Raw genomic sequence first — 72,089 nt, forward strand, 5'->3', positions numbered from 1 at the left:
CATTGTCTCTAAAGCAGAATTTTGTATATGTATCCATTTATCCACATTTCTTGCCATTCTGCATAATAATATTAAGAGGCAATTTCTCATGTTCAAGATTTAAAGAGAATATTAATTAATATAGATTTTAAAACAATCCATACACTGTGATATTATGTTTTTCAGCCATGAAATGCTTGCATACTTTTTAAAGATATAAATTATTAAAAATTGTCCATGAAGTAAATTAAATCGATAACTTTATTCAAGATTTCTATATTAAATATTTAATGTATAAAGGGAATGCTTTTATACAAGAGGAAAGTCTTTGTGAGAGGACTACGAGGACTGTTTTCATTGCGCTGATCTCCTGCTGATAAGAGGGCCTTAGGGTTAATAACAAAATGCAGATGTATGCAATATTTATTTAAAATTTCCTGTTTTTTTTTTCAAAAATACATGTACGACATAGATAAATGACTACAATTTTGTTATCATCAAATGTAAAAATAATCATAATGGCATAAACGCATGTTAGATATATTGTCATTATTGCCTTTGAAGGAATTTTCTAATCTTATCATAAAAACTGGTTTAAAATCAATATAACTGTAAACTAATCTAGAAAGACCTTATATTAATATTTATCCTCATTTCTTGCAATTCTGCATTAAAATTTGCAGCATTTTAGTTTCTGAACTGAGAAATGTTTTTTTTTCTTCTATTATTGATTTGACAAATTTGCCCTGTCAGTTTTAACACATTTTAAACATAATATACTTTAAAGAAAACATTTAAATACATGATTATAAAACTTTGCAACTTCCTTTTCAATTCAATGCAGATATTTTTTTTTTAATGAAATATCATACATGAACAGAAAACAGTACAGAAGATTAAAGTGTCACAAATCATGCTGTGTATCAGTGTTTTTAGCTCACCTTGCACAAAGTGCAGGTGAGCTTTTAGGATGGCCAACCAAATGGCGTCCGTCGTCCGTCGTCCGTCCACATTTTAAATATTCTAAGGACATCTTCTATGATACCGCAAGGCCAATGTTAATGAAACTTGGCAGGAATACTCTTTGTATGAAGCTCTATCAAGATTGTTCAAAGAATTCCGTATCATGCAGAACTCTGGTTGCCATGGCAACCGAAAGAAAAATCTTTAAATATCTTCTTTTAAAGAACCGCAAGAGCTAGAGCTTAGATATTTGGCATGAAACATCTTCTAATGAGTGTCTACCAAGTTTGTTCAAATAAAAGCCCTAGGGTCAAAATTGGCCCGGCCCCAGGGGGTCATTGATTTTCCCTATATGCATATAGTAAAAACTTAAAAAATCTTCTTTTAAAGAACCCAAAGAGCTAGACCTAAGATATTTGGCATGAAACATCTTCTAGTGAGTGTCTACCAAGTTTGTTCAAATAAAAGCCCTGGCGTCAAAATTGGCCCCGGCCCGGGGGGTCATTGATTTTCCCTAAATGCATATAGTAAAAACTTAAAAAATCTTCTTTTAAAGAACTGTAAAAGCTAGAGCTTAGATATTTAGCATGAAACATCTTTTAGTAAATGTCTACCAAGTATGTTCAAATAAAAGCCCTGGGGTCAAAATTGGCCCCGCCCCAGGGGGTCATTGATTTTCCCTATATGCATATAGTAAAAACTTAAAAAATCTTCTTTTAAAGAACCCAAAGAGCTAGAGCTAAGATATTTAGCATGAAACATCTTCTAAGGAGTGTCTACCAAGTTTGTTCAAATAAAAGCCCTGGGGTCAAAATTGGCCCCGCCAGGGGGTCATTGATTTTCCCTATATGCATATAGTAAAAACTTAAAAAATCTTCTTTTAAAGAACTGTAAGAGCTAGAGCTTAGATATTTAGCATGAAACATCTTCTAGTGAATGTCAACCAAGTATGTTCAAATAAAAGCCCTGGGATCAAAACTGGCCCGCCCCGGGGGTCATTGATTTTCCTTATATGTGTATAGCGAAAACTTAAAAATCTTCTTTGAAAAAACCCAAATAGCTTGAGTTTAGATATTATACATGAAACATTTTTAAGTAAATATCTACAAAGTTTGTTCAAATAAAAGCCCGGGGGTCAAAACTGGCCCTGCCCCAGGGGTGTCATTGTTTTTAACTATATGTGTATAGTAAAAACTTAAAGAATCTTCTTTTAAAAAACCCAATGAGCTAGAACTTAGATGTTTAGCATGAAACATCTTCTTATGGGTGTCTACCAAGTCTGTTCAAATAAAAGCCCTTGGGTAAAAATTGGCCAGGGAAGGGGGGGGTATATACAGGTGAGCGACCTCAGGGCCATCATGGCCCTCTTGTAATATAGTACCCTGCTGATAAGAGGACCGTTCAGGGCAAATAACAAAAGGCAGATGATAGATATAAGTAGGCAATGTAAGTTAGGGCGCGTTTGTTGACAACAAACTGAGTTCGGTTTTGAAACCGGGTTTTCAAACCTTCCATTTGTTTCGTAAAACTGGTTTTGAACTAGAAAAGGTTTGAACCATTTGTTTTCCTAAATCGCTTACTAGTTTGCAAAACCGACCAAACTGCCCCCATAGGCGTTTTGTACGGTTTGATGTATCCGATATTACGTGCACTTGTGGAAAAAAATGGCGGACCTCGTGGATGAAAATGGAAACAGGTAAAGAAACATAAGAATTTGTCAATTATGCCCCCAAGTCAAAACGCCCCCACGTCAAAATGTCCCCATTTTGGCACCCACAAAAAGTGAGAATGTCCAAATTTGCGACCCAAATCGCTCCCATTCCAATCAAAACAATAACTTCCATCCGTTTTAAATCAAGATTGGTGTCGTCTCAAAAAAAAAAAAAAAAAAAAAAAAAAAGTTAAAGATTTTCTGAACTTTTTGTGTATATCCATGTCAGTTAAAGTATACCAGTGTCCCAAAGGTACATATCAATCACGGATTTACGTTACAATGCTTAAAATCATTACCTTTAACTATAACAACCATAAGTTATGATAAAAATTACAAATTGGTATAATTTGCCCCCCCCCCCCCCCCCCCCTTAAAAGTGACTGAATTTTGTTTAATTAGCATATTTCATTACCAGATTATAATAAAATAGAATCATATTAAATATCAATTAATTTTGTTTATTTATCCACTTATCAACATCAAAGTTATAATTACTTATATTTACTTATTCTAACAATTAAGTTTTTAAAGTACAAAATCAGTAAAATTAAGGTCTGAAAAATTATTGTTCTAATATTTAACCCCATATTTAAAAAAAATTCAATATTTACAACTTCAAATCTATTATGAAAAACTATTATATAATACAGATATCTATATTTATCTATCTTTTTGTAAAAGGTAAATTGCTATTCATTGAAATAAAAGGTAATTGCTTAATACATATAATAAGTCTAGAGCACTACAAAGTGCACTACTTATGAAGTGAACTAGTAGTGCACTACTAGTGCACTTTAATTGAAGTGCACTAGTAGTGCACATCTAGTGCACTCCTGGTGCACTTTGTGTAACCTTAAGTGTGAACTCAACTGTATAATGATATTTTAAGGTAAAGAGTTATTGAGTCTGTTTATCTCAATTTAAGTGTACTTCAAGTCTTTGTTGCTTCTTACTATGATGAATACAATGTTAACTTTTGGAGGAATATTGCAACAAATTATCTATAGATAAATAATACATGGGATTTACAGCTCCCCTTTTTGAAAAATATTTATAACATTTTTATCAAAACCTAAAGTACTGCATAGTAATGCATTAGCAGTACCACTTTTTAAGACAGTAATGCATTGCCAGTACCAGTAGTAGCAGCATTTTGTAAGAGTAATTCAGTATCAGTACCAGTACTTGCAAAATCAGTGCAGTACCAGTACCAGTAATGCAGCTCTGGCGATAAAACATTGTCAGACAGAGATAAAACATTGTCAGACGGAGACAAACATTGTCAGACAGAGACAAAACATTGTCAGACAGAGATAAATCATTGTCAGACAGAGACAAAACATTGTCAGACAGAGATAAAACAATGTCAGACAGAGACAAAACATTGTCAGACAGAGACAAAACGTTGTCAGACAGAGACAAAACGTTGTCAGACAGAGACAAAACGTTGTCAGACAGAGACAAATCATTGTCAGACAGAGATAAATCATTGTCAGACAGAGACAAAACATTGTCAGACAGAGACAAAACATTGTCAGACAGAGATAAATCATTGTCAGACAGCGAACAAACATTGTCAGACAGAGATAAAATATTGTCAGTATAAAACATGATTACCGGAGACATAAAACATGGCTGAGTAGTATGAATGCAATTTTTAGCCTAAAATTCTTCAGATTTTTCAACACTATGTAAAGGTGTAAGCGTAATCAATATAATTATTTCAAAAGTAAACGTCTTTGATCTTATTAATAATAACATTGATAAATGTAATATTTGTTTATGAACAATAACATTTCTATTTTAGATTGGGCAATGCGTTTTTATATGAAAAAGGTGCGTTTAACTTCAATGGTACGCTCTAAGTGGTATGACCTTTCATACATGTATGGTATGAAAAGGTGCAAAAATAGATTAACCTATAAAACTTCACCGTTATAAAAGGTTATGTTCAGTGTACTTAAAGTTGAAATAAAACTAGGTGAACTACCTATTTATGGAACATTTTACACGTGTTTGCTACGGAATGCCGTTAGGGCCATCGCCTATGAATGTGTTGATCTGAAACGCGATAGTCGATAGTACGATGGTGAAAATGCGAAATCACGAAACTACGATGGTGAAAACGCGAAAGTATGATGATGAAAACGCGATAGTACGATGATGAAAACGCGACAGTACGATACTACGATGATGAAAACGCGATAAACTATCGTGTTTTCACCATCGTACTGTCGCGTTTTCATCATCGTACTATCGCGTTTTCATCATCATACTTTCGCGTAATGCCGTTAGGGCCATCGCCTATGAATGTGTTAATCTGAAACGCGATAGTCGATAGTACGATGATGAAAACGCGAAATCACAAAACTACTATGGTGAAAACACGATAGTACGATGATGAAAACGCGATAGTACGATAATGAAAACGCGATAGTACGATGATGAAAACACGACAGTACGATGATGAAAACGCGATAGTACGATGGTGAAAACGCGATAGTACGATGATGAAAACACGACAGTACGATGATGAAAACGCGATATCACGAAACTACGATGGTGAAAACGCGACAGTACGATGATGAAAACACGATAGTTTATCGCGTTTTCATCATCGTAGTATCGTACTGTCGCGTTTTCATCATCGTACTTTCGCGTTTTCATCATCGTACTTTCGCGTTTTCACCATCGTAGTTTCGTGATTTCGCGTTTTCACCATCGTACTATCGACTATCGCGTTTCAGATCAACACATTCATAGGCAATGGCCCTAACGGCATTCCGTAGTTTGCACAGAATGACATTCAGTTCGTAAAGTTTAACTGCGTTTGTCTGATGAAACCTGTTTTGCTAACCTAGATATTTTACAATTCAGAGTGCAAACCAAAGTAAGACTTAGCAGAAATTTGAAAAATAATACAATGTGATTGGATAAAAAATAATGTTGATCATTTAAGGGATAAAATGCTTATTTAAGTAAGATATTTATTAAGTTCGTCAGTTTGTTCGAATGATCGCTAAAACTTAAGTATCATTGGCAAAAACCGTATAGTTTCGCTTTCATGCCCTCTTAATATGTTAAAGTGAATGGTGGCCAAATTGTGAAGATGTTTGCATCTTAATTCAATGGTCGTGGGTTTCAAGCCCTGCTAGAGTCGGTACCTATGACCTCAGCTCCAGGAAGCGGACTCGGGAGTTGTTACAATAAGATCGAACCTAAAAAATATAGGTACTGAATATTTCACTTCCTGAAACAAGTTTATTGATAACACATATTGCTATTCTATCATGGTTATTCGGATACTCGAAAAATGAACAGTAAATGTCTAAATGTCATTTTATGATTTGTTAATTCAACAACAGTAATCAAACCAAATATTTTCTTTTGATTACATGGAGTTTTTTTTCCCGTCATTAGACTAAGCAGTGTTTTTAAAAGCATTCCTACATTTCATGTATCACATATTGAAATGACATACACCGACCGCCAAGTTGTACTGGCTTACCCCGAACAGCAGAAAATTCTCCTACGCAGTAATCACAGTAAAATCATCCAAGGGAAGTAATCACTGTGGGAGTTTGATCAAACTTCTCGCAGCGGCTACTTCCCTTTATAAGTTTGCTTTAAAAAAAAAAAAAAACAAAAAAAAAATAATTTAATTGTTCAAATGCATATGAATACACAGAACGGATGCGGTATTTCGGTTGAACCTACGCTAAGAAACTGAACATGTAAACATATAGTATTTTGATGCTGGGAGTCGTTGACAAGTTTATGTCTAATAAATGTAGTAAAAGTCCACCTAAAATAAATGAATTCATAGGTACAAAAGCAAACAATAAATTATTTATATATTTATTATTATGGTTGTAAAAACCGAAAGTACAAAATAAAACCCCAACCTGTTGACATTTAGTCGGATTTGTTTAAAATTGAGCATCAATGGGCATATTTAAATTACAAATTGTTGTCAGACATATTTTCAAGCAAAAGAGTACCGGAACAAACATTAGATGTCAAATATATACATTTGTTTTACATTATTTCTGTTTCTGTTTACATCTGAAACCACGTGGTAGAACTACTTTCAATCCGTATTGTTTCTGAGGTTATTTAGAGATAATAGCCGAGGCAGTTCCGAATGGTTCCAATGGCGGTAAAGTAAGAACTTTTGATCAGTCGAATTGCGTCTGCAAACAATAGCAACATATCGGCTATTTCCGTCAGTCTCTCAGATTAGGAATAATTGGCGAGGTGTTCCGAAGTAAAAGAAGCAGCAAAACCATTCACGGTTCACTATAGGTCATATCGTAGTGTTTGGTGATATTGTTAAGAATCTAAACACGTTTTCAACATTTAGAATTCTATGCTTACGTAAAAGTGAAATCATGACAGATCTAATAAAATCAATAGAAATAAAATAATGCATCATAATTACATACTAGCAACAGTCTAAAAGCAAATTAAACACTTAAACTACAACAACTCAACTCAACGACAACTCAACTCAACGTGGATTATTCTATGATAATTATGGCTGAAGTAATTTTCAATGGAAGGAAAATGAAAGCGGACCTCGGACATATATTTGTACGAGAGTATATATAATAATTAATATAGTTTTAAACATCAAATAAACACGTTTCTCAGATGTCAAAGTAAGAAAATGGCTGCACTCAATTAAAAAGTGCCTTACGTCAAGTTAAATTCTTAAAATATACAAAAATGGTATCGGGTCCACCGCACTGCGTTGCAATCGAATCCACCGCCGTCTGCGACGAAAACATTTTTTGTCATTTATTTTATAAACAGGCAATAATAATTTCCCAATTTTTCAAATTATGATTAATTTGTGAAAGTATCATTGATCGGATGTGATGCCGATGTATGATGGGGTCGTTTTGCACACATTTGTATGTGTTTTAACCAAAATTAGGCAAAAGTGGCGTCCCCTCATCAAACTGTTCAGAAGTGTTTGCATAAACGGCAAAGAATTGCACCGTGTCCGTGTAATAGGTTGAAAGAGAACATATGTGGGCTCCAGTCTCACTGAGTGTTTCCAGTAAAACATTAAAACATAAAACAAAATTCTGTCATATACTTACCGACAACAGCAAACGGCCATATTTTATCCACCGCTTCTGCGACGAATAGTGGGGCGGGAAATTGAGAAAATAGTGCAAATTGTGATACAAGCATGAAACTTTCAGGAAATCATCTTTAGACCATGTAGATTTCAAAAGTGAAGTAGGCCCAAAAATATCTCTGCTCATTCAAGATGGCCGCCATTTTCAAAATGGCCGCCATATAAATTTGAGTACATTCTAGCTCATTCATTCCAATTTTTTGTACAGACCTTTAACTCACACCAAAAGCATGCATATAATTTTTCCTTTTCAAAAATTTAAATCTCACAAAATTTCTCTTTCATACTTGTTCCAAATCCAAGATGGCGTCCAATATGGCCGTCGATTTTGTGCAAAACTGTTATATCATTTTTATAGTATAATTTGTTGCACAAATTATGTTTATTATGATAAAAAAAATGTTTAAACATATCAGAGATAATCAAATTATATGAAATATATGTAAATCTCAATAAAGGTAAACATTTAAAAAGTTTTTGTCTAAAAATATCTTTAAAAAAGATCAAGAAAAAATTCCATTTTTTTCATATTTTTCAAATTTGATTTTCTAAAGTAATGTACAAAGTTAAAAAAAGTTACTTTATATCTTAAACTGTATTTGACATTCCATTAATATTATGTGTTTATTGTAAAGAATGTAAGAAAAGCATTAAATCTGTAGGTTTTATATTTTGTGAAAGTTGTTGGGGTAATTTTATATGATAATTGTGAAAGAAAAAACAACAGAAAATCTACATAGCTAAGTTCATTCTATTTCTTTGCCTTTTTACTTTTCTATGAATTCTTATGCAAATGTTCCAACTTAAAAAGTACTTTTTATTGGATGAAAGTATTTTTGTCTTCCTTCGGGCCATTTGGTGGGTGAGCAAGAAATGCACATACAAACATGTGTATACATTCAGTTATTAAATTTGGTTGCATGATAATTCTTGTTTCAATACATTTGATATCATATATTAATTGTTTATCGTAAAGACATAATTATAAGAAGACAATAAATCAACTAAACGTGCTTAAAATAGCAAACATGTACTTGAATGTAAGGTATAAAGATAGCCTATAAACGCATATTTTTGACTCCTCCACAATTTTATATTTATAATATAAACATGGCTTAAAAGCCAACAAAATGTATGTGATGTGAAACATATATATCAATGATATGGCCTGGCCTGCATGCAACTTTTTGAAAAGTTAAGATACAAACTAAGTGTACTAGTATTTCCTAAAGTAATCATATCTTTTTTTTTCAATATGATGGTAATGATGACCTTGGATCACTCACCTAAGATCATTGTTGGAAAAAAGGTAACAAGATCATTTTGGGAGTGTCAATTATGTCATAACACACATGATTTGTGTCATAATTGAATCCGGTTGCTTTTAAAGAAACATGCTCAATATCTGCTTTCAATTTATTTCATACGAGAGAACTTTAATAACCATATCTACATACGAGTCCATATAAACTTAGTGACCTTTTGTGTTTGGTAAATTTGGACCATGTTGATATATCATTATTATAACATAATTATGATGATACATGATTAATGTATATGCGTCGGATAGTGTAGGTTAGATTTATTACAGTAGTCTTTGTAAATTAAGTGATACCAATGCAAAACCATTTTAGACTGCAGTAGCATCATACAAATTTATGCATGTTATATCAGTCTACATCCCAAATATCTTATTTCAAGTCAATGAAGTTTAACACTAGATGTTTTTAATTCGTTTTCCTATACAAGTCTGTGAACCCAGGTGGCTCTATGAGCATGATTCATTAAATGTGTTAATAAAGACCCAAGGTGGTGCTACATGCCAGCTTAGTACCAGTGCTCTATGCATTTTGATTTTTGAGAAGATTTTTTTATTGCATGTACACTTAATGATACAAAAGTGTTTTATGTAACTTTTAAAGAGGTCTTCTTTACTTGGCAAGGTTATATTTTGACTATCTAAGCTCTAGGCATTACAGTTTGTTTGTTTGTTGATTTTTTTTAATAACATCAACAACAAAACAACTTCAATGCGATTCCCTACACAAGTCTTTAAAAACTGTGTTCCTCGTGAGGGCCTTTAAATCATGTTCCTGCAGTCCAAAATGGCTTTCCCTGTCACTTAGTTTACATTGACTTATATATTAAAATTCTTCTCCGAAACTATGTGCACAGAGAAGAGAAAATATCGTATATCATAACATTGTGATGCTATATAAAGATTATAAACTATTGGCATAGGGTCAAAATCACTTAGTTTACATGGACTCTTATTGGAATATAGTTATATGAGTCTTCTTGTAGTTCTGAGAGCCTAGTTATTGGACATGATTCTTTAAATCATGACTGGTGAAAAAAAGATACTCCTTATATGATTTTAGCATTCTTCAGTATAAAAGAATTATAGACCTTTTCCAGCAGTGGGTCTTAGGCGCGTGATCTAGGGTCAACAATGCTCTCTTGTTTTATGGGAAAAATAAAGTAGAGACACATTTAGTTTATATTCATTTTAGCACACCTAGTCATTAGATAATATGATGTATCAGTCGCCTAAATTTTTGTTTCTTTTGAAAATATCATGTCTACATAAGTTATTAGAAATGGACGGTACTTATTCAATTATACTTGGTTACAATGATGCGCAAGTAAATATAACTTTGAATCATTCTGTTACAAGCTTTTAGCAAGACTAAATTGTGCAGTAAATAATTGTATTCATAAATAGACAACATTTCACTAAGGTCCAGGCATGATTTTATCTAACATATGGTTCGTTGATGAATATTCAGTCTTCTTTCTGTACAATTATCAAGTTATATTATGACTATTGAAACAACTTATATCATGCAAACACATTTAATAACTGAATGTATACATATGATTGTATCTGCATTTATTGATATTTTAGTACACCCTCTAGACCTGAAGGAAAACAAAAATACCTTAATACAATAAAATACTTTTACAGTGAATATTTGCATAAGAATTCTTAAAAAAAACGTTATTTTGTACTACAATTGTCTGATAAATTTACCCCACATAGACCTAGAAAACCATGTTAGACAAAAGAAAAAAAAATGGCACTTTTTCTTTGATTTTTTTTTAAAGATTTTTTTTGCACAAAAAACTAAAAACATGACTAACAATGTGGTTAACCTAAAATTTGATATTTTTTCTAATATATTTTACAATTTTATATGGAAATACGCATACCGTGTGCAAAAAATTATACTACAAAAGAGATATATCAGTTTTCATTAAAATTGGCAGCCATATTGGACGCCATCTTGGATTCTGAAGAAATATGCAAGAGAAATTGCTTAAAGATTTAAATTTTTGAAAAGGGGAAACTATATGCATGCTTTGGTGTAAGTTTCAGGTCTGTACAAAAAATTGGAATGAATGATCTATTATGTACATCAAATTTATATGGCGGCCATCTTGAAAATGGCGGCCATTTTGAATGAGCAGAGATATTTTTGGGCCCACTTCACTTTTAAAATCTACATGGTCTAAAGATAATTTCCTGAAAGTTTCATGCTTGTATCACAATTTGCACTATTTTGACAGCAGAGACTTATTTCCCGCCCCACTAGAATACTCCACCGTCGCTGCGGTAGACCCACCGTTTCTGCGATAGCTATGGCCAGTGTGTTTTTATGGTATATAAATTGACACACTTAATTTTGATTAACTATTCTTTAAACTTGTGAACAGCAGAAAATATTTAAAAAATCCCTTTTATATAACCAAGTACATGTAAAAGCAATGATGAAGGGCTAAACATAGTACTTTAAGTTTGCGACTTCTTGTTGTGTGACTTTTATTCTATTGCTGTGCGATGAGGATTGATCATATCTAAAAATAAGTGACCTGGTCTACAAAAGAAGATACTTGACTAATTATACCAATCAAATTGGTTTTATAGCTTGACAATTACACAATTGCTATTGGCAATTGTTTGATCTATGTTCTGTCCAAAATCTGCACTGTCCGAAATTCTGTAATAAAATATTTCGAACTGAAAAGTAGAAAACGGTATAGAATATTGAAAGAATTATTTGCTAATCTGACTACAGATGTGACAGGAGTTATATTAAACGTCGGTTGTACTAAAATGAAAGTAATATAACTAACCATAGCCAGGGTTATCATTAAGAGGCGACCAAATCTTAGCTACGACCGGGCGTACGACCGTTGATAAAACGACACCCTGGACTGTTAATGACCCAATTGTTTTACAACCAAATGAGTAAAAAGATGTTGGCCAGATATACCATCCTAAAAATACTCCTTTTCAAATTTCACAGTATTGTATTTATTATAAATGTTTACTGTCACTTTTCGATTTTCACAATGGACAATTTAGTACAGTTGATGTTAGGTAGCACTCCACAGTTAATTTCAAGTTCCTGCCGTCAATGTCCTACAAGCAATACGTCTAATAATTCTGATACTAAACTACACAACCTGGAAAAAGAAAACACATTTTGTTGAGAACATATATGACATAAGATTGCAAATCTACAAAGAAATTATCCCACCTGCAATAGGCAGGCAGTCAAAAAATTTGCAACTCATTCCGTTGAAGCCCAAAATCTACAGTGGCCCGAGACCCAAAACAACACATTTCGACCCTCTGGCAAAAAATATCTGCAAATATACAGGCTAAAGGAACACCGTCTCTGCTTTAGCAACTCCCTATACATGCAAAATATCACAAAGAAACTAGTCCTCAACCAGGTAGATTTTTTGCTACTGCTAAAAGTTTGTACCCCCCTGTAAAATGACTTCTTTTTACCGTGCATGCTGTATAAAAGCAATGTTTACAAAAAATGGCGGCCTTGACATTCATAATCAACAGCCTGTGATTTCTGGCCATGTTTTCGAATTTGCCAGTGATCATATTAGATGTCACAAAAACAAATTTTATGCTGAAAATGCATTTTAAAGACAACCAGTCATTTAAATCCAGAATATTCACTATATCCAAGAAATCCTCCCTGGCCATTCGAAGCTGTGGCTTACATTACTGTGGTGTGCTACCTTATTTTTTGTAGAAGTTGATGTCGAGCATGCGCATAACAATGTTTGTAGGCTGGTTCTATTGATTTTAGGCTGTAAATGAGATTCATTAAACTTAACTTGATACGCAAAAAAGGATGCCACCAGCGATCAACCCAGTGGAGAGGTCTGGTCATCATCATCATCATGTTTATCATTAGCATCATCATCATCAACATCATCAGTATTGGACTCATCCTCACCAGTATCGAACGAGTAACCTTTACCATGTGATTTGTTCTCCGTAATTTTATCCATACTCTTTTGTTTTCTTAGCATAATTTCTTGACAATTTTCACCCTAAAAAATTTCACTACGTAAATGATCTTTTACCAAAGTGCTCGATTTCACGTCTGTCACCAAATAACCGTATGGTCTAGATGCCGCTTGTTCAGAACATTTCATGTAAACGGCACTTGATTAGAGATAAGATCTTTTCGCCAAAATTGTCACCCGTTGCCTGTCTGTACCCTACAGGCTTAATTTTTCCTTTAGGAAATAAATTCTCGGTGATATGTTTCTGTGATAACTACCTTTTGAATAAAGATTGGTGAATCTTTGGTCACATTTTGCTTCTGTCTTCAAAACATCAAACACTAGATTGATGTACTCGGAATTATTTAAGTAGTCTAGAATACCTTGAACAAATTCTATCCTGGGAATTGTACGCTGAAGTTCATCATGCAGAGTTTGCCACAGTCCAAAACGCCTTCTAATTCGTTCAGGTGATTGATGAATAAGGTTAGATAAAAGCAATATTCTTTTCTATTCCGTTTTACCACTGCCGCTAGGTCATGAAACAACCATAGTAAATGAGTGCCGAAATATCATCTTTTCTGAACTGTCCCGAGGAGCTGTTTTGTGAGAATATAAATGTTGAACAGCGTTATCACTTGTAAGGACATTATCATGATGGTGGTGAGTCAAATAAATAGACAAATGTGTCGGCGGCAGTGGTTGTGGTGGTAGTATTTAGACAGATAAAGTATATATAAAGGGAGATAATTAAATTCAATACATATCTGTCTAAATTAATTGTATCCTACGGATCTACTTGATCTTACGTGATCCAGTTGACTTTCGGAAATAGATATATAGTTCTCTGATCCCAATCAGTGAAGAAGACAATAAAAATGTCATCGTTGATTTGTGAGATATGTTAACAGAGAACAAACTCTATATATGTGAATGTTGAGCTTGTTTCAATGTGTAGTGCAGTTTGTGACTGTATATAAAGCTGTTCTGAAACCATCATTTGGTGATGGTGGATGAGCAGTGGCTATGCTTTCATGACTGTTCTGCTAGGCGCTGTGCCGTAATTGGACTGGCATATCGATGTGGTGGTATGTGTGTATATATTCTCTCATTTCTATCAATTTATCTGCACACTTGTATCTTAAGTGATCCCACGCAGGGAAAGTATAACTGTATTGAATTTAATTATATATATATATATATATATATATATATATATATATATATATATATATATATATATAGGTCAAGTTTGTGCCTGTCTGTCTATTAATTATATTACTATGACAATAATTGTTGTTTGAGCTATTCTTGTGTATTAATACTTTTTAATTCATAAAATCATTTAGCTAATACCCTTAAAAGTTAAATATAAAATTCATGATAATAACTTTCCTTTATTACAATACTTTGAAGGAGTCTGTACACCTGGAAATTCCAGACTGCTTATTAAATTGGTAAGATCAATATTATATCACATAGGCATTTAAACCATACAATTTCATTCCTGTTTTCTATATCAATAGCAATATTCCTATTTTAACCTATTAATAAAAAATTAATAATAAGGCCATAGCTATTATAATTCAATGTCGCATAATGTAGTAATTAGTCATTGATATACAAATACATGTATAAGAAAAACCTTATTTGTCGATGACTGGAGTATAAATAATTACCTCAACTAACTGTTAATAATGTTAAACAAATTGATTTTTATTATAATGTGTTATTAACATGTTCTCAGATCGATCAGTAGTATGCATCTTTATACTTTATACTCATTATTCTTTATTCATGTTTATTACTCCATTATGTCATGTTTGTACATGGAATGAGAGAAAAAATGTTTTTTTCACTTAACTTTGACTTGACTTTGACTTTATATCTATAAGTATTTACTCGTTCGAGCAGAGAAAAAATATTAAAAAATAAACAACATAAGACATGTTATAAAAATGCGCGGAAGGAAAACATTTAAAACTCGCAAGGTATCCTTAATTGTACTTTTGTGCTTGGAATCAAGCAAATAATGATGGACTCAGAGTAATAAGTAAATTTAATTGAATTTCTATCAATTCACTAGTATCATAGAAATCACAAATGTAATTATTTATCCTCAGAATATAGTACACATTGCGGAACTATATATTTGATATTAACTTTCTTCATTTGTTCAACAAAAGTTCTATTCTTAAGCCATATGTGGTACCAATGGTGAGTCGTAAATGTATATTTCCTGTGTTTTCGAACATTCCTTCTACTTTTGTATTCAATACAACCCCGTTGTCGAAGGTATGATAGTGTCTGTACTCCTCCACAAAGGCGTGTAAGAACTCCAGTCTTAGTTGTATATATAGGATCTATCTTATCCATAAAATATTGTGAATTTGGTACGTAAACGGATTTTTTGTCATTTTCTTTCATTTCTCCTTTATAGAAATATGGAGAATTACTGCTCCAATCCGTTTTGTTTCCATTAACCGATTCATTTGTTATATGATTGTACTGAATAAACTTTTCGGTGACATAAATAGGACCTGTCACCATGACTGGATTTCCCTTCGGACTTGCATTACGCAGTCCTAACAAAAGCAGTTTAATAAACGGGTGTTTTGGGCGGCAACCCATGAAGGCATTGTTTATCACGAATTCTCTGTGGTATAAGAAAGAACTGTGTTCAAATGGTTCAACAGGAAAAATACACGCATATTTCATTGTTGTTCTGTTGAGAGATCGGAAATTATGCATGTCAAAATCTGCATAAAATCCACCGTACTCGTACAACACGGCATAACGGAGCAAATCTGAACGTTTTACACCATTCCCGAGAGTGTTAAATGCTTTCACAAGGTATGGGTTGTGTTTTTGAAGAAACTGGCGTCCCGAGGCGTCCGTCCAAAATCGATATTCCCATGTGGGATTGTATTCGATAAATGATTTGATATGTTCAATATAAACATCAGGAATCATTTCATCTTCGTAAATTTGATGTAAAATATGAGGAATTCTAAGGACTCTACCGTCTGATGTAGGGAACTCTTCTGGAGTTGCTGACTGAAACAATGGAAATACTTTTGCAAACAATAACGTTTTATTATTTGGTTTGTTTGGCGGTATGTGTTCTTCTGATACATCATTTTCATCGCCTTGGTATTTTTGAATCTTGTTTCTTTTCATGTTCATTTGATTCCGTGCCATATCCTCAAATGATCTTTTGGTTGTTGTCCGCATACTTCCTTGGTTGCTGTTTGCATGATGTGACATAAACAACAAAGTCTTGCGGTTTGAAGTGTCTCCGCTCCAAGCTAATTCTGAAAACAGACATGAATATAAAGGTATTTGATAAATCATTATAATGTTTAAAATTAAAGATGACGACAGCTTCAACATTTTAATTCCTAAAAAACCTTCGGCCCATGCAAATATCTTATATACATTGTACAAACACAAACAGTTTAATAGAGTTATGCCCCCGTGTTAAAAAAATAAACATGTCTTTACATTCAATGATCTATAGTAATTGTGTTAGATATTCTGTGATCGAATCCACTTATTACATTTCGAATTCGACTTAATCCGAGCATATGCAGTCGAAGCACATTTTTACCAAACATAGTAAAGATAATAAGTTCAGAGATATGAAAATCATTTTAAAAAAATGAATGTTTGTAAGTTCAACACGAAGTTATAAAACGAGTGGCATTAATTTAATAGCGCAACAACGTAAATAAATTATTCTCTTAATCACATTCCAAGAACGGATTATAGTATAAACCATTTTTTCCCATAGACTTGTTTATACTGCAATGCTAACATTTAGAGCGAAATGCGTTGTGATCATACATAAATCATATAATGGTGAAAGTTATTCCGAGCTTTATGTGAAAATTTAAATAAATGTATTTTACCGTGTCATAGCTTGTTTGTTTGTGTTTCCCGGTCATTTGGTAACCGTACAAATCGCAAAAACCAACTATCTGCCAATAATGCTTGAAGGCCCATTAAGCCTAAAAAATTATATCTTTTTTTTTTCAATATTCTCTTTTTACTTAAATTTTCTTCTTATTACTTTATTTTCCAATTGGCACTTAGTATAGCAGTAGGGAATTAGTATTGCGTATGGAAGTCAAAATACCACATTGTTTACAAAGTGCTTCCTTAATCACAAATCATTTCACATAAAGCGCAATATTTCCAAGGATCTGACATGTTCTTAATCAATTATTTTTTACATTACTAAACACATTTAGCCTTTCTGCAGAAAAAAATTCAATGTGCCTTAAAATCTCTTTATTCCTTTTAAGAGATAAAAGTATCCAATTACAGGTCAGTCAAAAAGTAGTTCATGAAATATAAAGTAAAGTTTAACATTTGCTTACCTTTCTTCAATGGATTAGACATCCATAAACCAATGAAAAACGAAGATCCTGATGCTATTACTATAAGAAACATAACACGGAATCTTTTTTTCACACCACACCATTTTGGAAACATTCTTATCCGAAAATGTATCACCTAGATTTGTTTGCTTCTCCAATGTGTAAAAGCTGAATAATCACGCATATTACGCAATACATGTATTACGGATTTTGCGTATTGAACACCTAAAAATAGATTTATTTTTAAAGATTTGATTTGTAATTTAAAAAATCGCGGCGGTGACTTATACCAACTATTCTTTTTTAGTGATAGATAATTACGAAATATGCATTGGTATGCATATTTATCAATGCAAGCAAGTTTCATATTACAATGTCTATAATGTATTGTAAATAAAGAATGTTATCGATTATATCAAAACAAGTTCATTGATTTTTTTTTTCCAAATAATGTATAAAGAAATATAAATGTCGAATATTATTATTAAGCTACATCAAAATTATTAGATATCTTCACATTTAAAAAATTAGAGCACACTAAAATTTGTTGAATGGTAATTGATAAACTATGATGGCTGATTTGTGCCATTCGTACGTGTTTTCGTTAAACTTCGACCCGCGTCCCCGGTAATTAGCGTGTTTTCGCTCCGCGCCCTCGCCAATCTAACTTGTTGATTCTCGACTTTTTGCTTGGCGGGGTAGCGGGGCGAAAACACGAATGGCACAAATCAGCCACCATATAAAGCAGCCGGCCATCAGTCATTCGCAAAACCGGCGGTCTCTGCCAGTCTCAAAAATACGAAAAACGTCGACCTGAGGAGACCATCGATTAGTAAGTTACAACAAAAATCAACGGTTTCGTGATTATACATGAACTTAATTGATATATACATGTATGACATGAAAAAAAGTAAAATGAAAAATAAAGGTTTGTTAAATTTAGCCGGCTAATTAATTATTTTAAGCAAATTCACTAGCTATGACGATACTTTATTAGAGACTTTCATAACAGAATATAAAGCTCCATGAGTTAATTAATGTCAATATTTTTGGTTGATGTGGAAAGTGACAAATAGAATAAAAATGATTTTTTAATTAATACGTTAATTTATACTGTGGATTATTAATTATAGTTATAGATTACCAAATTTACCATAGATATATGCTAGCTTTTATTGTTTAAATTTTAAAATGTTTTATTTCTTAATTCAGCCTTAGGGAATGTTAATAAAGTCACGAATGCATTTATTTCACTAAAACTTATAACATGCAGTTTTCATATTTTCATCTTTAAATAGATTATCATTGATATCCCGATTGAGTCGGGATTTAGCTTTTAAATCCTATACCTGATATTTTGAGTACGGTATAGGACAGGTTTTAGACTGCTTGTGATCATGGTCATTTTAACGCTTTCAAAATAAACACGATTTTTAGTTTCATTTTACAATTATACTTTCTACGATTTCTCTTCTAAAATGAGTGGAAGAGACAAAGAAAAACGATCAGAAATACCTCACGAGCTTAGAGGGAAAGTTGCTGCTTTTGACAGTTCTTTAAATAACGTTGAAAATGAATTTGAACCTTTGTTAAAACTTTCACAAATCGAGCTAAATGCAAAGGTAATTAGATCTAATTTTATTTTGAACACTGTTAAGAACAGTCTTATTCTATTTTGCATTTTTTGATTAGAGGCTGTCGTATATTTCAGGAGTAAAACATTAATATCAGAAACTAAAAAAAACAAAACGGAATAGACATGTTAAAGGCTACTTGAAGTTCCCCTTTTTTTAGGACATATCAGATCACAGTTACACAGAAACATAAAGCAATCTACTGAATTAGACCCCAAGTAAAACTAAATAATACACTATACAATACACTTAAGAAAACAGAATGAAGCAATCATTTTTATACTCCTGGTTTAGACCTGTCTGAATAAGTCAATAACAACCTAGACTGGGGCGTCTGAATAACAACCAAGACTGGGGCCAACATATGCATACCATTTGCAACAAAGCCAACCATACCATTGGCTTCCTGCGTAGAAACTTTAACTTTGCCTCTGCTTCCACGAAAGAAACGGCTACAAAGTTCTAGTCCGGGACAGTCCCACAGTGGAGTATGCAAGCACTGTTTGAGACCCCCACAAGAAGGGAGACATCCACTGTCTAGACATGGTCCAACGACGAGCTACATTGTATGTCAAGAACAAGTATCACAGGTCCAGCTCCAGCCAGACTGATCATGACTCATGTTCTACAATGTTATCAACAACAAGGGCACTCTAAACACTTCCAACTTATTCCTTCCAAAGACGGGAATAGCCTCCCTCCGGATGCTATGTCAGCCGGTACAGTTGAGTCGTTCCATACTCATCTGTCCCAACTTTTTATCTAAACCACAATCTTGTCCGTTTTTAACCTGCACTGTATATAGTAAATATTCCTCACTATTTTACTCTTTCTTTCCCTCTTGTGCATAAACCTGGCAGTAAACTACAGTTAGTTTAAGGTGGCCAGTATACTGGAAGAAGAAGCAGACCCCGGGTTCTATTCAATTATTACATAATGTACGGTTAAAAGTCAGTTTAACAAATAAAAATGTCATTTCATAAAATTAATATTATTAAATTAAATTATAGACTGTGATATAAACATATAAGTTATGACATCTTTAAAAATTACCAAAAAATTACAGATAAGATTGTGACTACAACAAGCCAGAAACATAATGACTAAGATAAAAAAAAAATGCTTGACTAAATTCAGGTAGGTAGATAATATATTCCACGTTTAGACCCCTGTGTCTTTGACAGCGGGGATTTTTCTCTCTTAATTGGGAATAGTTCTTAGCTGCTTGATTTTGAAAAGAATGTTACTAAAATTGCAAATTTGGGAAGATAAAAAGCTGATGTTAGTTCCTGTCAAAAATTATCAAGAGATGTGAAACAGGAGCATTTTGTGTTTTTATTCTGTTTGAGCATGCATGTGTCTTAAATGGCAAACATTGTATAATTATGTTCTCAGATTTTAATTTTTACTTTAACTTATTTTATAGATACTTTTTTCAGTTATCTAACTTGGAGAAAGCGAAGTTGGACCTTGTTGCTGCTTACTCAATCAACTCATTATTTTGGAGTAAGTGTACTTAATCATTTGATCAGTAAAATAAATTCTCTGAATTTGAAATATGACATTCTGACATGCCTATATGCCACCAGTATTGTATTTTCATCATTTTATGACACATAAACATAAAAATAAGATTTTTAAAATTTATTATTAAGACTTTTAGTATTTAATATCGAGGTGTTTTTTTTCTTTCAGTGTATTTGAATGTATGTGGTGTTAATCCAAAGGATCATGGAATAAAACAAGAACTAGTAAGTGATATTTTACTGTTTAGATAGGTGAGAGTAACATTATGGTGTACTGTTTTAGGCTTCCATTCAGTTACGTGAAATAATTTATTGTAGAATCTGTATTACTTCCTTAAGTTGAACAATTTTGTTTTTTGTTGGGTTTAAAGTACACAAAAGTTGTAAAACTTTATTTGGTAACTTTCCAACTTTTATGATGAAGGAAGACCCTTGGGTTCCCCTCAGAGCATTTATAGTTAGGGCTTTTTTCCTTCTATTACACAGGGCCTTCAATCTCAAGTGTGTCTGTTTGACCCTTGAAATGACTCTTTGACCCTTCAAATTTCCAAAAGGCCTGATTTGACCCTCATGATTGATTTTAATTGGAGGGTCAAATTTTGTTAAAATCATAGGGATTTTTGCCTTGTAGTTGGTAAAACTTAGTCTTAAATGACCCTCAGGATTCCCTAGCTAGTGAACACCCTGAATCTATAGTAGACGAGAAAAATACGAAAGACGTGATTTTGATTATGAAGGACTATCTGTTAAGTGATAGCAGAAATTCCTTTCTATAGGCTAGTCTGAGCTGGGTTAGTGGATATTTTAGATATGAAATGGAAAAATGATGATGTCAAAATAAAAGATATTATTCTCCTGGTCATTGGTTGAATGCTTGCTACCGGTCGTTTTCTTAGTGTGAAGTAATGGTTACGTATTCACTTAGCTGCTAAGGGTTCCTGAAATGTAAAATTTACTAAAATGTCTTTTTCTTATTTTATTGACTTTCAAAATTTGCATAGTAATGTTGTTAGAAGAAGTGCTATTGAGAAAATAGCAATCATTATCATTATTCTTTGCTCTTCTTGTTCTTCTAGAACAGCTGTTTTGATAACAAAGAATACAAAATTTGAGCCGCATCACGACAAAACCAACATAGTGCGTTTGCGACCAGCATGGATCTAGACCAGCCTGCGATCAGGATCCATGCTGCGCAGCATCTCTACTTGTTATAGGGTTTGTAAGGGAACAGCATGGATCCTGATCAGACTGCCCTGATGCGCAGGCTGGTCTGGATCCATGCTGGTTGCAAAAGCACTATGTTGGTTTTTGTCATGACGCGGCTCATTTATACCTAGAATCAATTTAAGGGCTTGTGAGATAGCTAAGGAATTTGTCAGAATTGAGTTCTGAAAAATAGTCATAAACACTGTGATATATGTCATAGTATTAATTAATTTGTTCAGGACCGGATTAGAAGTTACATGAACCGTGTAAAAGAGATTCAAGATAAAGAGAAGGCTCCGAAGATAGACGTCAGTGCATCAAAGAGGATGGTTAAAAGTGCGCTGTGGCAGGCAGCACAAAATCAACAACAAACAGCTGGTAATTTATATAGGATGTTTATTTATTATTGGGTGCCCGCTGTTGCCTGAAATAATGTATAGAGGGACACCTGTGGTCTTCCTCCACCGTATGACCTCAGCTCTATTGTGGCGTTGCGATGCAAATCCCTACTAAAAATATATATACTGTAAAATCATATTATTCGTTGGGCACGAATTTTCGTTGTTTTCGTGGGAAGGTCAATCCACGAATTTAAGATCCGACGAACTTTTATCCCAACAAATACTTCTTACCCTGTCTCTGTTCTATATATTACAAACATGGGTCGGCTCTTTTCCGGCCGATATTTTGTGAAATAGATGTAAGTACAGACAGATAACCAGGTTAGTGACATATTAAATCTGTTTGCAATATTTAAGAAACTTAAAAGTAACACGATTATATGTCCTCAATTTACTGTCACAAATGTAGCATATACATACTTGATCGTTGTAGTCTACTGGGACTTGATTGTGTTAACAAGAATACTTGACATAAACAAGTAAATATGGGAACCCAGGCAGTGCAATAATAAGCGCTTATAAAAATTGTCAGTTTGCTCTTATTAAGGTATTAGCACCCTAATGCATTACCTCCGCGTTGAAGAGTATTCAAATAGGCTAGAACTACTGTTAACTACATTGAAAATGAGGGCCATGGGTTCAATCCCCAGATGGGTCAACTTTTTTTTCTTTCTTTTTTTTTCTTTTAACATTATTTATGTATCTCTCATGTCTCATTTGGAAAGAAAAAAGTGTTTAATTTTGATTTTTTAATTTATATAGGTATTTATTGGCTAAATTATGCTAAATCTAGTAATAAATATGGTACCTTATATGTTCAAAGTGTAATATAATCAGAACTAGACGGTAAAAGTATTTCATATTTCACAAGATCAACCAATATACTTTTTAAAAATTTAGGGAAACTTTGAAAACAGGCACTCATTTGGGTAAATTTTAAGAATTTTTTTAATTAGGCTCCCTAAGTAGAAAAATGGTCAGACACGTGGTAAAAATGGGTGGGGTAGGGTAACATTTTTTACAAGATTTCATAAATTTTAAGTAGAAACCATAATTTTGCTTATGTGGATTGTTAGCTGAATGGTACTATTTGTTTCTTACCATAAATTGAAGGGAAAACATTTTTATTAGAAAGTTATTGCAGATTATTTAAAGGTTCCTTATTTCTAAAAAGGGCCCTCTTAACATCCTAGCTTGAGTTCAGAAAAGTGGCCATAACTTGATTTCCGTACGGTAAACTTTGTTTAAATTTTGCATACAGGTGTACTTTAAGGTATACATCTGACCTATGATGTCAATTTTTTAGTTCCTTATAGTGCCCATTAGGGTCCTAATACCTTAATTTAAAAAAAAGTCTTTGATATTAATGTCGTAAGTACACAAAACTATAAAAAAAAATAAGATCGCTAAAACAGATTTATTGTACTTTCTTTGGTAGTTTTTAAATGATCCAGTTTATATGAATTTTAATCAGTATTTGTGCGAATGATATTCCGTAAACATCAAAGATGCCACAGACTTTTACAAGATCCACATATACTCGTGTTATTTACCGAGAATAATTTATATGCGTGTAAATTTACACAGTCGCTGTGACGTTGGGTGTAGTTACTGTCAAATATGTTAAGTGTAAACTTTTAAACTCGCTGGTTAATACGTGCCAGGTGTCGTATAAATTATGCGATGTTTACATCGGCAAATTACAGGGACAGAGTGTCCAATGGAGGTGCATATCATGTCACATTAATGTGTTAATTGCAGTCAATTATCGGCAGTAACTGTGCTATATTAGAGTTATGCCCAGAGGCAAGGATTAAATTTATTGACAACCGCTGTGTGACAAGTAAAGATATGTACATGTTGTAAGTAAAAATGTTCGGCGATTAAGATTACTTTGCATTAGGTTACTGATTTTTTTTTTAGCTCACCTGACCACGAGGTGGTCATGGTGAGGTATAGTGATGGGGCTATGTCCGGCGTCCGTCGTCGTGCGTTGTGCGTCGTGCGTTGTGCGTCGTTCGTCGTCAACAATTGGGTTGTTAACAGTCTAGCAGTCACAGTTTTGATTGGATCATCATCAAACTTTGTCAGAATGTTTGTCTCAATGAAATACAGATCGAGTTCGAAGATGGGTTATCTCGGGTCAAAAACTAGGTCACAGGAGCTAAAAATAGAAAAAGCTTGTTAACACTCTAGAGGCTGCAGTTTTCATCCAAATATTCTGGAAATTTGTCAGGAAGGCTGTTTTGATGATATCTAGGTCAAGTTCGAAGATGGGTCATCTCCGGTCAAAAACTAGGTCACAGGAGCTAAAAATAGAAAAAGCTTGTTAACACTCTAACAATTGGGTTGTTAACAGTCTAGCAGTCACAGTTTTGATTGGATCATCATCAAACTTTGTCAGAATGTTTGTCTCAATGAAATACAGATCGAGTTCGAAGATGGGTTATCTCGGGTCAAAAACTAGGTCACAGGAGCTAAAAATAGAAAAAGCTTGTTAACACTCTAGAGGCTGCAGTTTTCATCCAAATATTCTGGAAATTTGTCAGGAAGGTTGTTTTGATGATATCTTGGTCAAGGTTGAAGATGGGTCATCTCTGGTCAAAAACTAGGTCACGAGCTAAAAATAGAAAAAGCTTGTTAACACTCTAATAATTGGGTTGTTAACAGTCTAGCAGTCACAGTTTTGATTGAATCATCATCAAACTTTGTCAGAATGTTTGTCTCAATGAAATACAGATCGAGTTCGAAGATGGGTTATCTCGGGTCAAAAACTAGGTCACAGGAGCTAAAAATAGAAAAAGCTTGTTAACACTCTAGAGGCTGCAGTTTTCATCCAAATATTCTGGAAATTTGTCAGGAAGGTTGTTTTAATGATATCTAGGTCAAGTTCGAAGATGGGTCATCTCCGGTCAAAAACTAGGTCACAGGAGCTAAAAATAGAAAAAGCTTGTTAACACTCTAGTGGCTGCAGTTTTCATCCAAATATTCTGGAAATTTGTCAGGAAAGTTGTTTTGATGGTTTCTAGGTCAAGTTAAAAGATGGGCCATCTCCGGTCAAAAACTAGGTCACAGGAGCTAAAAATAGAAAAAGCTTGTTAACACTCTATAGGCTGCAGTTTTCATCCAAATATTCTGGAAATTTGTCAGGAAGGTTGTTTAAATGATATCTAGGTCAAGTTTGAAGATGGATCATGTCTGGTCAAAAACTAGGTCACAGGAGCTAAAAATAGAAAAAGCTTGTTAACACTCTAGTGACTTCAGTTTTCATCCAAATATTTTGGAAATTTGTCAGGAAGGTTGTTTTGATAATATCTAGGTCAAGTTCGAAGATGGGTCATGTCTGGTCAAAAACTAGGTCACAGGAGCTAAAAATAGAAAAAGCTTGTTAACACTCTATAGGCTGCAGTTTTCATCCAAATATTCTGGAAATTTGTCTGGAAGGTTGTTTAGATGATATCTAGGTCAAGTTTGAAGATGGATCATGTCTGGTCAAAAACTAGGTCACAGGAGCTAAAAATAGAAAAAGCTTGTTAACACTCTAGTGGCTGCAGTTTTCATCCAAATATTCTGGAAATTTGTCAAGAATGTTGTTTTGATGATATCTAAGTCAAGTTGGAAGATGGGTCATCTCCAGTCAAAAACTAGGTCACAGGAGCTAAAAATAGAAAAGCTTGTTAACACATTAGGGGCTGCAGTTTTCATCCAAATATTCTTGAAATTTGTCAGGAAGGTTGTTTTGATGATTTCTAGGTCAAGTTCGAAGATGGGTCATCTCAGGTCAAAAACTAGGTCACAGGAGCTAAAAATAGAAAAAGCTTGTTTACACTCTAGTGGCTGCAGTTTTTATTCAAATATTCTGGAAATTTGTCAAGAATGTTGTTTTGATGTTTTCTGGGTCAAGTGCTAAGATTGGTCATGTGACTCATGTCCGGTCAAAAACTAGGTCACAGGAGCTAAAAATAGAAAAATCTTTTTAACACTCTAGTGGCTGCAGTTTTGATCCAAATTTCCTGGAAATTGGTCAGGAAGGTTGTTTTGATGATTTCTAGGTCAAGTTTGAATATGGGTCGTGTCCAGTCAAAAATTAGGTCACTTTGCCCAAATATGGAAAAATCTTAATAACACACTAGAGGTCACATGTTTGACTCAGTCGCATCAAACTTGGTCATGATGCTTGTTTAAGACATTGCTTGGATGCGGTTGTGTCAGGTGAGCGATCCAGGGCCATCATGGCCCTCTTGTTTAACAAGAAAACGAAAATCCACGAATTTAAGAACCCACGAAAATGCCCGTTTTGATAAAACCACGAACTTTCATGCCCACGAATATAAGTGATTTCGCAGTATATATATTACTTAAATTATCTAATAATTGGTACATTGAAAAATTAAGTTGAATGCGTAGGGGAGACATAATTCCTTAACTAGAAATAAAGTTGTGCATAGATGCAACTAGAAGAAAATAGTACTTAATTTTAGTTTTTTGAGATTCTTTTTTAAATATTAATATAAGGAAATATTGAAAAAAAGAAAGAAAAAAGATAAGGAATCTATCATCACAGCATAATAATAATACATATATTTTAAAAGCTCACTTTACATGTAACAACTGTGGATGTCATACCTCTTTTCAAATCTCTTTTTTTATCAGAGAGTTCAAAAGACAACAGTACAGATGACCAGTATGTGATAAGAAAAGGAAAGAGGAAGTCCGATCAGAAACCTGCAAAAGAACTGACTGAAGCTAAAATTAGAAAAGCTCAAAAAGGTCGATATATGAGCAATACAAATGATACTTGATTAAATTATAGTTTAAAATTGTTTTGTCTCTTTTAATTTTTGTAAACAGTCAGATAATCATATTCTGCTTTATCCTGCTACTGTCCATAATATCAGCTGGATAAAGCCTTGCCGGATAAACTTATTTATCAATAGTACTTATGTCACATAATTAGCATATCATAAGGTCATATGGTTAGCAAAACTAAACTATATATATAGACGCTGTTTTTTCCGGGGGAAAAAGTAAGAATGAATGAAATTAGTAAGAATGAAACCATTTAAATAATCTAAAAACCTGATTAAACTAGACAAAAACAGAATAAATCATAACATGGTTGTTGTCAGGTTGTTGCTCATCAAGATACACTTTCTCACTCACTGGATAAATATTCTCCATTCAGACATCAACCATGTATTCTCTATTTTGATAAAGAGCCAGATTGTGGTGAGATAATATGCAGCAGTAGCCAGTAGATTGTAAATGATTTAGATTTGTTCGATATTGTGTGACTTCTTTTTTAGATTTTTTCGATATTGTGTGACTTCGAATTTGCGTGAAATATTGCTTTTGTTATTAGTGTAAGATCACTTTCTTTATGTGTAAATATTCAGTGTCAAAGTTGAACTGCACACAACACCTTGTTCACTCACATGTCCTCACTGAAAAATTGTGATAAATTAACTTTGACCGGTTACGTACTAGAACATAGTTTACTACTGTGTATGTCAGCGAGCTTTGTCATGTCTGGACCAACGATCTGGTATTGTATTGATTATTTTAGACTATGCCTTTTACAATGATTACACTTCTTTAACACATAATTCTGTCATGGTAATTATACACCCTCCACTTTACATGGAAGGGGCATAAAGAGATACAGTTGTCCGTCTGGATGGTTCTCATGGTGTTTGTATGTAGACAGATTTATTGTGTGCAACATTCAATTAAATAGTAACTTACATACATAGGTATTTTGACACAAATTTATGGAACATCTGCAGAGCTTTGTCCCCAATTTAACCAGGAAATAGCAGTTTTTTGTGTAGCTTAAATATCTACTGGTGTCCTGAAATTCTATGAATATTTGTCATGGTGTGATTTTTACCCCTTGATAATTTGTTCCGAATTCATTTAAGATTAGAAAACGTATGGCCTCTGAGTTAACATAAAAAAATATCAAATTTGGACCATTTTTCTTATTAAAAGTATAATATTGGGGCTTCTGTGTCCCATGGATACAAGTTTAGTTTGCCTCAAGATCTTCTACAAGTTTATGCAAGAACTTCAGTTTTATTGTACAAATCAAATAATGAACTGAACCATCACAGATAAAGCAGCTTTGAAACATAGAATACTTATTCAAAATCTTGACAACCATTTAAGCGGCTTCATGACAAAACATTGTGCGTTTGCGACCAGCATGGATCCAGACCAGCCCGCGCATCCACGTAGTCTGATCAGGATCCATGCTGTTCGCTATCAGTTTCTCTACTTGTAATAGGGTTGGTAAGCTAACAGCATGGATCCTGATCAGACTGTCCAGGCTGGTCTGGATCTATGCTGGTCGCAAACGCACTATGTTGGTTTTGTCATGACGCGGCTCATTTGTTTATCTCACTGCATTTAAAGTCATACATTAACAGCTTTTACAGCTTGGTGGAGGGATACAAATTTACAGGCACGATTGTTATTTTCAAACATTTAATTCTTAAAGATTTCACAAATATGCAATTATAACACAAAACAAACAAGAATTGAATCATTTAACATCTACAGTGGTGGTTGTGCATCTAATTAACTAATAAGCACAACAGAGTCATGCTATTATTTATATTCTCAATATACGATACTAACATGACTAAAGACATTGCTATATATGAGTGATATACACAAATGGTATGATTTACAGGCCCAGTGATACACTCAATACTCACATTCACAGTGGTGTTAACTCTAAAATTATCATAATTATAATTTTGTACAGAATTTAAAGCTAAATGTATTATTGTTTATAGTTATTATTATTATTTCAACAGAATCAATAAGAATTAACTTATTTGTCAAGAAAAGTCTAGTTTGAATGTGTATTTTCAATGTTTATCATTGTTCATTCATACATTTAATATTGTAACTAACAATATTATTAAAGAATTATCATTCAGTGTATCTTATTATCAAGTACCACAATTCATGTTTCATTTCCTTCAAATTCAACAAACCCATTTAAAAAATCATTCACACAGAACTGCATTAAGAGATCAATTATTAAAAAGAAATTTAAAACATGCATCATCTGTGTTTGATATATTTGATTAATATAAAAAATATATCTGAATTTTTCATTGAAAAATTGTTAAAAAATCAATCACATTGACTAAATTTCTAGTATTCTTAAAATTGTACTATAAACAGTTTAAAAATGGACGGTATATGTGTTGAGATATGTTGATGTATATCCTGCTTTGGTATCCAGTAATCGGTGCAAACATTTTGTTACTCATACAAAAACAAGCAACAAATGTTTTATCTACCCTTTAAATTGCAGTCCTAACAGTTCTAAAACCCTGAATAAATAATAATTAGTTTTTTAAAGAAATAACCAGGTTAAACAAGTACAAAAGTAAATATAATGTGAAGTTTCATATTGTATACAACATTAATTATTTCTAGTACAACCTATGTGACAAGGTGATAACAACTTATGTGATAAAGTGAAACAACCTATATGACAGCCTATGTGATAAGATGAGCTTCGAATTCAGCACATAAATAACAAAGTAACAAACAATACATTAAAATTAATCCAATATTAATGATATGCAATCTTGTGTAAAAACAACCCCCCCCCCCCCAATCAAAGTCTACAGAATATTAATTTGGAAGTAGACAGACTGTCAATTTCGTTTTGAAATGATTTTGCTTAGCATGAAAATTTTAAGGATTACTGAATCAGCTACATAGATACATATATCTTATTTCTACAGGTTTTCATTGTATCATGGACACACGTGTACCTTTAACTTTGACCAGGTTCTTGTTATAACATGACTAATGACTTACACACAAAGGAAAATTATGCAAAACAATGCTAACAAAAAAGATTGCAAGATTCTAAGGGGAAAAATAAACATATGCATATTTTACACAAGCTGAACACTAAATAACAGACAGTGAGACAATGAAAGTTTCATATACATTATTTCATAAGTCATGTAAACATTTTAACAAGATGTTAAGAGAAAAATGCGACATATATATATAGGTCAAATGAAATCAAATTTCTTATTTAAATTGGGCTTGGATAAAAAATTTCAGGATTTTTTTTAAAACCTAAACCAACCATTAAATACAGTTCTGTTCAGAAAAATATGTAACTTGGTATAAAAAAATTCTAGTAAAATATATCTTAACTTAAAGGGACTCCACTGAGGTTTTTTGACATGATTGGACTAAAATAATTTTTCGAGATCAATAATCCATTTAATGTAGATCTATACCTAAAACTTAAGTGCAAACATTAAGATTGTTCGCTCATTCAGTTTATTCTTATTTTGAAAAATGACCCAAAAATTGGAAAGCGTTACAAAGCTTTTCACTCAAATCAGGCTAAGAAGGGCAAAAAAATACACCTTTCAATTTATTTCTGGGTGTATTTATGCTTTAGGCTTTAGTACCTCAGTGGAGTTTCTTTAAAATTATTATCTTACAATTTAATCATAGCACAATAAAGCAAAGGTGCAAATAAACATGAGATAGATGGACGGACATTAGAACACACAAAATCAAGGGTTCAGGCTGGAATGTAACATCTACATCACAATTGTATTCAAGTTAAGTTTTAAATCACACCAAACAATGTAAAGGTAAGACATGAGTGGACACCCACATTCCATAAACTGCCGTAACAACTTCCTCACATCCCCATTGGGATTTGAACCAGCAACAGTTGACTTGTCAGGAACCTTAACAAGGTGTTCCCTAGACTAACCAGGTGTTCCTTAGACTAACCAGGTGATCATTAAACTAACCAGGTGTTCATTAAAATAACCAGCAGGTGTTCATCAGAATTCAATAATCTGTGACATAGGTGTCTTGAACCCTTTAGGATTGGATATTAAATAAGAAATTAGTACATCTAAATACAACATGTAAATAAAAAGAGAACACAACAGAACTTTTATAATGTAAAATAAATACTGGTATAATAACACAACAAAAACAACAGTGAGAATAAATGCTAGCAGGGATTAATATAATAATTCTAGAAAAACCAATGTGCATCAGAATTAGATTAAACTAGGCTAGTTATATGTGACCACAACAAACTTGGAACTCGCCAAACTTGCTGTTTTCTAAGTCCTTATTAGAAATACCAGACAAAATTGCCCTTATATACTGAAACCATGACAGAGAAACGTCAGGAGTTATTTTTAGACTCTTCATTGCTTAATTGAACTCAATTAAACTTTTAAATAATTTGATTCGGCTATGATAGTTTCATATACTAATACATGTATTGCACAGGAGAGTATGTTCCTGAGTTCATCAAATACAATATGAAATTGTGCCTGACATTGGCTAGCTTCAAAATTGAGTAGTGTATTAATTAATGCTAATAAAATCCCATGCTTTTGGAGTGCCACAAAGATAATCAAAATGAAAAACACTGTAAAATCTTAAACAATACATGTACAATATAAATATAATGACATTCATTTTAAATATTTCATGTCAGTCGATTGAATAGACTCCAACATAAAATATTTTACTTTTATCTTTACAATATACAGCCATTGTGCTAACAAAGTCATATTAGTGGGGAACCATTATCTTGTCAAAAAATCAAGTTAGCAGTTTTAATACTTTAACAACATAATGATTTCAAAAATTAGTTTCAAAAGTTTTCTTGATAATATTATAAGTTATAAGTTACTGTACATGAACATGTTATGTCATCTAAGAAATGAAAAACCAGAATCTAAACTTTCCTCTACATGTATTCAATCTATGTAATGTGAATATTTTATGTAAAATGTCTTTCAGTCAGCATAAGAGCAGTGATACAACTTTGGTCCCCATTGCAATAAATTATAAAAAAAAATTGTGATTTCATCTATATCGCAGTCCTAAATACACAAAAAATCCTCATAATTTAACTGTTTTTAAAGTGGCATACCTCCAGATTAGTAAAATAAGTCCTTAAAAAATTGTATATACATGTATTCACTATCCTTACAAAACTACATCGATTATGCAAAAATTTACTAATTTACTATTTATTTTGGCAAAATTTTACCAAATCACTAAATAGGGTAAGAGAAATGTCAGCATACCTATTTTGACAAGTTGTAAGTAATTTCAATGGATAAATATGTGCCTTAGGCTAGCATAAATCCCTTAATTTGTACACTTGATAACATTATTCATTAGACCAATTTTTAATTTTTCATTAAGCTTAATACTAAATTGGAGGTGTGCTCCTTTAAAAAATTAAGCAAAGATTACAAACAATTAATAATAGTGCAGTTAAAGACAGCAAAAGTTTTTAACCTTTAACCTACTGAATGACTTAAAGGGACTTAACCAGCTACCATATTTGGAACTGTCCATTATCAATTTGGGGATATGTGGATGAAACTTTGTCAACCACCTGAATAGAGCCTGGTCAGACTGTAGGGATGTGCAGGCTGGCCTGGTTCTATACTGGTGGCAAAGGGCCAGTGATTTTTCTCAATTGTGGAGAGGTCTTAGCCTCTTGATTTTGGAATAATTATCGCTAAAATTGCTAATTTGGGAAGTAAAAAGCAGGTTAAAGTTCAGATTTTTGAGAAAACTGCATGATTTTAAAGAAAATTTCAATTGGGAAGAGGCCTTTTATCAGAGTCTGTTATAGAAATAGGAAAATCAATGAGGGCAAATCCCTATTGGTTCCAGCAGGTTACAGGTTAAAAGTGCAATTAAAGACAGTAAATATCTTTACTTAAGGCCACAGAATAATACCAAAATACCCTTAAAGCATTATCTTATAACATGGATAAAGCTAAAATAACCATAAGAATAAGATTTGTTAACAAACATTGTTGAAACAACAGACTGATATAGAAAAAAAAACATCAACAAAAGCATCTAAGCATAATGGGTGCAGTAAGTTTTCTGCGTTATACACTCTTAATTTCAAACAGGAATGTATGTATGTCAGAAATTGCATTGAAATGAATGACTGCAGCTACAACATAATGAGCTATTTATGATAAAAAACATTTATGTCAAAACACACTGTCTCAAAATACAGTGGCTCAAATACGTATTGTTTTAACATCAGGTCTAAGTACTTAATGCAATCTATATGTAGTAAAAGTTTTGACAGATACATAATTTGTATCTAATAATTGATATAGTTGTTATACCCTCACACTCCCTCATAAAAGACACCTCGAATTGTAGTCCCAAATACAACATCAGGTACTACATCAGGTACTAATAACATTCACACTTTAAAGAAATTTAATTGCACTTAATTATGCATAATGTACTATTCTGTGAAAATTAAATTAAAATTTTAATTGCATTCAACCATAAGCCTGGTTAACATATGCATTCATCTTGCTTTCAGCCCTACCCCCTCCCCCCACTCTCCAAAATTTTTCTAGTGTAAAAAAAGATTTATTTTAAGCAGCAGATGATATTTTAAGAAGCAAACAAAACCGCAAGGATGTGTGACTGGCCTGGTCTTGTATTGTTGGCAAAGGCAAGATGTTACTATTACGGACATTGATCCATAATTATAAGGTAAAATATTACTTTTCCTATTTTGTAGTAGAATTTATGCAAACATCAGAACAAATCAATCATGATAAACATTATTGTCTTGTTTAATATCAAGTCTTCACTGGAAAAATTCATTCAACTACAGACGAATTGCTTAAAAGCAAAAAGGAACTATCCATATTTATCTTTAATTTGCAGAAATAATATCACCAGGTGTCAATTCATAACTGATACAAGCTCAAAATTTTGTAATTGATGATGAATATATGAAGTATTTTGTTAACTTAGAGAACAATGTAATTTCCATCCAATACAGTCAGTATTTCTATTTGTTATTCAAAATGAATTTGTTACAACATTAAATGGCAATGCGAAAACAAAAATCTAAAAAAAACTTTTAACTACTTTTATTCCCTGCTTTCTAGAGAAAGCTTCTAGCTCATATTGAAATCAACTTGTGCCTATTTAGACTTATCACTGAGTATTTTTATATCAGGCCAATAGATATAGGCTATGACTTATTGTACAAAATATAAGCTTTGCAAAAATGGTAATGTTGCACAGTGTTATAAAGATGTATATATTTTTAGGCTGTAATTTAACATTTTATCACATTTCATCATTCTCTAAACAGGACTATTATATTTATACCCAATAAAAATCATGTGGTCGGAAAATCTGACAGTGTTAATATCTTATTTATCTCCCATTAACTCTGCTTTTAATTTGTTAGCAATTTGACGTCTCATTTCAATCTTTTTCTGTTCTTCCGGAGAAATTCCTTTCTTTTCCTCGGCTTCTTTCTTCTTATCACCTTCCAACATTTGCCGTGCAGCACGAGCAGACATTGGTCGACCAGGGTTACTCTGTTCTGCGGAGAGAAGTTGCTTTTCACGCTCCTTTTTCTTCATTGCGATGAGTTTATCTCGTTGAGCTATAAGATAAGCCTGACGCTTCTTAATCTCCTCTGCACTCATACCTGCCATGGCCGCCTGTAATGTTTATAGAATCTAGTTATATATTATAAAGTAATAGTTTATCTTGAACTGTCATACCTGAAATATAAACAGCAGTCTGTGTATGCATATATCATATATGCCATAATTTCTAGGCTAGTTATTGGGACATTTTCCATTGTGGGGGGGGGGGGGGGGGTCATCAAGCAAATTGTTTCTAAAATTTACATACATAGTTGCATACAACCTAGACTAATGGCATTTACAACTTAAAAAACATAAAGAAAATAAAATGCCGACAATAATTGTTTCTATCTCTTTTAAAAGTATAATAAGGGCTCATGAATTAAATCAGTAACAATACGGCATAAAGCTATGTTTAGTATGGACAATTAGCCATTTTGTTGCTGCAGTGTTTGTATATAATAGTTAGGATTGTTTTGATAGCTTGTAGGCTATTACCTTCACAAGTAATAGTGAAGACACAGAGACAGTAACCTTGCTAATGTAACTTCAAACATTAAAGTTCATCTATTGAACACGAAAAAAAAACCCCGAAAAAACAACATAATTTCCTCATGTATTCACTACTGTGCAGCTTCAAATTGAACTGTTTTCTTCCTAAAAGTCTAGCCAACACTGCTAAGGTTATTAAGGATATTTAAACCATTACATGACTGTGTGAAAAGATAGAAAGTTACCACACTTAAATATTTCTGCATCATATTAGCATCTCTGTAAAAGTAGATGTCAGATAAAAAACAAGCGGAAATACTGAAGTGTAAAATTGTGTATTATCCATTTCTGAGATCACAAATCTTATATCAAATACTTTTTAATACAATCTACACATTTAGCAAAACATTTTGCATATCATTTTTAAATGGTAGTTCATTGTCAGAGTTTTCTGGTTATAGCAATACAGACACTAGAAAGGTCAATGCTTTCATTAAGGAGGGATTCCTCAGGTACAGTGAAAGTTGAGAAAACCGGACGACTTTCGGACCAAGGGTTTTGTCCGGTTTTCTCAGCGGTCCGTATTCTCAATGTCCCCTTTAGCTGTTCAGGATCATATAAATATCATATAAACTGAGCAATGACTAACAAAGGATGCTGAACGTATATTTGCATTTTCATAATCATGAGTAAGTATATTGCTAAATAAAGAAATGATAAAAATACTATACAATATGTTTTAATTGTTTTGTCCCATTATTGCATATAAATACAATTAAATTTTGGATTTAAACGAACAGCAGTTGCCTCATAACGATAAGGTCCGATTACATCTGCATATGTTTACATTTGGGTAATGGATAATGATTTAACGAACATACATGTAGTTTACTTTGTTTGTTTACATAATCATGCCCAAATTGTAAATATTGCCTATACCATATTTGTCAAATAAAGATTTTTAAAGTAGGTCTCGGCAAATTTTCACTGTCTTTAATTAATTTAAATTTGTCACTTATAGACAGCTCTCTTCAACTGAATTTAACTTATCAATTCCTCGTGCATGTTGACATTTATATAAAACGGTTACAATTATACCTTAAAATAAATCAAACTGTGAAATGAGACATAATTAACAAATCAGACAATCATTGTTCCGTTACCGCTCAGTAAGCGTATTAGACACAACCAATTGATAAGTACAGAAGGTTATTCACACCTTCGTCGTCCGGTATTGTCAGGGTAATTGTCTATATAATTGACTTTGTAGTCCACTATCAACCGTCCGATATTCGGTTTTACAGATTCCGGTATTGTCAATGTTTAATACAATAGTTTAAAGAAGGGAAAAAAATGGGACTGAATTATTCGTCCGGTATTCAGAGAGTTCCGATTTTTTCAGCGTCCGGTTTTCTCAAATTTCACTGTATATCTTAAAGCATTGTTTCACAAATGAGCTTGTATCCAAGAAAAGCCACATATTATACTGAATAATTATATAAGCTACAGATAGCTTCTTTAAGCCCAAGAATTCAACAAAACCAATTACCATGACAGAATTTGAAAACAATTAAGTGATAGAAAATCAGAAATTTTAACCCATGAGTACATGACTAAGTTTTTTAATTAAATAATATTTTCTCCCACAATAGTGATACTTACGGCTGCTTTTTGAACAGCATCAGACTGTCCAGTGTCTGAAGTTTCATCCTGTGCTGACTTAAGCCAGTTAGCTGCTGCCTGGCTGCTGCTGATCTGCGGAACTCGGGTCATGGGTAGGAGCCCAGGTCCTACCAAACTTTGGTCTATACTTGGCTGACTTGATCCCGATGTGGTCTTGCTGGCCCCACCACTAGCGGATGGTATTTTACCAGCACTTGCCTTTCCACTGCTAGCAGTGACAGCAGTGTCTTTCTCTGTGTACATGCTCACACTTATACCAGGTGTCCCTATCACTGGCTGTCATTTATAAATACAAAATACATCATTTAACTTAATGCAATTATAATCATTTATTATATACTTATAAATGAAATACATTTTTGAGAAATATTGATGAAATAAAATGCATATTTTCATTTTCTCTATTTTCTCAAAAAAGTATATCAAAAGCAGGAAAATCTTTTTCTTTTGTAACTGTGGGATTTATTTTCATCCCATGGTATATAAAAACTTGAATATCTTCTATATATGAAACAAGAAAATCACTAAATTTGATAACAAATTTTCATATTTTACTAGAATTTTGTCATACATTACAAATGTGAATATATAATTACAACAGCACTTCACCTTAGTGCAGCAACAAATTAACTTAACATATTTTAATAGGAATTAACCCGTTACTGCACTAGCCAGTAAGGTAACGAGCAATACTATTTCCATTACATAACCTTACGTAATTTTCTGATTAGAAGAAAAGCATGTATAAAAAGTTATATAATCATTCTATTGTACCTATATCTTTACAAAATATTGAGCATAACATTATCATTTTTTTTCAACTATTTCAATGAATCAATTACCTTATCTTTTGGTTTTGGTTGTGTTGGAATAGCAACTAACGGTGGCATTGACTTAGTAGTACTATCTTCTAAAACTAAATTCTGCATAACCTGTAAATAAAAAAAAACATGTGATTTTGTTTTAAAAGCAATTCTTTGTGTCTTAAAATTAGAAAAGTTTCTAAAAGTTAATGCAGAAGTTAAATGAGCCACGTCACAACAAAACCAACATAGTGCGTTTGCAACCAGCATGGATCCAGACCAGCCTGCGCATCCACGCAGTCTGATCAGGATCCATGCTGTTCGCTATCAGTTTCTCTACCTGTTATAGGGTCTGTAAGCAAACAGCATGGATCCTGATCAGACTGCCCAGATGCGCAGGCTAATCTGGATCCATGCTGGTCGCAAACCCATTATGTTGGTTTTGTCATGGCGCGGCTCAAAAGTACTTGCAGATTAGATTAAAGCATAATTATACAGATAACTACATGTATTCAGTATTTAACAATTCCTCCTCAAGTGACCAACTACTACTCACACATGAATTTACTCAGTGGAGAAAAAACAAGACAATAAGATTAAATGATCAAAGTCAGTTGTTACAGAGAAATTACACCATGCCTGAGGATCAAGCCACAGACCCCTGTATTACAAATCTGGTGCTCTCCCTATTGAACTAAGCGAGCGGCCTAAATAGTAAAAACTGTAATTTTCAACCAGTGACACAAAAAATTGCATGCTTCTCAGAAGACAAAAAGGGAAACAAAATAAATCTGGAAACAACTTTAAAAAAAATCTTGTACAGATTATGTGATAGTTTCATAAAATAAATCAAACATAACGCCCATGCCATGACAAGAAATATTTTGTAAATATATTATAGATTGCCTTGACAATACATGTATAAATATTTTACATATTGTTATGGAAAACAAGAGCTGTCGGTAGGACAGCAATGCTTGACTATTCTAAGTGCTTGATAGTAAAAAAAAAAGCTTGATAGAGTTACCTCCTCCTATGTACAGGGTGTTGGGGTCATGATGGTGAACAAGTGTGCAAAGTTTCAAAGCCATATGTCAATGGACTTTGAAAATATTTGAACTATTACAAAAACTTTAACATAAGTGGTTACGCCGACGCAGACGCCGACACTGACGCCGACGCTCGGGTGACTACAATAGCTCTACTTATTCTTATCGAATAGTCGAGCTAAAAATAATCAGTACCCCTTGGGGCGGGGTAAATTTTGATCCCAGGGCTTTTCCTTGTAAAAACTTTGTAGATATTCACCATGCTTAATATCTAAGATCCAGCTCTCTAGGTTCTTTAAAAGAAGATTTTTTAAGTTTTAACTATATACATATAGGGAAATAATGCCCCTCCCATGCGGGGCCAATTTTAACCCCAGAGCTTTTAATAATTTGAACAAACTTGGTAGACACCCATTAGAAAATGTTTCATGTTAAATATCTAAGCTCAAGCTCTTTGGATTTTTTAAAAGAGGATTTTTTAAGTTTTTACTATATACATATAGGGAAAACAATGACCCCCCGCTGGGTCGGGGCCAATTTTTACCCCAGGGTTTTTATTTAAACAAACTTGGTAGACACCCATTAGAAGATGTTTCATGCTAAATATCTAAACTCTACCTCTTTGGGTTTTTTAAAAGAAGATTTTTTAAGGTTTAACTATATATATATGGAAAAACAATGACCCCCTTGGGGCAGGGCCAATTTTGAACAGACTTGGTAGAGACTTGCTAGAAGATGTTTCATGCCAAATATCTAAGCTCTAGCTCTTTGGGTTTCTTAAAAGATTTTTTAATTTTCTTCTTTTGGTTGCCATGGCAACCAGAGTTCTGCATGGAATTAAATTCTTTGAACAACTTTGTAAGATGACCACCAAAGGAACATTCTTCTGAAGTTTGGATGAGCAGTTTATGAGGAAATGTCGTTTAAAGATAGAAGTTTTAATATAGACATGTAGGCAAAATTAAAACTCTTTAATAGAATTTCTTTAAACTTGGCATTTATTAGAATATCATAACAGAAACATTTTAAACAGTAAAAAATTTGGGGTCACCGTTCTCATTTTCGAGTAATCTGCCCTTGAATTGGACTTTTTTTCATTAAATTCAAGGGCAGATAATTTACAATGAAGCAAAACAATACATTTTTTTCTTCTTATTTTCATGAAGCTTACTTTTGTCTTAGTCAATATGCAAAATTTCAAGAACAAAGTTAGAGTGGATAGTTTTTTCTCCCACTTCTTCTTTTAACCTGTGCATTTTTTGTTAAAAATTGGCCTATTTTTTATGAATTTAAGGTACCTTTCTTTTCATTGAAAAAACAAAACAAAACAAAAACGATATAAGGAATTGCATGTAATTATGTATTGTACTCAACAATAAAAAGAAAAACATTATCCAGAATTAAAAACAAGAATTCATTTGCGTATGTACAAGTTATCTGCCCTTTAAATGACCTCAAATAAGTAGAAAATTCTGATTCAGGGGCAGATAACTCAAAAACAAGAACGGTGACCCCAATTTTTTTTTCCCGCTTAAAATGTTTCTGTTATCATATTCTAACAACATGCCAAGTTTAAAGAAATTCTATAGAACAATTTTAATATTGCCCATATGTCTATATGTCCCAAAACGTCCTTAAAGTAAAAGTTTATGGATGATGGACGGATGGACGCCGGACGAAAAGCGATCACAAAAGCAAACCATGTCACTTTGTGACAGGTGAGCTAAAAATCCACTACAATTAAATGCGAAAAGCAACATCTCAAATGATGTCCATATTTTTATTGTATAAATTTACCGCATTCATTTTCTCTTGCTCTGACTGTCTCTGGGACTCTAATTGCACTGCTTCATGTTTAGACATCTCAATAGTTTTCTGCATCTCAACTTTATCCTTTGTGTCACGTCTCTGAAGTTTCTTCTGCTCCTCTTCATATTCTCTCTTTGACTGCCTGTAATATATATATAACAAACATTTTTTTTATCCCTATTCTTTTCAATAAGAAATGAGCCGCGTCAAGACAAAACCAACATAATTGGTTTGCGACCAGCATAGATCCAGACCAGCCTGCGCATCCGCGCAGTCTGATCAGGATCCATGCTGTTCGCTATCAGTTTAATTATCTACTTGTTATAGGGTTTGTAAGCGAACAGCATGGATCCTGATCAGACTGCGCGGATGCGCAGGCTGGTCTGGATCCATGCTGGTCGCAAACCCACTATGTTGGTTTTGTCGTGAAGCGGCTCAAATACATGTACTTACACAAATCAGTGAGATATAAATTATATCACACCATTGGAAACTGGGTAAAAAAAAAGAAATTTGGTTTCACTTTACACTTTGAAAAGCATAGCAAAGAAGAACACATAAAATATATATAGAGAGAATATTGAATGAGAGTGTAGGTTTAGTACTAAATTTATTATACGGGTTGTATAAAATCATATTATGCGAGCATAATACTGTTTTATTCAATGAGTTCAATAAATTTAGTATTGAATCTGCACAAATATAATATTCTATTTATCACATATATAAAATAAGAACAGTAAATTGTTAAAATGAGTAATTTTTCAATGACATTAGCGCTTTAATGCTATGTTTTATATATGGTACAAATGATGTCACGTCAAAGTGTTATTACACTAGTGTAATATCATTTTGTTACAGTTTTTGTTATTTGGTAATGTCTCGCAACAGCTTGTTTTATTGCAAGAACTATAGAATGATATGCAAGATAATACAAAGAAAATTTACTCATTTTTAGTGAATGAATTTTTGAATACATCTTATTTTAGAAATGAGAATAATTTTAACAAAAAATTCCTTTGTATTTACTTTTGAAAATATTAAGTAAATTCTTGCTTCATAAAAGTCAAATAACTATCCTTTATTTAATACATTCAGCCCTATTATAAAAGTCAGATACATAAACTAAACGAAAGAATTTTAGACAATATCACTGTCTGTACTTATATACACAGATAATTATATTCAGCTAAATATCAGTTCCAATAGGTAGCTCAAATGTTATCGTCACATCAGTTCAAAAATAATACATCACTGGTTGTTCACACATTCCTTTTCTTGCATATCAGACTGGCGTTTCCGTAAGTTTTACCCATGCCGGAAATTTCATCTGGCATGGGGGGTTCCAGATGAGTCGCGTGCTGTACAATGGCACGATTAGGATGACGTCATTTTACCGTTATGAATGAAGTTGTAATTCATAGGCTGTTGTAAGAAAGTAGTTACGGTTGTAATGATATAAATTTTCATTGAAAATAAAGAAAAAGAATTTAAAGTATAATGGAATATGGTAGAATATGCAAGAAAAAATATCTGACATATCATTGCGGTTTGGATCGGAATATCCGTCCCTTGGTCACCCGCCCATGGGCGGTAACTCGGCAAGCCTCGTTACCGCCCAATGGGTGGGTCACCTCGGGACGGATATTCCGATCCGAACCGCAAAATATGACAGATATTATTATTATTATTGCTTATACCTTAATATAATAAAAAAAAGTTTCATATTAGTGTCTGTTCGAAAAGTGTTCAAGCCTTATTCAATTTAAGTTACATTAATATTCTGAATCATCAATATAAAGACATGTAAGGGGATAACTTTACTAGTTCTTTAGGTACAAGCTCACATAATTATTCTCTTATACATGTAACTGAAAAGTGGAAGTACATACAAATACAGAAGCTGTGATGAAATAATGTTATATGTAATAAATAAATTAAATATAGGTTTTAAAGATTTCTAAGTAAATCTGATGAAAAATATTGATAAACAAATTCAAAAACAATTTTGACATGAAAATTTGGCCTTAGTGCAAAAAAAAGTTGCATTTTCTTTATGTCAATAAAGTTGCAATAATTTTCAACCAGTGACACAAAAAATTGAGCAGGTATTTCAATAAACATTGCATGCTTCTCAGAAGACAAAAAGTAAAACAAAATACATCTGTAAACAAATTAAAAAAAAAAAACTTTCAAAAATGATAATATCTTGAACAGATAATGTGATAGTTTCATAAAATTAATCAAACATAAAGCCTATGCCATGACAAGAAATATTTTGTACATATCTTATAGATTGATTGATTGAAGTTAAAGCTTAATGAGGGTCCATCCGCCCTTTCGGGCACAAAATGCAGCTTGCACTGTCCAGTACGGACCCCGTACATGTCACCAGTCATGTCCTTAAAGAGTTAATTTTGAAGCACAAAGTGGTGATAATTTACCTCCATGCAATTTCCACGGAGTATTAGCCAAAGATATGAATTTTGAGCCAAAAGTAGGTCACTGTACGGCGGTCAATGAGAACCTAAATGTACAGTAACCTGTGACAATAGGAAAGTTTGCCTTGACAATACATGTATAAATATTTTACTTATTAATATGAAAAAAATTTAAGGTTGAAGTTGAAATAACCAAACATCTAGTTTTTTATACAAAATATGAGTTATTCATAAAGACTTGAATAGGGTTTAGTATACCTCAACTTGATATAAAATTGAAACTCCCTGGCAGGATTCAAACCCACGGCAGCTACGGACAAGTGGTTTTAATATTTGATGGCCAAAATTTTTTTAAATTTTTTATGTACATATAGTAAACAACATGAAAAAATGTATTTCTTTTCCATGGCAAATGCTTTTTTTGGAAAAAATTAATATGTTCAAATAATATTTCTACATTACCTTTTCACCCTTCTACATGAATTATTATAAGCAGAAATTATATCAAAAGAACATGTATAAACATATAATATCAGCACTGAAATAAGTCCTAGTATCAGCACAATTAATTTAGCAAACTTTACATCAATATTATACTTGACTACTTACTATACTTCTAAAAATATTTACCTGCATTTCTTAATCCATTGTTTTTTTTGCTACATACAAAGTACAATCAAGAGTGCTTGTAGAACAATCAGGAAACATTTATCAATTTTCTAGTACAATCAGACAGAAAAATCATTTCAATATTCTAATATAATAAATTGATCTCCAATTGAAGAAATAACTTACTCTAGGACCCGTTTCATAATTTCATCCTCGCTCTCCCGGGGTGCAGGGGGTGGGGATTGTGACTTGGACTGTCCGTCAGTTAGACTGTCAGGAAGGGCGCCTGTTGTTTTCATAATGAGCATTAAAGCTTGTTGCTGTAGTTCAATATTTTTGGTTGTCATCATTCTTACAAACACCTGGTAGTCATCCATAGCTAACACTAACTCAAATAAACCCTGTAAACAAAAATTACAATATTACTTTTTATATTTTATGTACATGTAACTTTCTTTACATTTTCCAAATAATAACTTCAACATAAAAAAGAAAAACCTTAATAAAAAAGGTATACTTTACTCATCTAAGAACCTAAGAAACAATCAAAAATCTGTGTAGCATTTGAGGGGTAGATGTCAGTTAAAGATTAATCTATAGACCTCTAGTGGTCATTTTGTTCAGCTGACCAGAACGACTCATCAGCATTTGTAAAGGAACACAGAACACATATTTTCAGTGATGCTTCCTCACAACTGGCTATAAAGGTTGAGATTGAAATATTCATACAAAAAAAAAGTTGTTTTACAAGGAAAAGAAGAAGACTAATCATAGTTGATGAACAAAGGCTAATCTGAGCACTTTGTGATGTAAATAAATGTATTGCTCATTTGCATTATGCTTAATTCCATTTGAGCAACATTTCACTACAGGAAAAAGGAGCAATTATAATTATCTGTGGGTCAGTTATACCTTCTACATGCTTTACAAACCAACTTCAAACAGAAAGCTTTAACACATTAAATGTAATTTTTCTCAGTTTAAATATAGGTATAGTAATAGTATAAAATCATTAAATCTAGATAGTCTCAAATTATAATCCTTCTGTTCTACCATTGCTTTTATAAACTTCCATTACAACATGTACCAATTTACAGGACTCTTATCAAATTCCTTCATAACTAACATAAATGTGTACATGTTCAGGGGCGGCAAAATCAATTGTCCGTATTGCCCAGGTTGTCCCACAGCTTGTACGGACAAGTGGAAATTTTTAAGAATTTACTATATAGATGTTATAAGTTAAGAAATGCTTCAGATAAAAATGGACAAGTAAGTCAAAATCAGATTTTGCCGGCCCTGATGTTAAAGCATGTTTGAACTATGTTGTTATTTACAGTTTTAACAGCTAAGCTAAAACTCCTGCCACATAATTTTCATATTCTTGAAGAAATGTAACTTCTTTCTTTATCATATTCAAACTTGCACAAAATTACTTTATACAGTGTATTTATACAGTGTAGAAGGGATCTGACAACTTACATGGAAAACTTCCCGGATATCTTTCTTGGAATTCATATCCTTTAAGGCTTGTATCACTTCATCATGGCTAAGTTTGGTGTCTTTTGTAAACGCATCTAACAAGGCTTCAACCTAAAAAGCAAGAACAATTTCATTTCATCTTAATTAGTCTATTTAATTAATTAAAACTATTTTATGAAGCACTTTATCTGTTATAGGATAAGCAATGAGCCGCGTCACGACAAAACCAACATAGTGCGTTTGCGACCAGCATGGATCCAGACCAGCCTGCGCATCTGCGCAGTCTGATCAGGATCCATGCTGTTCGCTTACCAACTCTATTACAAGTAGAGAAACTGACAGCGAACAGCATGGATCCTGATCAGACTGCGCGGATGCGCAGGCTGGTCTGGATCCATGCTGGTCGCAAACGCATTATGTTGGTTTTGTCGTGACGTGGCTCAAATGATATAATAACTGATATACAGAGGATATTTAAGTTGCTTTATTCTATAAATACAGTATTCATTTCATTGAGTGGTATGAAAATAAATATTTCATAAGTTGCGGCAGCCATGAGTGATATATGATAATTTTCATACCACAAGTCTCTCCTTTTTTGGCAAATATGCCAGTGTCCTTAGGGCTTGTAGGATTGTGAGTTATATAAACCTCTTCATATATCATTTCAAAGTCTTATCATAATTTACATAAATTGAGTACTTAGCATCTTAGATTCCTGATTAAATTAAGCTTCAGATTACACCTTGAAGATTTAAACTGTAAGCTCTTAGTAGTTAGATACTGTTACATGAACCTTATCATAAAATAGATGGTCATTATTGGAAAAAAATCACTGAAGTGAAACTGACTATAATGATACTAGTGCAAAACTAAAAAATGTTCTTATTTAAACAATCCAAAATTTTCATATTGATTTCTATAGATATAATAATTGAGCAGAAAATAAATTTCCTACAATTTAATTTGAATTCCACAAATTAACATTTGAAATTGATTGAGAAATGTCAGCATTATCAATTATTCAAAAGGTTGAAACCTGTCAGGCAATATGTTAAAACAAAATCATGTTTACAAATCTACTTTGATATCACCGATGGGATTTGAATGACCTTTAGTCACTTACTTGTGATCATTCAATGTGAAGAACAAGGTAGTTTATGCAAACCAAATAAATCATTTACAATACAGGTATGAATGTTAAATTTAATTGCCTATTCAAAAATGACATCCCTGCAAATTTCAAAATTTGTGTTCATTTCTTTATCCAAGATTCAGCCTATTTTTCCAATATATCCAATATTTGATCTACTGAGCTTATAATACTCTATGAACAGCTTTCAGGTGAAAAGTTAAGCTTGGCAGAATATCATTATGCCTGGCTGATGCAGTGTTCAAATAAACTAAACTGACAAGCAATTATATATAAATATATTAATTTTCTTTAAAACAGATATTTCAGCTGCACTTACAACTTGTTTGTATTCATGGTGAATTTTCTTATACTCTGCCATATCTTCCACACTGGGATCAAATACTGAAAAAAAATTAACAGAATTACAAGTTTATACGCTAGCATTGCATCCTTCAAAACATTAAATACGATCTTGCTGCTGCACCCAAAAGCTTCCTGCTATATTTATAAAGTGTTTGACAATTACCACACTATCCCTGTTGACACCAATGAATTTGAATGGCTCCAGTAATAACTCAGGATATACTGCAAGATTCTGTCTAAATTACCAACTTAATTCATAAAAATTCTTGTTGACTTGGTAAAGTATTACCAACATGTGGCCTTCATTTAAGAACTTCCTTTTTTCCAAGAATCCTGAAGCTTCCAAGTCATCTTTATACATGTAGTGATGTACATACTTTATCATGAATATTGCATAATAAAAATGGTAAATATGTAAAATAAAATATTGTTTTAGCATATTTAGTGCCAAATTTAGTTCAAATCATCTCCACCTGCAGCAAACACCAACTAATTTGGTGCCACTGCTAAGTGCCACAGAGCAGTAGACTTTTTGTACAGACTACAATCAAAAAGTGCAAACCTAATTATCATAGGCTTTAATGATATCTAACTTAGACTGCTTATAGAATCCCAGCATTGAAATATACGCATCCTATAAACATGCATACCAGGACTCCTTATCATGTGTCAACAAGAACCTGTATGAGAACTACTGGCATGTCAGTAGCCTCATAATTATACAGGGAAGTCAAAGGCTGGGTCCGCAAAGCGTATTTCATGATGGGCGCCGTAACTAACACAATAATAAACGGAAAACATTCCGATAATGGACCATTAGCAACTTTTTAACTTACAAATTAAAAATTAAAGCTGAGGTGTTCTAATTGAAAAGGAAAATGTTATCTGGTTCCCTGTTCTGTTATGGTTCCCATCCAAGATAAAATGAGCTGGAGACTAGCCTAAATGGAAGTTTAGCAGTGTATAAAATACCGAATGCCACTTTTAAAATGGAAAATGTAAACTAAAATTAACGACTTGTTTTTTGACATCCCCAGTTCATAGGCTTTGCCTATTTTCATATTAGACTTGATATGTATATTTAAATGGAAATCAAATAAAAAAACATATAGATTTACCTATCAGTGAAATATTCAGTGTCATATCAAGTTAGGAGTCACCATTTTCATTGTTACTAAATGATAATAGGCGGGGTATTCCATTAAAAGAACAATCACAACTTTTCGGGATATTGCGAGTGAAAATGTAAGCGGTAACATGAAATACCAAATGACACTTTTTCTACTCAGGTGCCCATTTGTGCCTGAAATAATGCATGGAAGGGCACCTGAGGTCTTGCTCCAACAGTAAAGCTGGAACGACACCATATATGACCTATACTGTGTTGGTCTGTCGGTGATGTAAAAGTAAAACCAAAAATAAAACAAATCAATGTAAATATACGCTGATTTAATAGGTTTTTTGGTTCCGCAAGATTTTTTTTTTAACAGCAATTTTGATATGATGTTGCTTTGTCCAGAAGCAAAAATATTTCAAAGTGATGTGATAGTGAGCTCGAGGAGCTGAGCAACTTTACAGTATCACGAGTACCTGCTAGATAGTGATGGTTTTGAAAACTTTCGTCCGAAGTACCACATTGACTCAGGGCTCGCGCTGGCAGGAGCCAATGAGCAAATTGGCTCCAAAATCATTAAACTGGCTCAAGAAAATCACGATTGCCTCAAACTTACGAAAAGTATGACTTTTTGAATCTCCAGTCTAAATTTAGCATTTGCTATATTAAGAATGGAAAACTACATATTTGTAACTTCCCATCTGAATGAAATATGGTTGTGTGTGTGTATTTGCGTTTATTTATACTCGCCACCGGTTGCCCATATGGGCGAGCCCTCCAGAAGAGTATTAGTCATTTTATTTTTCGGAGGATAGTGCAATTACAGATACAGAAAGATGCCCCAGTTCCAGAAGCTTCTCCTGGTTCTTTAGCGTGCCAAGTGTTTAAGCACCCATACACGGGACCTCGATTTAAAGTCTCATCCGAAAGACTGATTAGTAATTTTAGTTGGCCAGCCCGGGAATCGAACCCACAATGTCGAGATTACAAGTCTCGCGCTCTAACCGATTGAGCTATGCGGGCTGGCGTTAAAATATGGTTATGAACAGTAACACAGTCTAAAACATTGACCTCATGGTATGTTTACATGTTTATCAGCTGATAAATATGACACTAATTGGTGTGAAAACACCTGACAGTTTGTTGAATATGCACTGGATAATGGGTCTTAATATTCAATATGAAAAAATAAATAGCGGCATCTCAAGATTATTGCTTATCAAATCAACAGATGGGTATGAAATAGCGACAAATTATGTTCTGCAGTTGACAACTTGCCGGTGTTTATTGTTAAAAGTAAAGATCAAAGGAATTTGTGGGTTATAGAGTGAAGGGCTCTTTGCTTTTTTCTTTTTTTTTTTTTTTGGGGGGGGGGGGGGGTATATTGCCAATAAAATCTGACCTAATTATGGCTCCAAAAACATAAAATTGACATGGATTTTTTTTGACATTTGAAGCTTGACAGGGTAATCCTGAAACTTAAAACCAAATTTTAGTTTAGTCTAAAGTTCTCACAGAAACATTAATTTACAAATTGCATATGACTGTGAAATAATAAAGATTCAGTCAAGAAGTATACAAAATGCCTTTAGGTAACTTATTTTGATTACTTTACACATGAATAGTATGTGATTTTAAGCTGAATTATCTTAGTTTAGAATTCTTCAATATTCTTTTCTTCATTCTTCTTTCTTTCAAACATGTTTATTTTTATACAGATAGACTCAAGCCAAATCGTTGGCATTTACCAAGCAAGCTGAATTAAGCAGCACATTGGAATGTGTTTCTGCTGTCATTGTCATACCACTCAACTGAACTTAAAAGATTTTTGGGAAAACCTTGTGCCGCACTTACCCTTGGCTTGTAATAAAAGTATGAGCTGCAAGCCTTTTTTGATACCTGACAACTGGTAAATTTATAGTTAAGTGTGTTCTGGTGTAAAACAATTAGCCTCCAATAAAGTTGAACTGTTGTATAAAAGTTTTTCTATATATCTCATGCAAAACCATTGCCTTATTTGAAAATAAAATATAGGCAGGCAATTTTCGCCGCGAAAAAAATTGGCTCAAAGAAAAAAATTGCCAGTGCTAGCCCTGCATTGACAATTTGACACATCCCAACTTTTTGAATTACACTTAGATAACAATAAAAGCTGAGGTATCCTGATAAAAAAACAGAAGCATAGACTGGTGTCCTGCGCACTTATATATTGGGAACCATAATAGGACAGGGAACCAGAATAAAAGGAAGCAGTGTCTAAAATACTGAATGACAATTTCAAAACAGAAATGTAAAATAAAAATGAATGATTATTTATTACTATTTCACGGTAAAAATATCGAGCTCCGGGCTTTGAGGCTTTGCCTTTTTCATATTAGGACAGGGAACCAGAATAAACGGAAGCAGTGTATAAAATAAAGAATGACAGATTTAAGACGGAAAATGTAAAATAAAAATGAACGATGAATTTATACTATTTCACAGTAAACGTAAATTGAGCTTGCTTTGAGGCTTTGCCCATTTCATACCCAGCAGGCACATCAACGTTGTTTCAACGTTGAATTATGGTCAGATTTCAACGTTGAAATAAGGTTGGATTTATATTCGGATTTGAAAGTTGAAACAACGTTGAAATTTCAACGTTGATACAACGTTGCAGCTTCACCGTTGGTACAACGTTGAAGTTTCAATGTCATTTCAACGTTGAAAACCCACCGTACTTTAATTTTTGGATATAAAGCAAAGTTACCAAGTTTAACAAAATATCAAGACAATATTAAATACTTCAGATATTTTATTTAAAAAATACAGTTCAAGTGCAGCTTAAATTCACTTTAATAGTTTTAACAATTAAGCTAAAATCTGTTCCAATCTTTTCTTCTAGATCTTTCTGGGTATGTCAGGTGTTTGAGTACTTCTTTGGCTGTCTCTTACTGCTTCTGCAAATAAAAATAAGAAGTTGTTGACTTGGTCAATCTCAAATTATACATATAATTACTCAACTTAAGGATTTGTTTTTATCTTAAAATGTTTTTCTCTAAGATTTACATCATAAAACAGCATAGAAATTGAAACATAGCTAAGTTTCATATTGACAGCAAATACTGTATGTAAGACAACAAAATCTTTTTAAAAAAGAAGCTATTTAAAAGTCTCACCTATGATTGGTAAGAAAAACTGCTCCCCGTCAGTTCCTTGCAGCATATTCCCAAGAAATTAACATTCTAGGCTCTAGCTAAGACCATTTTATGCAGCATCCTGAAATCAACAAAACATGTAAATTTTATATTAATAATGTTACAGGAATATTCAGAAAATAATATATTTTAAGACAAGATAAATATCCAGTAGTTGAAAAATTTATACTTTGTATTGTAAATAAATTCAAATATGTAAATTAATAAGAATTAATTTCAATTTAACAAACCTGACAGTCCTTTTCATGTTGAGTGTATGGTATACAGACTACAGCTGCAATACTCTAAATTTCAGCCAGGACCAGGATCTAGAATATAAAATAATACAGTATATAATAAAATAGAAATAGATTTATTATTCCCTATAAATTTACGACTATTCAACTTTAAAATTTAACACTCAACTTTGTTATTTAACTTAATAATAATGTATTTTTTTCAAACTAATTAATACTGTATTATACTATCACTAAAATATAAACATAGACATAGTTATATATATTGTCTTGGGACGTAAATTATGTGGGCCGAACTACTCTGTGTTTATTCTAGGAATTCAAAAATAGGGGTGATTTTCCCCCCTCTATTTCAAAAAAGGGGGCGATTTTCAAAATCAAGGGATGCCAATATAAACTGCCAATATTAAATTGTCTGTATTAAGTTTACACTGAGACGTTCAACCGATGAAATAATTAAAACGAAAATATTTATTTAAGGCAGCAGAAGTTTTCCTCCCTTAATTTTTAAATGAAAACAAATTATTATAGAACTGTCGCAATTGATTATAAAGGGTATGACAATACAAACAATCGACCTATCTTTCACATCTAGATCGTAGCCAAGCTAGGAATTGCCTCATTTTTCTTGATTATTTACTACACTAAAATGGCGCCCAACTGTCAGACATAGCACACTAGTTCCAGTCGGTACGGAGCATTCCGTTTATTTCCGTCAACTCAAGTAACCAGTACCATACGGTACTAAATTATTATAATTAGCTTACAGTTTCCTCCCTTCGGTTTCCGGTGTAAATGTAAACAAAACAACCAAATATAATGCGGGATGGAAGTTTTACGATTTTATTAACCTTTTTTATAGATGCACGATTTTCACGCACATGATTATGAATTGTGCGCGATCTGTGAAATACTAGTGTGAATCGCGCAATCGCGCGTCCTAGAATAGACACTGACTTCTTAATAGGTTTCAATTTCATAATTGATTAAATTCTAATTAGGATATAGTACCGACAAATGTTTAATAATATGAAAAATAAATTAAAGAAAGACAAGATTTGTAAAATCATAAATTGCCAAGGACATCAATAACTTCATGCGAACCCAAATCATTCAATTAGGTCGCGAAAACGTGTCAAATCAACTCAATCATGTGTTTTCATCTCTCATTTAATTCATAAAGTAAATTAAAATAAAATTTTAAGAATAAATAATAATATTTTAGAAAATAATTAGTAAAATAAAGTAAAACATTACGGTAATACCTTCGAAATCCAAATAAATTGCCAATTGTGTTGTTTTCAAATTTTTCTAAACAGCGCCACCATTTGCACGAACGATAATCATAGACCCCAACAAACAAAATCATAGACCGCAACAATTACTTCCCCTGACCAGCTTTATTCTATAAACGGGGTTTTGACTAATATCAAATTATTAATTAATATTATTCATAAAGAACTAAAAAATAAAACAACAAACAACAAAACAATTAACTAACATTTAAAGCGTTAATATAAACTGAAAAATTATTTCCAACTTTATTTGTTTAAGCGCTAATTTTGAATATACGGAAAAAGATTGTAACGCAAATTTTCCTGACAAAAATCACTTACAGACTAATTCAATAAAGGAATAATAACACAAAATTAGTGGTATAAAGTTTTATATAATGATTAAACTAAATGTAAAACTTCGACCATAAACAACGTTGAATCAACGTTGTATATACATTGGCAATATATCCGTATGGTCTTCCATAGTTGAATATTGGTTGAACAACGTCACGACCATATTTCAACGTTGAAACAAAGTCGAGTGCCTGCTGGGTATTATTTATAGGACTACAAAAGAGATGAACTAAGAAAAGGCAGAGCTTATTTCATATTTGTTCAACAAAAACGGTATTTTTACTTATCACCATGAATTTTTGAAATATATAATATATAAACGAAACACCATTTTTGTCATTAAACTGTTGAATTATCGATCTAAATTTCACACCAGAAGTTCAGTTAGTCAGCTGGTCATGTCAATATTATAGACAAATACACTGGCAAAGGGGTTTCATGTATAAAAATAAGTACGCCTACTTAAACATTTAGCTTCGATGAACCCATCTACAGGCACGTTGAAAAATGCACTGCCCAGGAAGCAGAGCAATTCGTCGTAAACCCATTCTGACTTTTTCCCTGACATTTCGGCTTCCCAAATATCCAGGAAGTTTACAATCGTTCGACTTCCTGTGACTGCGTTTTATAAACATTATCGTGAAAGTCATAAAATCGTAGGTTGCTGACCACTAAATGTCTCACTCGATTGGTCAATGACGACAAACAACAACAACAACAACAACTTTTATTAGCAAATATCGACAAAAACTTGCAAACACACATAATAGACAACTACAAGCATTTTCGTGAAAATGAAATTGTATACAGTATACTGTAATGTTGACATTCCTTTTCTCTTGAGCCAAGCATTTTTTTCCAGATCATCTAACTATTGAAATCATGATTCAGATCGATCTTTAAGAGATAAGACGCAATATATAGGGTAAAACAAAACAATAATTTTATTGAAATAATTATGATAATTAATAATACATAATTATATTGGTCCGATATCATATTAGATCTATGTAAATAACATTCATTATGCTAAGAATTATTGCTAACATTTGCTTTGTCCTGTACATCAATTACTTTTAGAAATATAAAAAGCCTAATATGCATAACACTTAATCACGGATTTATACATGTATATAAATCCGTGACTTAACGTAATTTAATTAATTTATATCAATATTTTTATTGTTATTCAAAACATGCACACTGATCATATAAAGTACAATCATAAAGACGAAACTCCATCATGGAAAGGATTTGTTTTCCAATCCATATGCATATACATATATATTGTGATGTAAAATGATACATGTTACATGTAAATTTGCTAAACAAAATATGTTCAGACTAATACACAATCTTCTATCGTTTTCATCGTTTTCAAAATCAGCTAAATTTTAATCAGATTTGAATATTTTGTTGTAGTTTTTTTAAACTTCCATATATGGCGTTATAACACTTAGTTTTAACTCATTTGCCGTTATTTTGATGATTTGCCATATTACTGATTATCCTCGTATAGCTGGAAGAAGTGCATTTTCTATATATGGGGATATATTATGTCAAAATATCGGCAAATAGGCTGCAACCAACTCATTTTTGACAGTGCATTTAGATCTAGGAAAAGTAATTTGATGTCGGCCATGAAATTTTATTGCATGGATGTTAAAACTTTATTAATTAATTTTTATGTTAAAAGATCAATGTACATCTTTTAAACTCTTATTTCTCATTTTTAACCCCTGGTTCGTTAGTTTTTTCCCTGTGCCTTTAATATTCCATATATTTATGAAATGGCTTGATTTATTAAACTGACCTATTATATTTTGGTCCATATATATTCAGTGACAAACGTTGAATTGTTTGTAGAACGAATTTATACCATACACATAATTATACAAAAATAGTCAATGACAGCAGATACTTTTGTTACAGTTGTAATATAACGTTTCATGATAATAATAATAATAATGATTAGAAGAAGAAGAAGAAGAAAAATAATAAACTCAAGGACACAAATATATAGCTCATCATTTCTTCCTTCTGTAATAAGAGAATGGAACTTACTACCTGTAGATACAAGAAACTCATCTTCTGTTGCTGCCTTTAAAAAGTGCCTTAATAAAAAACAAAACAAAAGCCTCCCCTTTATTTAATGTAGGAAGTCGTATAGGCCAAATATTGCACACACGTCTTCGTTTAGATTGTAGCTCCCTGAACTTTGACCTTCATAGAAAGTCTATTATCCAGTCTCCATTATGTCTATGTGGCGAAATAGAGACCGTGCATCACTTTTTCTTTTCATGCCCTCGTTATGATATCATCAGAAGCATTTATTTACGCCCCCTTCCATGTCCTCTGACACTTTACAATCTCTTGTACGGAGACGAGCGCCTGAGCTTTGACACGAACGAAAATATAATTCTTAAAGTACAGCAGTTATCCTAGCTCCCAAACGTTTTACTACCTAATATCAACTTTTTTCTGTCCATCACTTCCCGATAATATTGTGTGCAGACATATATTTTCTATTCTTTATCTAAATTCAAAACTTCATTTAAATATTTTAGTCTCTTTTTTTTCGAAACATTCTAAACAAAATCATTTGAAAAAACTTACTTAAATTGAATACTAGTTAAAAACAATATTTTACTTTGTAATAGAAATTGTTTGGAGTAATCTCCTAATATTATGAAACAATCTTGAAACAGAAGTTCTCTTATTCTACTACTCTAGATAATAATGTTCTTACAAATTCATTCATTTTAATTATTTATCTGATTTCCCTTTTCTGTATTATTCTAACCAAATATGTGCATATTTTTTCATTGCAAGTACGTTATGTGTAAGTCACATTTGACTTGTTTTCCAATCCACGAAATATATCAGTGTGATTGTATATGTTTACTCTATATATTTATGTTGTAAAATAGAAATAAAATATTGTTTAAACTAATAATAATAATAATAATAATAATAATAATAATAATAATAATAATAATAATAATAATAATAATAATAATAAGAAGAAGAAGAAGAAGAAGAAGAAGACGAAGAAGAAGAAGAAGAAGAACAACAACAACAACAATAACAATAGAAGGACCTTGTCGACGATGCGCTGAAATTTATTCTCAACTTCTTGGCCCGTTCCACCATGGTAATCTTTGTAAAATAGACGAAGTGTACCGATTGCTGAACCTATAGAAAACGATCGAATTTCATTGGCTGACTAAACTAACTGTTCACAAAAACACGAACATGATTTATACAATAATCATGAAGTTAGTGATATATATATTCCGTAAATATTTGATTGAGGCCCCGACACATGAATAATCAAGGAAATTACGCGCTTATTATAATTGTTACCACGATTCCTTCACCCATAGGGAATTGCAGGGACATTGCCTTTGGGTTTGTGTAAACAGTATACATGATGTTCAAATCTCCGCTAACAGTCAACAGCACTGCGATTTGGACAAAACATTTGTGTAAAAGCCATTTTGGCGCCAAAACAATAATGCCGCATTGACCGAGCAGTACGGAGACAGACGAAAAGTAGCAAATTAAAGTGGATAAGTCATCGGTCGTAAATAACAGAGGTTTTTATTTGTTTGGGTCGTCAGACCAAACAAATAATGGTAGCGAAATTTCAGACTCTGATGCTGTTAATTGCCAATGCCGAAAGTAGTCCGCTTTCTTGAAGCGGTTACTTCCCTTTATATGTACACTAACGCCGAAAAATTCAGGGGAGATCATTGCGTAAAGATTGTCAAATAACATGTTTATTAATTTTCAAGCAAAATAGTTCCCGAATGGTCGAAGATTTCTAATATTGTTTTATTCTTTATAGATATACATGCTTAGCTAGATTATTTACATCTGTGTTAAACAACAGGTTTAGCGTGGAAATAATAAGAGTTGCAAACCCTAATTTAGAATGATATGGTTTTCTTCAAGCCGTTTACATATATCTTCACCGTGACCGAGGGGTTTTCACGCTCTCTTAGGAATCGAGAGGTCTGGAGTTCAAATCTCAGTTAAGGTCAACTCATTTTTTTTAAAATTGTTGAAGTCAAATAACCATTGAATTGAATATCAGTGTTGCAATTAGTCTTATAGCCAATTTACTACAGTTAAAACACCGGAAAGCATTGGTTGCACTATACAAAAACAAATTGGTTTATAATCACGCAACATTCACCTTTCTGACATTCTGAGACCCAAACAAATTCAGCGCCTTCTGTGCTTTGATTAAATATGTGTACAGCCTTGATATTTAACGACCGAATTGTAAGCAATTCTCTCTACAAGACTGTGATGTCTTGCTTTAAATCTATCTTACTGCACGAACTAGCTAAATATTAATGAAATCCTTTTCAAAGATTTGTTTATTGTGAGCAATAAGTGCCGGCTACTTAATTTGGCAGAAAAGTTGGAATTCATGTTTAAAAAGGTGTCAATAAAAATGAAGTTTTATTACATTGTGTTTATTTGACAAATATGACGGGCCTCGTATTATCACAATCTATTTACAGTTATAATACATGCCTAAAGGGGCTGACTTTGACCTTTCACGAAATTAGTGTGACTAAATATTACTTGTATGCTTCATTCGTGAACTATATATTCAATTGTATTGAACTTTTTTGTCGTTTGTCAGTACATGTTGAATGATCTCAAAGGGTTGTGTCAAAATAAACTTTCTGAACACCGGCGAACCCGCCATTAGAGAACGCTTGTGTGAATCGAAATGGAGAACGCTTGTGTGAATCGAAAATGGTGAAGATACTTCACGTGTGTTTATAAGGAGCACACTTGTTACTTATTGATATAGGATAGTTTCTATTTCAACAAACTCAATTTGATGTGAGAACATGGCGTGTAAACGTGTAATGTGTGAACCATGTTTATATGTTAACATTGAGATTGAAGCAGTAGGATTTTGCTTGACATGTACCGAGTGTTTGTGTTCGAAATGTGTATTTGAACATAGGAAAACGAAAGTAACGCGAAATCACGTGGTTTTTCACGACAGTATTCCTGAGAACGTGAACATTATAAGAGAAATGAATGACATGCTTGTCTGTCCCGTTCATAAAGAGATGAATATAACATACAAATGCAAGGATCACGTGACTTATATGTGTACCGTGTGTCGTGTAGAAACCCACATGAACTGTGAAAATGTATTTGAAATTGCAAAATTTGACAGAGAACTAGAGAACATCCACGAGAGTATTGAAGAACTTGAACGAGCCACAGAATCCTTGAAAGAAAGAAAAACAGAAAGAAAATTTGTTATGCTAAACGATCAAGAAAAAATCATTCAAAAAGCTATTGATGCCCTTGAAGAAGTAAAGAAAAAGTTCAAAAACGAAATAGACAAGCAGGTACAAATTGCAGTGTCTGAAATTAATACAGACATTGCGTCAGTTAAAGTCATCGAGGAGAGTGTTTTGAAAAACATAGGAATTATTAAAACAGCTGTTAAATACGGAGACAGCAAATGCAATAAAGTCATTGGACATAAGATATTAGACAATATTATGGAGCAAAAGAATTTGATTAAAGATATCGACAATCAGGAGGAATATAAGCTTTTGTTTATGAAGAATGAGGACGAGATTCAAGTGTCATCACTTGGAACACTTTCTTTAATTCGTGAGGAAAGAAATGAAACAAATGAAACTGACGAAGGAATAGAGACAACAAGCGATGAAGTGAGGGAGAACGCTACTGTTAAATGTTCACAGGCGGGAAACGCAGCTATAAATGCTTCACAGTCAGATAACACAGTCAGGGATATATCACAGTTGAAGAATAAAAGAGTGAATACTTCAAGTGTACTAAACACATCCACCAATAATCCTCACGTAGGTAAAAGTAACGAAGCCGAAAATATCTCACATATTGAGAACATCGCCGTAAATTGTTCAAAGGGCAATGACGCCATTGTAGATATTTTAAAGGCAGAAAACACATCTTTTAATAGTTTACAATCAGAGAACGGTGCCGTAATTAGTTCTCAGTCACAGAATGTTGTGTTAAATAGTTTACTGGCAGATATCGACATGACCGTAGATAGATCTGAAGCAGATACAGCTGTCGTTGATAGTTCACAGACAGAGACCACACGCGTTAATAATGCGCAGGCAGAAAATCCAACCGTAAATATTAAAGCAGAAGACATAGCTATAAATAGGTCACAGGCAAAAAGCGCATTTGTAGATATTTCACAGTTAGAAAACACAAATGTAAGTAGTTCACAATCGGAGAATATTTCACAGACAGAGAATGTTTCTTTAAATAGTTCGCAGACTGATCTCACGGCCGGAGATAGTTTAGACGCAAAGGAACCAGTAGGAAATAGTTCGCAGAAGGAGACCACGGACGTAAGTAGGCCAAAAGTAGACTTTCAAGCAGTAAAACCTTTAAAGGCAGAGAACGCAGATAAAACAGAGTCGTATCGCTTGCCAACGATCTCTGAGAGTTTTGTCACAGAGAAACGAACATTTTCCATAAGAGGATTTTCAGATAAAAAGATTTGTTCAATATATGGAATATCGGTTCTTGAAAATGGAGGTCTTATTATCATCGACAGAGATAATTCTAACATAAAGCTTTTGTCTTCTGATTACTCACTTTGTTATGATTTGAAACTTCCAGGAAAACCAATTCGACTATGTTCTATAGGAGACAATAGATTCGCTGTTAGTTTTGATCGTCTGAAGCGTATCAACAGGTATAGTGTTGAAGGAAACACTATTTGCTATGATGGAGGCTTTCAAACAACACTATTCTGTCACGGTATTGGATTTGATGGAAAAAATATTGCTGCAATCATGTGTGATCAGGACTTTTATTATGGAAACAATGCAAAATATAATACGATACAAATAGAATTCAGAGACCCTTTCAACGGACATGTAAAAGACGTCATTACAGATTTCAAGGTGGAGAGGAACAATACCTGGTCGCTTATTCTCAACAATACAATGGCTATCGGCTATGCTGAGAACGGTACTATGGTTATAGCGGAGTTGAATCGTGTAACCTGCTTTAGTCGTAAAAAAGAATGTAACAAGACCGTGGCTGTACAGGAAAACTTCTTTGTATGCTGGGGACCACCTTTGAAGGACGCGATTGAGAACATTGCTATGGATAGTGAAAGTCTATTTGTTTGTACTGCAACTGGATGTGTGCTGCAGATATCTTCCTCAGACTTCAGAATCAGTAGAATGATCGTGACAGACACGGACAAAGCATTTTACGCCATAGCTGTTGACTCCAGGAATGGACGTATTATTCTTGGGTGTTTGCAAAATGATGAGATATTGTGTTACGAATTAAAGACAAAAGTGTAATACAAATATATATATAGACTGTTAATTGTAGGGTAACTATTGTTGGAAAATAACATTGAGAATAAAATATTTTAGATTGACATAAAATTGAACTATGGGACTATTTTAATGTATATTTTCATATTGTTGACAGAAGTATTTACTAAGTTTTAGTGCTATTAATCGTATTAATATATTCATATTTGCTTGCTCGTGAATTGTTTCAGAAAAAAGTAAAACAAAAAACCTAATTAATCATTTAGCACTAATTCGCTTGTGTAAAATTTGATAAACTTGTATATGACCGCCTTTATAAATCAATCTGTTTTTTGTGTTCATTAAAAGAAGAAGTATATAGAATTTTGATTATTATTTTGTAAACCAATTAACGTTCCTCGTGATACAAATTGAAATATTCCTAATATAAAACAATGTGTCAGTAATGACTTTCTTTTACAAATTGTGGCAGTCTAATTGACAATGCGATACTTGATTGAAATTTCACTTCACAGAATGTTAAAACATTCAATTTTATATTTCATTTTGAGCTCACTTAAGCACAAAGTGCTCAGAGTTGAGCTTTTGTGATAGCATAGTGTACGTTATACGCCACGTGTCGTGTGCCATGTTATTTACATTTGAGCCGCGACACGACAAAACCAACATCATGGGTTTGCGACCAGCATGGATCCAGACCAGCCTGCGCATCCGCGCAGTCTGATCAGGATCCATGCTGTTCGCTAACATACTCTATAACAAGTAAAGAAACTGATAGCGAACAGCATGAATCCTGATCAGACTGCGCGTAAGCGCAGGCTGGTCTGGATCCATGCTGGTCGCAAACCCATTATGTTGGTTTTGTGGTGACGCGGCTCATTTTGTTTAAACAACATCTTTAAACTTTACTGTGTGGATTTTGACCAAAATTCAGAAGAAATAATCCGTAGGCGGACGTCTGCAAATCATACTAGTATTAATGTTATCGGCTAGCATGAAGCATAAGAAGATCAAAAGACCTAAAATATACTTTTAAATGAAATCTCAAAAGATTCTAAAATCCAAACTACATTGTCTTGAGCTTAAATGTAGCATTTCATAGCCAGTTTTACGGAGCTTTATAAAGGCATAATATGAGCCGTGTCATGACAAAACCAACGTAATGCGTTTGCAACCTGCATGGATCCAGACCAGCCTGCGCATCCGCGCATCCGCAAATCCATGCTATTCGCTTACCAACTTTATTACAACTAGAGAAACTGATAGCGAACATCATGGATCCTGATCAGACTGCGCGGATGCGCAGGCTGGTCTGGATCCATGGTGGTCGCAAACCCACTATGTTGGTTTTGTCATGACACGGCTTATATAAAAAATTATGCATTTAAACCTTTAAAGCATCACGCCTCCAGATTCATCCTAATTTTAATGAAAATTTTGAAAATGTATTTTAAAGGTAAAATATTGTGAAATGAACAAAGAAAGTACTTGACACATTATAATTGGCACTTATAATCCAAGTAAATTACCAAAAAGAGGTCAAAATATGCATAAATAGCCCCTACTGCGTTAGTAACGCAGTAGAAATATGGTGATAAATACTACAAAATACAAAATTAATTGCACATAAGGTATAGATTATCACTTGAATCTTTCATTTGTTCACTTTTCTCAAAGTTTTAGCATGGTTTTTCCAAGTCTAATTTTCGTGTAATATTTTGGGTCATCTAGAGGCATGTAGCTTTAATAATATGTTGTGATTTGAATGATTCTAACTATCGCTCGACTTGATTGTGTAAAGTTCTATTTGTATGAGCTAGCAGGAAAATTGTAAATATTAATATCCACCGGAACAGCACATTTATACCTTATGTAAAATTCCTAGAGAAAATGATAAAAATCAAATACGCCCGAAGACATGTCTTTGTGACATGATATGGTATGGCATTATCCGTCCGTCTGTCCGTAAACAGTTGGTTTCAGCAGGATAACTTTTGAAAAATTCCATTACCTTTTTATATATATTTGGCATACATGTAAGTGTCTCCGTTTAGAACTGTTCACTATTTAGGGGCGGCTAGTTGCTCAGTCAATAGAGCCGCGGAACGGTCCCGGTTTCGAGTTCCTTTCAGACTGCACATTTTATAAGTATGTTATATCAAAACAAAGTTTAGATTAATTTATCTCCGCAATCACTTCCTAATTGATATATCTATGCCCCTTTAAGTTTAGCTTTTTTGGTGAAAATACAGTATTTGTTTGTCTTGGTTTCCGCGGAAAACTTTCAAAGCATTTCAAACGATTGCGTTCATATTTTGTAGAAATATATGCTGTACAGCAAAACATAGATAAACAAAGATAAAGCTCAATTTTGCAAACAATAACCTGATTATTGATAGAGTCGTGCCGTCAATTTGTTCTTATTTGTTGCCAAGGTGTTTGAAGTGTGCCTTTATATGTATATGAATCACATACAATACAAGTCTAAAGAACAGCTCTCTGTAGAGCGATAACCTCTATACAACAGCCTTGTCACTTCTTCCAAAAGTAAGACTTCAAAATATTTTAATCTTTCAAGAGCAATACGTCTCGGCAACATCCAAAATCCTTATTCCCAAAATGATATGCTCTGCAGAAATTATACTGTACATTATTTACGTTTCATCATTAACAATAAATTTGTTATTTTTATATTTTTTGTTTATATCACTCTCTCTTTAAATTATCCCGCCTCATATTACTGTGATATAAAAAAACATGCAGAATGACGTCAATACACCAGTGTTTAGACTCGAACATTTTTTATTGTAGAAAAACGAAAATCAATGATTAAGATTCTAAGTTTGCTTTTTCAGGCACTGAGAGTACGGAACCATTACATGCCACAAATTATGCCCTTAAACAATATTAAGTTTCTATCTAATAAGTTGTGACCTACTTAATTTGAATGAATGGTTCCGTGTAATTCGTTATTAAAACTTCTTATTTCTTAATGTAAATAACATCAGACAGGTCAATGAAACTATTATATGCATTATGATATTACATGTATGTGTTGCTGCCCAAGTAAAGGATCTTTGTAAGCGGACATGCAATATATACTGGCAATATCTTCGTTATTCGGACAGACTCACGGACAAGCAAGGTTGTCTTTGTCAGGTCTTTGAGCAGGTGATTTAGACATGAGTATCGGACGACAAAGTTCCAGTTTCAAGCTCGACCATGATATCATGAACCGGTTCCATCACTTGGTGGATTTTGAAGAGTTGATCCCCGTCTCCGTCTTCGAAGATGCCCTCAATGACCCCACGTGATTCCTACTGTTATAGTGCAAAACTCTTACGGCTCGATGTAAAATTTAACCAAGGAAACTTTAGCGTTTGAACCACGTGGTGTTCCAATAGAAATTGTCTGAGTTAAATGGATGTCGTACCCTATATGGCCTTTTTTCATTTCAAGAGTCGAGTCCAAAAGATTTATATATCAATAATGCATCGTACTCCATGTAGTCTTCTTATCATTTTCATAAAGTCAACATGTCAAACAATGTTGGTGTAAAATGAAAGGTCATTTTACATTATTGAGAACAATACTGATTCTATTGGACTCGCTCACAGCTGCCAAAAATATATCAGAGTCGGCTAGCGCCTCTTCCAATACAGGTTTGACAGGTGTGTAGTCTTCAAATAAACTTTAAAATGTATAAAAGCCTGATATCGTTGTACAAAAGCCTTATACATGTATTGTCTGATCTAATCATATTATTTAACCTCGCTTCTATTTCCAGAGGAAAAAAAATCCATATTAAATGCATATTATACTCCATATTGCCTCGTTTTCATTTTCAGATCCAAGCAGTCATATCAAATCTTTATTGTGCAATAAAGTTCTGGCAAAACGTCAACAAATAGTGAAATAAAGAGGCCATTATATACAATTGCTGCGATAAATACTGATCCTGTTGGACTTGTACATATCTACAAAACCTATATCTGACTCGTCTTGCGCCTCGTCCAATATAGGTTTGGCTGATGTGTACTCGTCCGACAGAATTCAGTATTATACCCGATAATATATAATTATCTCATAATTGAATGGGGGGAATAGATAAGAATAAATTTTATTTCCAATTATGAGCCTTTAATTTACTGGCATATAATCACATAATAATGATATTGTACAAGAGGTACAGACCTAAAATCATGACGTAAGTAAAACTTCATTATGATTAGCAAACACAATTACTAAAAGACTGTAACAATAAGAAACTAAGGCATATTAAATGACAAATTGCATATTAATAATAATAATAATAATAATAATAATAATATTATTATTATTATTATTATTATTATTATATAAACAATCATCGAATTACGAACTTGCTTATTATCCATGGTACATATACAACAGACAGTTTATTGATAATTGAATACCTCAATTTAAAGGAACTGGACATTACTGATTTTATTGTTCAATAAGAATTTAACATAACAAAACTGCGTCATTAAACATATATCAGTTGATCAATGTGAATATCGCCCCATCTACATGTAAAATATATACATGTACACTGCGATGGCATATTAAACATAAAGAAAGTCAGATCAATGGGGGAAATGTTGAGTACATCATTTTGTATAATTTTGTTAAAAAGTTCTACTCAACATCATGTTATAGTAGTAGTTATATGTAAACTGTACAATGACATCAAACGATCACTGTTAGTCGTATTTTGTATTCTATGTCTGTTGCTATGTATACATCAGAGACTAGTCTGGATTACCTGCTATGGTGGCTGATTTGGTACATTGCGCTTTGTGTTGTCGATAGCGACAACGCAACCTATCTCGTTATTGCATTTTTAATATAGCCAAACAGCGCGTTGTCGCGCTGTCGTATTGTCCCCCTGTTTCAAGCAAAGCACGCCAAGCGACGCGTTGTCGCGATGTCGCCCTGTCACTTGGCTTATAAGCCAATCCTTCGATTTGAACTGAGCCACAATGCGATATCGCGAAAACACGCCGCGCGTCAACGCGCCGTTTGTCGTACACCTTTAGCGACAGAACGACAAGACAAAAGTCCGACAACGCGCCGTTTGGCGTTTTGTCCTGTTGTCGCTAGCGCTAACATGACGAACAAAAGCGTTCCAAATCAGCCACCATACCTGCCCCTCCATATGTATTCAGATTGACAGCCGACTAGACATTATCTTCTTATGATGAACTTAATTTTTGGAAAAAAAAAATATAAAGACAATGTGTTTATTTTAGCTGACATGATGGATCATAGATGATCGATGAACCTCGTTTTTCTAAAAACTGGCTTACAGTTACGCTTACACTAGAGGCGGCCATTTTCTATCGCTGCCAGAGACGTACTGTTCCTACTCGGGGACCAGACTACATGTACATCAGGACAAGGAAAGTTTACCTATAAAATACTTTTTTATCTGTTTTCAAGTTTTGTTAAGATAAATTATCGAATTATATTAGGAATAAGTATTCGTTATTCTTTAACAAAAAACGAGAGAAAAAAAAAGAATGTTAGATATTTATGTAATTGAAAATAGGCATTAATTGATGTATTTATTTCCTAGTATTTTATTCAATACAACCACTACTGACATAAGAAACGATGGGATTTATAAGTTTTGCTTAATTATAACCACTGTTTTGTTTTGCTGTTTACATTGTACATTTATCTGAATAAGAATATGTTTAAAGTCAGTCAATACTTGAGCCTTGTTGTATTGACATAGACGGTGAAACTCTGGATCAAGCCTACAGTTCATTCTCCGCATAATTCCTGGGCGGACTGTCTTGAAAGAACATTACAAGTGCATGATACATCTACTTGCGCAAGGAATTAGTATCATTACTGTACATGCTAGAGCAGAGGTTCATTGCGAACGACCGCAGATTTCATCACAAAAAAGGTACCTGAACCACCGGGAATTGAACCTGACCGTGCCAACGCTCTATTGACTGCACCAGACGGTGCTCCTGTTCAGCTTGTAATCACGGCAGTAAGCCACTTTGAATTCACCAAAGCACTGTTCAGTCACCTGCAGGCTGTCAAGCAGTTATCCAGTACTACAGTGTAGATGTCTTAATTCACATTCGCAAGTAACTTTTATGAAATGAGGAAACGAGTCCAAATTCGCTGACAGTATCACAGTGCATCTATAGCAATGATACTTTTTATTTGCGAAATATAAATAAACCAACTATATAAACCTACTTGCAGTAATCAGTCACCCATAGCACCGGTTGTACGGTGTGGATAAAGATAAAAATACGCGTGTGTATTGACAACGGTGACCGTGTACATGGAATTTCTCTATCTTGAGTACACATACGCTGATATGTCACTAAGAAAGGTTAATTAAGGATTGTCAAGGAAGAGAAGTATTTTTAAACTTTATTTGGTGAGATTTAACCTCCGGATGAACATGGCTTGCAAAAGTGCTTTATGTGAACCATGTTTATATGTTGATTTAGAAATTGAAGCGGAAGGATTTTGTTCGACCTGTGCAGAGTGTCTTTGTTCGAAATGTATTATAGAACACAAGAAAGTTAAATTAACTAGAAATCATGTAGTTACTCGAGACAGTGTACCAGATAACGGGGACGCTATAAGAGAAATGAATGAAATGCTTGCCTGCCCCGTTCATAAAGAGATGAAGATTTCATATAAATGTAACGATCACATGACCTATATGTGTACCGTGTGTCGTGTAGACACCCACCTGAACTGTGAACATGTAATTGAAATTGCCAAATGTGACGGAGTATTAGAAGACATACATGGCAGTCTCGCAGAACTCAAACTGTCCACAGCTTCAATAAAAGAAAGAAAACAGGAGAACAGGAAATTATTGTATCAAAGTCAGGTGGACATTTTAAGCAAACAGGAAATAGTCATCCAAAAAGCCATTAATGCCCTTGAAGAATTGAAAGTAAAATTGGCAAAGGATACAGACGAAAAGCTGCAGGTTGCCGTCTCTGAAATCGATAAAGACACTGAATTAATTGAAGTTATCGAGCAAAGAACTGTGAAAAATATAGAAATTCTTGAAGCAGTTGAGAAATATGGAGACAGCACATGTCGTAAAGTTATTGAACATTTATTAGCAGACGATATTTTGAAGAAAAGGAATAGAGTCAAAGATATCGACAAACAAGAAGAATATAAGCTGTTGTTTATGAAAAATGAGGATAGCATTCAAACACCATCACTTGGGACACTGTCTTTACTACGTGAAGAAAGGACAGAAGATAAGAATGAATGTTTTGAGTTAGGAATAGAGAAAACAAGCGATGAAGTTACAGAGATTGAAATGAGTAGTTCACAATCCGAGAACACAGTAGTAACTGTAACTAGCTCACAAACTAAGGATGCAGTCGCGAGTAATTCACAGGCAGGGAACACAGTCGTGAGTAGCTCACAGGCAGAGGCGGCAGTTGAAAAATGTTCCCCGACTAAAATCACTGATGTCAATATTTTACCGACACAGAATCCAGTCGGTGAAACAGAAACACGATCTTTACCAAATATATCGGAAAGTTTTTTCTTCACTGAAAAGAATGCATATAGGATAAAAGGAAGTACAGATACCAATCGTTGTGAAATATATGGTATATCGATTCTTCCAGATGGACGTCTTGTTTTAATTGACAATGAAAATTCAAATACTAAACTTTTATCACCTGATTATAAACTTTTGGATGTATTAAGACTGCCCGGAAGGCCGATACGAATGTGCTACATAGGAGAAAATAAACTTGCTGTCAGTTTTGGATTAGTTAAGCGAATCAACAGGTATAGTGTTCTAGGAAACACTATTTCGTATGACGGTGGATTTTCAACAACACTTTTCAATCACGGGATTGGATTCGATGGAAAATGTATTGTTGCAATTATGTGTGGCAAGGACTTTAGCTGCAATAATGATGCAAAAAATGATTCAATACAAATAGAATTCAGAAATCCATTCAGTGGAGAGATTAATGATGTAATAAGAGACTTTAAGGTTGAAAGTAACAAAGTCTGGTCACTGACCCTCCGTAACACACAAGCTGTACAATTTATTGGGAGTAATGTTATGATAATAGCTGAGCTAAATCGAATACTATTATTTGAACTTCGTGAAAAGTCGGGCAAGACCATCGCTGTAGAGAAAAGTTTCTATGTTTGCAAAGGAGAAGCTCTAAAAAATGCTATTGATAATATTGCCACAGGTAGTGATAGCATTTTTGCTTGTACCTCAACCGGAAGTGTTATACAGATATCTGCTTCTGACTTTAACAGCAATAGAATTGTCATATCAAACATTGGCAAGACTATTCGCGCAATAGCTGTCGACGAAAAGAACGGGCGTATAATTCTTGGATGTGATGAAAAAGACAAAATTCTTGTTTACGAATTAAGGAGGAAATTATAATGCAAAAATATGTCACTTGTATTAATACAAATAATACCATCAAGCGTTCTAATGTTGGTACTATATAGTAACAGTCACCCGTTAATGGTGAACGCAATTAACAGTGACTATATCTACATGTATAACCCTTATATTTGAAGAATAAGTATAACTTGTAGTCAAAATGATAGTTTTTGGTTCATGTTTTTAGTATTTTATTAAGTAAATATATCTTAATTCTTTAATTTCATATCTAATTTATCCATTTTTTTTGTTCTATGAGTATGGGACTATATAGTGTTGTACTGTATTTCTAAAAACAAAAGTTTAAGGAGTGTAATGTTTGAGCATCTAGTGATGGTCTTATTTGCCCACTTAAGTGTCCCACTTATTATTCATTCATGTGATGCATTGAATCAATGACATACATTAATGTATACGGATAAATACTAGTATCGTGAGAAAAAAAAAACACAAAAAACACGTTTGAATTCACAGTCATGAACTTTTCAACACTGCTTATCATTTATATCAGTTGCCATATGATATGTTACATAAGAATATTTCCTATGAATTAAAGTTTTTTTTGTTTGTCTCTTTGTTTGTTTGTTTGTTTGTTTGCTTGTTAGATATGTCAATGTCAATCAAGTAAAATTTTTTATTGGCAAAAGCATAAGCTCATCGCCAAGTAACGTCGGCGGTACAATACAAAATGCAGAAAAATATGATATATTATATATTATGCATATACTCGTACATATTTTTCAGTCTATATAATTATAATAATAAAAAAATTGTTTTTATTTATCCATACCGTATTACTATTCGCATAGGCGACTAAAATTAGAATTTTAAATTATGTAAAAATTTACATGACCGGAGAAAATCAAAATGAACACAGATTTATAAGAAAGAAAATAAGCGTAACTATCCCACGTTTTGAATTATCTGCCAGTGTGTTTTTGAATTTTAGCTATTTAAAAGCTATCTTTTAAACATCGCCTTTGAATGTGAACTTTAAACATTTTTAGCTCGACTTTTTTGTAATTGTATTGCTGAAAGCAAATGAAGCTAAATAAGGCCGATGAGTGGCGTTTGACGAACTGAAAAGGGACATCAAATTTTAAAAGCTCGCTACTCATCAAAATTTGGATTTCACAAAAGATCTATTGGAATTGTTCATTAAACAATGAAATCTACTTTACACAAAGTCAAAGTGAACACACATTTACCATATAATATAATTGACTTCATTTCAAAGTAAATATACAGTGTAACCTCTGCATAACGGCCCTCTGTAGAGCAATAACCTCTTTACAACAACCGTTCCTCTAATTCCCAAAGTAAGACTTTATGATATATTTAACCTCGCTATAGCCTCTTTACAACAACCGTTCCTCTAATTCCCAAAGTAAGACTTTATGATATATTTAACCTCTCTATAACCTCTTCACAACAACCGTTCCTCTTATTCCCAAAGTAAGACTTTATGATATATTTAACCTCTCTATAACCTCTTTACAACAACCGTTCCTCTTATTCCCAAAGTAAGACTTTATGATATATTTAACCTCTCTATAACCTCTTCACAACAACCGTTCCTCTTATTCCCAAAGTAAGACTTTATGATATACTTAACCTCTCTTTAACCTCTTTACAACAACCGTTCCTCTTATTCCCAAAGTAAGACTTTATGATATATTTAACCTCTCTATAACCTCTTGACAACAACCTTTCCTCTAATTCCCAAAGTAAGACTTTATGATATACTTAACCTCTCTATAATCTCTTTACAACAACCGTTCCTCTTATTCCCAAAGTAAGACTTTATGGTATATTTAACCTCTCTATAACCTCTTTACAACAACCGTTCCTCTTATTCCCAAAGTAAGACTTTATGATATATTTAACCTCGCTATAGCCTCTTTACAACAACCGTTCCTCTAATTCCCAAAGTAAGACTTTATGATATATTTAACCTCTCTATAACCTCTTCACAACAACCGTTCCTCTTATTCCCAAAGTAAGACTTTATGATATATTTAACCTCTCTATAACCTCTTTACAACAACCGTTCCTCTAATTCCCAAAGTAAGACTTTATGATATATTTAACCTCTCTATAACCTCTTCACAACAACCGTTCCTCTTATTCCCAAAGTAAGACTTTATGATATATTTAACCTCTCTATAACCTCTTTACAACAACCGTTCCTCTTATTCCCAAAGTAAGACTTAATGATATATTTAACCTCTCTAAAGCAACAACTTAAACTCGTGTCTTATGAAAGGTGTTCCTTAGCAGAGCTTATACTGTATTTAAAACATTTACTATGAAATACACTAGGAACAAATAAATTGTTAAATGTTAATGTTGGAGAGGTTTACATATACACATATGCACCCTGTTGATTAACATGTTACGGCCCAGTGGCGCTTATATATACACATCTATTTATCTATGAAATAAGTTACTGGGAAAAGGTCTTTATTTTTATAACAATAAGAATAGATTTTTAGTATCAAAATTATCTTATCTTATTATCGTCTGTTGCGAATCTAAAATTATAAAAGTCAATGCCACATGGTTTTCGTTCTTTCCGGACTATTTATAAAATTATATCCTTCACTGGTTCTTTGAAATATTTTTTATACGGCATAATGAAAAAGAATCAGTTAATCTTGACAGAATGCATTCTGTTATTGTTCTATTAAAGCTTGAAAAACAATCATTAAAAGACATTGGCAATCTTATTTCCATGTTTGTCACAAATACGCCGGAATTTTCTAAATGGCAGAAAATAACAGAAAACTAGAAAATGGCCATTTAAATTTATAATAGGCAATTTCAGTGTGTATGGGTGTTTATAAAATATTAAAATTTGATTTAGTTACTAGCTTTTCATCCTGGCATTAGAGAAAATCTTGATCTAATAAATATACTGTATTCACTTTGAAATTTCGCTGTTTCACTCCGTATAGCGAGAATTAATCTCAATCTTTGTTTTTGTATTTTTTTCTATTGTCTTGATACTGTATTTATGTATGCATGCGTAAATTTTTACATGTTATAATCATAATTGAACGATCAGTATTTACGCATTTAACTTTTCAATAAGCTAACATTCTATGCGGCCTGTATAGTTTTATCCCCCATATACGTCACCTCCGACCAGGGAAGACTGTTATCGCTTAAATGAAAGGGTCTATACAATAAATTAGAGACCACTGATTTGTCAACATAGAGAATTGTAATGTAAAAAAACTCACAACCAAACATCGTTTAAAAAGAGTTATAAGTTTATTGACAGTTTTTAGGTAGTTAGATAAAGTATATGAAATATAATTCATTATTAAATGTGAGGAAGCCACTACTGATCTTTTTTGTTTTTCATATTTTATTAGATTTTCAGTTATCGTAAGTTCCAAACAGTATTTTTCTCTCCAAGTAACCAAGTGCACACTTTCTTTTGCAACTGAGTATAGTATAATTCGGAAGCATAAGAAGGTCAACTCATTATTGATAGAGTTATGC

The 72,089-nt window shown here is 33.1% G+C and overlaps 4 protein-coding genes and 1 long non-coding RNA gene across 5 annotated transcripts; 2 read left to right on the forward strand and 3 right to left on the reverse strand.

The window, feature by feature from the left end:
* Window positions 1-14,572: 14,572 nt before the first annotated feature.
* LOC132750289 (uncharacterized) lies at window positions 14,573-17,793 on the reverse strand. The gene is made up of 2 exons (XM_060740239.1): window positions 17,507-17,793; window positions 14,573-16,438 (listed from the first exon to the last, which is right to left on the reverse strand). Exons 1-2 carry the CDS (start codon window positions 17,619-17,621, stop codon window positions 15,234-15,236), a joined length of 1,320 nt encoding a protein of 439 aa, XP_060596222.1. The 5' UTR covers window positions 17,622-17,793; the 3' UTR covers window positions 14,573-15,233.
* Window positions 17,794-18,888: 1,095 nt separating this feature from the next.
* Window positions 18,889-27,096, forward strand: LOC132750290 (nuclear nucleic acid-binding protein C1D-like). The gene is made up of 5 exons (XM_060740240.1): window positions 18,889-19,128; window positions 20,580-20,646; window positions 20,836-20,891; window positions 22,112-22,250; window positions 26,927-27,096. Exons 1-5 carry the CDS (start codon window positions 18,985-18,987, stop codon window positions 27,073-27,075), a joined length of 555 nt encoding a protein of 184 aa, XP_060596223.1. The 5' UTR covers window positions 18,889-18,984; the 3' UTR covers window positions 27,076-27,096.
* A 7,372-nt stretch (window positions 27,097-34,468) lies between these two features.
* LOC132750288 (cilia- and flagella-associated protein 36-like) lies at window positions 34,469-53,411 on the reverse strand. The gene is made up of 8 exons (XM_060740238.1): window positions 53,253-53,411; window positions 46,587-46,651; window positions 45,115-45,225; window positions 43,819-44,033; window positions 40,571-40,724; window positions 37,764-37,853; window positions 36,901-37,197; window positions 34,469-34,818 (listed from the first exon to the last, which is right to left on the reverse strand). The coding sequence occupies exons 1-8, from the start codon at window positions 53,356-53,358 to the stop codon at window positions 34,522-34,524; spliced, it is 1,335 nt and encodes a 444-aa protein (XP_060596221.1). The 5' UTR covers window positions 53,359-53,411; the 3' UTR covers window positions 34,469-34,521.
* Window positions 50,503-52,487, reverse strand: LOC132750292 (uncharacterized). The gene is made up of 4 exons (XR_009628524.1): window positions 52,425-52,487; window positions 51,154-51,231; window positions 50,885-50,984; window positions 50,503-50,665 (listed from the first exon to the last, which is right to left on the reverse strand). It is a non-coding gene; the product is annotated as an uncharacterized LOC132750292 (long non-coding RNA).
* Window positions 53,412-66,584: 13,173 nt separating the features above from the next.
* On the forward strand, window positions 66,585-68,576 carry LOC132750295 (uncharacterized). The gene has a single exon (XM_060740244.1). The coding sequence runs from the start codon at window positions 66,585-66,587 to the stop codon at window positions 68,574-68,576; it is 1,992 nt and encodes a 663-aa protein (XP_060596227.1).
* The last annotated feature ends 3,513 nt before the right edge of the window (window positions 68,577-72,089 follow it).

Source organism: Ruditapes philippinarum, unplaced genomic scaffold, assembly GCF_026571515.1.
Source record: "Ruditapes philippinarum isolate M1 unplaced genomic scaffold, ASM2657151v2 ctg2604_1_1_1_1, whole genome shotgun sequence".
In the NCBI taxonomy this organism is placed as follows: domain Eukaryota; kingdom Metazoa; phylum Mollusca; class Bivalvia; order Venerida; family Veneridae; genus Ruditapes; species Ruditapes philippinarum.

Excerpts from the sequence above, each read along its gene's own strand:
- LOC132750290 (XM_060740240.1), top strand. The coding sequence starts at position 18,985 with ATGAGTGGAAGAGACAAAGAAAAACGATCAGAAATACCTCACGAGCTT. Across the intron at positions 20,647-20,835 it reads AATCAACTCATTATTTTGGA|TGTATTTGAATGTATGTGGT; the intron begins GTAAGTGTACTT and ends TTTTTCTTTCAG. Across the intron at positions 20,892-22,111 it reads ATGGAATAAAACAAGAACTA|GACCGGATTAGAAGTTACAT; the intron begins GTAAGTGATATT and ends TAATTTGTTCAG.
- LOC132750295 (XM_060740244.1), top strand. The coding sequence starts at position 66,585 with ATGGCTTGCAAAAGTGCTTTATGTGAACCATGTTTATATGTTGATTTA.
- LOC132750288 (XM_060740238.1), bottom strand. The coding sequence starts at position 53,358 with ATGTCAGGGAAAAAGTCAGAATGGGTTTACGACGAATTGCTCTGCTTC. Across the intron at positions 46,652-53,252 it reads CATCGAAGCTAAATGTTTAA|TATTTGATCCCAGTGTGGAA; the intron begins GTAGGCGTACTT and ends ATTTTTTTTCAG. Across the intron at positions 37,854-40,570 it reads AGCAAGAGAAAATGAATGCG|GTTATGCAGAATTTAGTTTT; the intron begins GTAAATTTATAC and ends TTTTATTTACAG.
- LOC132750289 (XM_060740239.1), bottom strand. The coding sequence starts at position 17,621 with ATGTTTCCAAAATGGTGTGGTGTGAAAAAAAGATTCCGTGTTATGTTT. Across the intron at positions 16,439-17,506 it reads GTCTAATCCATTGAAGAAAG|AATTAGCTTGGAGCGGAGAC; the intron begins GTAAGCAAATGT and ends GTCTGTTTTCAG.